This window comes from Schistocerca cancellata, chromosome 6 (assembly GCF_023864275.1).
Source record: "Schistocerca cancellata isolate TAMUIC-IGC-003103 chromosome 6, iqSchCanc2.1, whole genome shotgun sequence".
Lineage (NCBI taxonomy): Eukaryota > Metazoa > Arthropoda > Insecta > Orthoptera > Acrididae > Schistocerca > Schistocerca cancellata.
The window spans coordinates 441,304,403-441,376,491 of record NC_064631.1 but is presented as its reverse complement, the minus strand read 5'-3'; the positions used below and the strand labels follow the sequence as shown (position 1 = coordinate 441,376,491).

Genomic DNA, 72,089 nt, shown 5'->3' with positions numbered 1-72,089 from the left:
TTCAGTCGAAGTGTTCGTACGCTTCTCAACAACAGATTCGGTGACCGATGGATTGGTAGAGGCGGACCAATTTCATGGCCTCCACGCTCGCCTGACCTCAACCCTCTTGACTTTCATTTATGGGGGCATTTGAAAGCTCTTGTCTACGCAACCCCGGTACCAAATGTAGAGACTCTTCGTGCTCGTATTGTGGACGGCTGTGATACAATACGCCATTCTCCAGGGCTGCATCAGCGCATCAGGGATTCCATGCGACGGAGGGTGGATGCATATATCCTCGTTAACGGAGGACATTTTGAACATTCCCTGTAACAAAGTGTTTAAAGTCACGCTGGTACGTTCTGTTGCTGTGTGTTTCCATTCCATGATTAATGTGATTGGAAGAGAAGTAATAAAATGAGCTCTAACATGGAAAGTAAGCGTTTCCAGACACATGTCCACATGACATATTTTCTTTCTTTGTGTGTGAGGAATGTTTCCTGAAAGTTTGGCCGTACTTTTTTGTAACACCCTGTATTTATCGGACATAAGAGGAGAGGGAAGAGAAGGCAGTGTACCAACAGTTCCTTGGTTCTCTATGATGCCGCTTTCTCGAAACATGTAGGCTGAGTAGACAAAGACCTTCAGAACAGCGATCCCGCGCCGACGTCTCGCTTTAATTGCAGCAATTGAAAGGCCACATGGAGTAAGTCTCACGCCATAAAATTGAATCTTACTACAGGAATTCTACAGTCACTAGGAGGAGGTCGAAATATTCCTCAGTTTTTGATCGTGTCATGTTAAAGACTACCGGGAGACGCACAGCGCTGCTGAAAAACTAAATGGGAAGACTTGTTTCCGAAAAGTGAAAATATGAAAATTCAGATAATTCTATAAGAGCACATCCATGAACACTATCCCAAATCTTTGGTGAAGAATTGTTAGGTTAAAGAGGTTCAGTTTAGACATTTTCCTATTCTTTGACTCAGTGTTGGTGTGTGATTATTTATCAAGGGTTTGCCACGTTTTCTTATAAGACAAACACGAAGAAAATAAATGATCATTAGCTTTCCTTATACAAGGACCGGTCACATTAACGTGAGCACCGCCTATATTCGACGTCAACGTGCTGTAACCACTCACAGAAGGAAGGTGGCAGCATTAAATGTGGAGAGTATATAAAGTGTGAAGGTGGCGGGGGATGGGGTGGGGAGGGACGCAGACTTAATGCGGTTGTCGTCCTATTGCGGAAACGGAGCGATTTATCTGACGGCCAAAAGGGCATGTTTTTCGGGGCAAGATGAAAATATGAACACTATCTCATCTCTTCGGCGAAGAGTAGTTTCGTTAAAATGGTTCACTTTAGACATTTCCCCATTCTTTGAATCTGTGTTGGAGTGTGATTTGTTATCAAGGGTTTGCTACGTTTTCTTGTAGGACTACTACGAAGGAAATAAATTATCGTTAGCTTCTCTTATACACGGACCAGTTCGGGGCAAGAGTGGAAGCATTTTCGAAAGGCCAAGTTTGTAAACTGTTAGCGTGTCGGAAGAGTATATCGTGCATGACAAAATGGCGCTATTCAAAACCGGAGTCAAAGTAGTTATGATGCACCATGGGCCATAGATGACAGGGTGAACGATGGCTGCGGAGATATATACAGGTGAATGGGCGTGCAGCTGTTGAGGAACTGACCACCCAGATGAACCAAGAGGCTACCAACAGAGTCTCCCCAACGACAGTCCAGCGAACGTTGCTGTGTACGGGCCTCTGCACCAGGCGGTTGGTTCATGCACCCATTCTGACCGCAATTAGTCGGCGACGAAGGCTGGAGTCAGCACGCCAATAGCACAACTGAACGTCCACCGACTGGCGACAGGTGGCCTTCTCAGATGAATCACCTTTTATGCTCCATCGTACAGATGGCGTTGGGGTCTACGGCGTGAAACGTCTGAAAGCAAACACCCTGCATCCCGAAGGGAGAGTTATAGTGTGGGGAATGTTTTCGTGGCATTCCCTGGGTGATCTCATCTTTCTGGAAGACACAATGGATCAATGCAAATAAGTATCTACCCTTGGAAACCATGTCCACCCCTAATGCAGTTTTTTTTTTCTTTTCATGGGCACGAAGGCATCTACAAGCAGGGCAATGTAATGTGTCACACAGCTCGCAGAGTGCGCGCGTGATTCGAAGAGCACCAGGATGAAATTCCCGTAATCTCCTGGCCACCAAAATTCCAGTATTTAAACCCAATCGAGAATCTCTGGGATCATCTTATCGGAGTGTTCGCGCCATGGAGCTCTACCGAGAAACTTAGCGCAGCTGGCAAGGGCACTACAATCGGTATGGCTCTACATCCTTGTCAGTTCCTTCCAGAACCTCACTGACTATCTTCCTGCTCGTCTCGCGCTGCAAACGGTGGTTATTCAGAATTCTGACAGGTGGTCACCTTAATGCGACTAGATAGTGAATATGAATTCAAGAAAGTAATATACCCGCAAATCCTTGGCTTAAAATATTAAGCAATTCTAGAGAAATCCGTCCTGAACTGGTTACATTTCTCTTAAAGACTTGAGACATAAGAGAAACTTCCCCACACAGAAATTGATCAGACACAGGTAAAGCTACAATCAGTACTGCCCATCAACGAAGTACCGTGTTGCTAGTGGGACGCGCACTATGGAACTTTGTGGATAGTGGTTACCTCCACGAAGATGACTCCAGACGGTTTGGGTTTATATTCTACGCGTTTATGCTGCTTATAGAGCTCAATCAAGTTGTGCCCAATCTTGCTGCCAAGTCTGACGAGCTACTACCAAGAGTAAACCATCGTGTCTGGTTGCAGTTTCATTGAATATCACCTGTGGTCAGAAAGCGTGTCAGCGGTCATGAAGATACATATCGGAAGACTGTAACAGTATTTAAACCCAATCGAGAATCTGTGGGATCATCTTATCGGAGTCTTCGCGCAATGGAGCTCTACGGTGATTGTACAGTCTCCATCCCACTACTGTCTCATCGTGCGACACATTCCGGTGAAGATTTTGTGCGTTGCCCGCCGTCACACATGCAGGGATTGGTAAGAAACAATAATGTCACAACATGCTTCTTTGTGACAAACGTTAGTACTGTGACTGATTTATCTAGGGTTACGTCGTCCGTCACTCACTACAGAGACTTGAAATGCAGTCGACTTTTACGTGGCCCAGATGCACACTACTCTGGAAAAGTTAAGGACGAGACAGATAAAATAACATAACGTGTTAACATCCCGGTGGATATTAGATTAGATTAGATTAGTTTTTCGATCCATAGATCCGTGCTGAGGAGATCCTCGTGCATGTGGAAATGATTATAAGTGCGGGAACTTGTTGCCAGAAGTCTTCTAGTAATGCAAAGAAAGCTGGACGCCACATGGCGTTAGGCCAGCGTGACTGTAGCGTCAAATAGGTCTAGCTAAGCAACACAAGGCGTGGAAGGAACGGGAGAAAACAGCGTATGAAGACCAGCGAGTAGTTACGGTGCGCTGAGGTCGTGTTCTCCAGTATAACGTGGCCCGGGGACAACATCAGGATGGCTGCACACAGGGAAACATCATCGGGAAACTGTACGAAGGATGAAGTGTGACGAGTGTAGAGCTGGAGTTTTTTTCATGTGCAGAGGGAGCGTTCTGAACCACTGACTCTCCTGCCCAAAGGAGAGGAGGTAGACGACAATGGTCAAATACAGCAGCAAATGACCGCTACACCGTGCAGCAGGCGAGATAGGACCTACGTCAAGCAGAAGGCGCAACTGTAACCACATTTAAGAGGAGGAAATCACACGCTCCACAGTGGCAGGACGACTGAATGGGGTTGATATCTTTGCCCAACGACTAGAACGTCATATTCCGTTGACAGCAAGCCAACACCGTTTCTGATGGCGCCAAAAGCAGAGGTAGTGAACGAACGAGGAGTGAGGTCGCGTGCTCTTCTCGAATGAGAGCAGATCGATTCTGAACAGGGTTCCTGGGAGTAAACTCATATGGCGAGAGAGTGGAATACCTAATGCACACGGAAACGTTGTCGAACATGACTCACCTCCAAATCCTTGAACACTGTACACCCACAGGTCAACGCTATTGTGTCACTGTGCTCCTTCCCACTGAGTCCTTTCGGTGAAGCATTCGGCCCTAACTTCGTTTCTATGGATGGCAATACGCTAGCGCGTCTAACAGTGCAAATGGAGGCGCTCTCGGATATTCGGCGAACTTCCTGGCCCGCCTGTTCCCCCAGTTAAATCCCACCTAGCACGTGGGGAATGCTTTGGACAGACGTATTGCAGCACGTCCACATACACCATCGACTATCCAGCGGTTTTCAACCGCGCTGGTGGAGGAATGGAACGTCCTACCACAGGAACTCCTTACCAACCTCCTGACCAGCATGGGAACATTTGTAGAGTACGCATTGCTGTCCGTGCTGATCACACACGTATTAAGAACTGTGGCCCGCCTTTTGTAATTTTCAGGGGAGCATCATAAATATCGCTGACTTCAGTCTGATTATTGTATATGAATAATTATTTCCTTTCTGTTCCTTTCAATGCGTATTTCTCTCACTTACTTCCTGCACTATACTGGAGCAGTTCTATGTATGGTTCAGACTTCATCGCGCTTGGCAGTGGCACACCATGCAAAAGTTACTTTCGTCCTTAAGTTTTGCACCCAAGTGTATAAAGAAATGTCTGTACCCCACAAAACAGCATACATCATTATTTTTTATGATGATGATTTTTGATTTGTGAGGGCACTCAACGACTCGGTTATCAGCGCCTGTACAAATTCCGAATCTTTTTCACTATCCAGTGTCACCATGTTCGCGAATGATGATGAAATGATGAGGAAAACACAGACACCCAGTTCCCAGGCTGAGAAAATTCCCGATCCGGCTGGAAATCAGGCCCGTGACGTCATGATCCAGAGGCAGCAACGCTAACCTCTAGACCACGAGCTGCGGACCGTTATTTACGGAGATGAGCTCGTGATAATGACGAATGAGACACACTTGGCTTACTGTCAATGTAATTTCAGTTAAAGTATGTAGCCTGTGCAGGAAACAGGTTCCTTTTTAAAAAGATCTGCAAATTACTTCGGGAGAATAAATCGTCACCCTTATTTGATGCGGGCACGGTCGTTTTACAAAGAAGCGACGGAAGAGGAGGGGAAAACAACAAAATGCGAAATTTTTAAGAATATTAAAAGGCAATCAGAAAGAAGCGTGAAACTGGATAACTTAAGCCTAAATTTGGGGAGAGGAGAGGAAATAGACGCAAGGCAAAGGTAAAAGAATGCTGGAGAACAGGAATGAATAAAGCGAAGTGGTACATGCTATATCGTAGGTCCGAACAGAAAATTGGTCACATAAATCAAGAAACTGACTGGTAAGGTCGAGAAATTGATAGATAAAACAAGAGAGCTGTGAGACTGCAAAAACCTTCTCCATACGGTACGGTCTGAAGACAAGGGCTCTTGACATAAGAGACGCGCAGGAGGCAGCAAGCCGCCAGCTGATTGCGATACAGCCGCTATAGTTGGGCCGCGACGGTGACGAAATAGACGGGGCCTTGACTCTCGTCGAATATATCACCCGTGCAATCAGCTACAACCATTCGTAACTGCACAGAGCAACGCCAACAATGAGTTCATCCTCAGCTGCGATATGTATTACGAAAGAAACAGTTACATACGGCACCTCAACTCAGATTCATTGATTTTATAAGGGATCTTATACAACGAAATAACTTCTGCCTCGATAATCATCTTTTATTTCGTGCGCAAATACACATGACGGAAAAATAATCGCAACACCAAGGATGAGTTTTGCGACATGAATGGAAGTTGGTCGGAGTGTTTCTACATCTAAAAAATTATGTCTATTCAAATTTCGTGCCAGTCGCATAAGAGTGGCGCTAGTAATGCCACTATGACGATGCAAATCAAGTTTGCTTTAAATACAAACAGTAACGGCTGTGAGCGTTAGTTACCTTTGAGACAGGACGTGGTGAATTGATGTTAGTCAAGAATGACTTTAAGGTGACAAAGACGCCGTTATCAACACCTCACCGAGCTTGAACGCGGTCATGTAATACGCCTACCAGAAGTTACATGTTTCTTCTGCGATACTGCAGAAAGACTTGGCATGAAAGTAGCCACTGTGCATGATTGCTGGCAACGGTGGTCAGGAGAACATACAATAACAAGAAGACCGGGCTCCGGAAGGCCACATGGCACTACCGAGAGGAAAGACCATCTTGTTCGGCGAATGGGTCTTGGGTATCGCGACATCTGCAGCAGCAATTGGAACCACAGTGACACAACGAACTGTTGCAAATCGGTTACTTCAAGGACAGCTCCGTGACAGACGCCTCGTAATGTGTATTCCGCCGACCCCAAACTACCGCCATTTGCTACTTCAGTTAACATACGAACACACGATTGTGCTCAGGGGAGAATCTTCGCGCTGTGCTTGAAACGCCATTGCATGGTGAAGAAATTGGAATATGAGTGGTAATATCGAGATGGCACATTATTAGACCTTTATTTTTTTTATAAAAAAATGAAAGATGAAATCAACTACTCATTGCTTCAACAAGATGGTGCTATTGTGCTCACAGCTAACAACATAATGCTTCTTCTGGAAAAGATTTTTGGCGAACGTGTCATCTCAAAGAATCTACGCCCCCTCTCTCAGCGAACCTTACTCCAGCAAACTTTTCTTCGGGAAGCAGCAAAATCTGTATAGCTGTCGCCCACGCATGCTTTGTGACTTAAAAACTGAAACAACTGCGTTTGTGAGAAGCACATAACAATCAGACCTGCAGAAAATGTTTTCCAATAAAATTAAGCGTGTTCAATTTGATAGTGGTCCGTGGACGTCATTTGCATCATATGAGGGTCAGTCAAAAAGTAATGCCTACATTTTTTATTTGTCAGTAATTTCAAATGAAACCACGTAGGTCGAAAACCACAACACTGACGATTAATATGTGGATTTTCAATATAATCTCCATCTATTTCCACGGTTTTGGTCCATGTTTTAACGTTCCATTGTGGTAAAACGTACGGTCCTGCTTCCGTAGCCATTGACGCACGGACGTTTCCACGGCCTTATCTTGAAAGTGAACCTCAAGATGAGCTTCTTTTAGCGGCCCCAACAAATGTAAGTTAGAGCTATATGGAGGATGAGGCAAGACTTCCTATCTAGTAATGTGATGACGATCTTACATTGTCACGCAAAAGTACATCATTCGCCATAGCTTTTGTTGGGCGAACTAGCTTTGACGCACTTTAAGCTATTTGTGGTTTCTCACGTACCTGACAGAAAGTGAATCCCTGCTCCAAAAACTCAGCATCATAATCACACCATCTGCATCCCAGAATACTGTAGCCTAACGTTCCCTGCCGACAGCACAGTTTTGAACTCTTTCTTCTTCGATGAGATTATGCGTTGCTATCCATTGACTGCTTCTTTGATTCTGATTCAAAGAAATGAATCCAGATTTCTTGTCCGGTCACAATTTTTTACAGAAACTCCTATTCCTCCAAACGGAAGCGCTGCGAAAGTTGGGAGTCAATTGTATTTCTTGTCTCTCTTTGTTGTGGTTGGTTAACGTTCTTGGTGTCCAAGTTGCAAAAAACTTTGAGTATCCCAGTTGTTGAAAATCGTCATCACATTGCCTTTACTGAGGGAGGTGATGCGACGCAAATCATCTGCAGTCACTCAGTGGTCATCATGATGTCATCGAACTCCGCATTATGTCAGCCAACGACGTTCGCCCTTCAGCTTCGTTACAGTGCCGAACCCAACGTTTAACATTGCTAATATCAACTGTTGCATCACCATACACATTTTTCAGTCTTTCGTGAATGCGAATCGTCGTTTCGCCTTCTGCAATCAAGAATTCTATCACAGAACGCTGTCTACTGCGAGCATCGAGGCTGGTCATTTTGCAAGCGACTGCAGTACTGGCATCTATTGACGCAGAAAGTTACTACGGCAGTTGATTGGAGAAGAAGCTTTGAGAAATGGCGCCAAATTCCAGTTCCTCATCTAGAATTTTTATATAAGGAGAATAAATAGAAGGCATTATCTTTTGACTGACCCTCGTATGTTGTAACTGTACAGCAACTTCCTGCCTCCGCAAAGAAGATCGCAAATATATATCCTCCCTATCTTCACAAATAAAGAAGGGCGCCCTACCACACTCGGGCGATTTACTGCCAGCAGTTATAGCGAGCCGTCCCAGGCCATCAGCTGCCGCTATCAACGAGTGATTGTTGGACAGTACACGCCAAGTGCCAAAGTTTTAATCAGTTTCTCTGAATGTGAGAATTACAAGAGCACTCTTTCTGTAACACGAGTGAACAAAAATTTTAATACCTATACATACACAGAAGAGACCACCTTGAGGTTACGGCATCGCTTGTCCACACAAGGTACAACTTCCACGTCACTGGAGCGACTTAAACTGCATACAGCTTTGCCATATGAACAGGGCCCACACTTAATGCGACCCGACTTCGCCCAGTGGCTTCACTGGCGCTGTAAGACTAATAACAAACTGTCGGTATGAAATCATTTAGTAGCCGACCTGACACAACTAGTTCACTGACGCTACTGTGCTTATGACAAGTCTTCGGGTAACTAGGAAGGCGACCACAGAGACAGCCATATCACATAACAACATAAGTTACGAAATAAAATGCTCACCGTCATTTCTGGGAACCAATAAGGAAACCAGCAGCAGCCCCCAAATATTTGACGCATAGCGCTGTCCAAGCCTGCCGGCGACCCTGAAGACGTTGGCCTCGCTCGCAGCTCACTGCCTGCACGGAACTGACGGAGAGGAGAACACGGCAAGTGCCATAACCCGATTTTCTAGGAACTTTGTTCAGTGAAAGGAGGGTGTCTCAGCTTATGCATTGACGCACGACGGTCAAAGTTTCAAGTTACTTTATGTGCCTTTTAGCCTTTAATAAGTTCAGCCGAAGTGGTGATACTCTGGCTTGCGCCGCGGCTTCACACTTTTGCGACCCATGTTCAAAACTGGATTATTGTTTCTATTCTTTTTCATTTATCTTCCAATATCTGTAGACTATTACTGCATGAATGTTTTACAATTTAGCTGAAATAACGTTGTCCTTATTTGTCCAATAATTGTTTGTCTGTTAAATGAATTTAAAAAATACATAAATGAATAAGAAAATTGTTTGAATTATTTATAGTGAAATTCATGTTGTGTTTCTTGATTCGCAGTCAATTGCAAGCGCTAGTTTTCGGAAAAATTATCAGTTATGGGTGGTTTGCCGAGGAATTATTGCCAACGCGTGAAATCTTCAGCACTGTCAATGACGCTTCTTTTCCGAGGGAGATTCACACAAGGAAACGTCACTTCGGCAAACCTGGCTTCACGCGATAGCCGTGGTTCAAAAATGTTCGAATGTGTGTGAAATCTTATGGGACTTAACTGCTAAGGTCATCAGTCCCTAAGCTTACACACTACTTAACCTAAATTATCCTAAGGACAAACACGCACACACATGCCCGAGGGAGGACTCGAACCTCCGCCGGGATCAGCCGCACAGGCCATGACTGCAGCGCCTTAGACTGCTCGGCTAATCGCGCGCGGCATACCCGTGGTGTTCGGAATTTCTACGTTTCGAACATTTCAACGATTGGTATCATCCAGGAAATGTACTAAATATTCCTGAACAATAAACATATGAATAAAATACAAGAAGTTAATAAAAGGATACAAGAATGAAATGTAAGAATATGAGGGTTTATAAAGATGGTAACCCCTGAAAATAACTTACCAACATACATTACATAATAAATGTAAGACAGTTATTGTGCAATACACGTGTAGTTTTACAATTAATGCAACGCTCTAGTACCACCTTACCTGATACGACACATTCACCTAGCTATCTTCTACAGGCATGGGTAGGGAAAAAAAACTAATGATCTGGTTTCGAACATAGGGCGCTAAAGTGAGATGCCGCGACGCTAACCACTGTGGCACCACTTTCGACGAACTTATTGCGCGCTAAAAGGCAGCTAAGGTACGCTGGAAACTTTGAGCCTCGTTTACACAGGATACATCTACGGATAAGCCGAGATACGTGTTCATTTATTTTGACCTCTCTTCCACAGAGTGAAGTTTCTGGGAAATAGGGTTATGGAACTTACCGTGTTCTCCTCTCTCACCGAGGCTGTCCTTAAATCGTGCATCACAGCATGCGACATTCCCTCTGGCAGCAGTTCCACAGTTTGTCCCCAGTGGTGCTGCCAACCTGACGCACCAATCGATAGGGTGCAAAAAAAGAAACGATACCCTAAACTGCACACTAATGACCTCATCTCTTCCTACCTTACTTCTAAGTAATATAATTCCGTTACTATTAGTCCCTTCAGGTCAAGAGATAAAATGGTAAAAAGTACTATCTGATACTTTGCAGACGTCAGTGTCGACAGCACGAAATATGTGTTCGCTGACTACTACCAGGAGCCACTTTTATTTTCATAAATGCTATGTACGATTCACAAAGAGTAGGTGCAGCCGCTGCAGAGCTTTCTTTCTTCTCAGCTGTATTGTCTTCGGGTCAGTCGATGGGCTACGCGGGACTTGCTTCCTCCGCTTTCGTGTCCAAGAAAAACTCACAAATTAAAGCGCTAAATCGTGGTGCTACAAGGAACTAAGGAACTCGATCCTTGACGCAAGAGTTAGAATGAGCAGTGTTTGACCAGCAACGGAAGTTGTAGTGGCGATGTAGGCTGCACCGTTATCACATCTTGCACCAATGATCTGAGCTGCATCTCAACTCTTCACGCACTGCGTGTGGATACACGACAAAGTTGATGCTCTTACGACCACCACATTGGGATGTTAAGAAGAAAAGCTTCGCCAGTGTTAATCGGTATGAGTAAGCTATGTATGGACCATTAGGTTCCACCTTACCTTCTTTTTTCATTTTCTTGATGACCTATAAAAATAAAAACACAACGCTACACTACTCAGATAGTCATCCAAAAGATATATATTCATACTTAGCACTTTCTCTGCTGGGAATAAAGAGGCAATGGAAATAAATATCTTCTCTACTACAGTATGTGATAAAAAGTATCCGGATACCCACAAAACGTACGTTTTTCATATTAGGTGCATTGTGCTGCCACCTACTGCCAAGTACTCCGTATCAGCGAGCTCAGTACTCTTTAGACACCGTGAGAGAGTAGAATTGGGCGCTCCGCGAAACCCACGGACTTCGAAAGTGGTCAGGTGATAAGGTGTCACATGTGTCGTACATCTGTACGCGATATTTTCACACTCCTAAACATCCCTAGGTCCACTTTTCCGATGTGACAGTGAAGAGGAAACGTGAAGGGACACGTACAGCACAAAGGCGTACAGGCCGACGTCGTCTGCTGACTGACAGAGACCGCCGACAGTTGAAGAGGGTCGTAATGTGTAATAGGCAGACATCTCTCCAGGCCATCACAGAAGAATTCCAAACTGCATCAGGATCCACTGCAAGTACGATGACAGTTAAGCGGGAGGTGAGAAAACCTGGATTTCATGGTCGAGCGGCTGCTCATAAGCCACACATCACGCCGGTAAATGTCAAACGATGCCTCGCTTGGTGTAAGGAGCGTGAACATTGGACAATTGAACAGTGGAGAAACGTTGTGTGGAGTGACGAATCACGGTACACAATGTGGCGTGTGTGGTGTGGGTATAGCGAATGCCCGGTGAATATCATTTGTCAGCGTCTGTAGTGCCAACAGGAAAATTCGGAGGCGATGGAGTTACGGTGCGGTCGTGTTTTTCATGGAGGGAGCTTGCACCCCTTGTTGTTTCGCGTGGCATTATCACAGCATAGGCCTACATTGATGTTTTAAGCACCTTCTTGCTTCCCACTGTTGAAGAGCAATTCGGGGATGACGACTCCGTCTTTCAACACGATCGAGCATCTGATCATAATGCACGGCCTATGGTGGAGGGGTTACACGACAGTAACATCCCTGTAATGGACTGGCCGGCACAGAGTCCTGACCTGAATCCTATAGAACACCTTTGGGATGTTTTGGAACGCCGACTTTGTGCCAGGTCTCACCGACCGACATCGATACCTCTCCTCAGTGCAGCACTCCCCAAGAAACATTCCAGCACCTGATTGAATGTATGGCTGCGAGAATGGACGCTGTTATCAAGGCTAAGGGTGTGCCAACACCATATTGAGTGCCAGCATTACCGATGGAGGGTGCCACGACTTGTAAGTCATTTTGAGCCAGGTGTCCGGATACTTTTGATCACGTAGTGTATATTAGTGAAGGTTTTCTATCTTATCTAACTCTTCCTAAGCACAATCTGTATGGCTTATTTTATTCTCTGTTGTATAGAGCGCCGGCCGGAGTGGCCGAGCAGTTCTAGGCGCTACAGTCTGGAACCGCGCGACGGCTACGGTCGTAGTTTCGAATCCTGCCTCTGGCATGGATGTGTGTGATGTCCTTAGGTTAGTTAGTTAGGTTTAAGTAGTTCTAACCTCTAGGGGACTGATGACCTCAGAAGTTAAGTCCCATAATGCTCAGAGCCAGCCTTGTATACAGCACGGAAATTTTATTTTTTCCCTGCTACTGACAAAAGGGATCGGACAAAGATATCAAGTATTGAAATTCTTTCGACTATTTATCAGTTTTATGAAGCGAGTTATTAATTCATCCTACACGATTACATTAACGGCTCGTCTCGAATAAGGACAACGCGCTGCAGGATGAGCGGTAACTGAGTTATAGGTCAACATACTGTGATAAAATTTAAGCAAAACGTCGAAAAAACTGTTAGAATTCGTAACTGATACATGAAAACTGTACAATATCAACACGTAAACATGATTTGTTGGCTAACAATTTTTTCACCATTTTGGTAAACATTTCTCATGCTATACACAATTCAGTTATTAGCATTTCCGTTCTTGATCGAGATACTCCATTACTGTAGTCGGTTTAGATGCGCGTCGGAAAAGTTGGAAACAACAAAAGACGAATCTTTTGTAGCATACGTGGTGGTAGCGGCGCGAAAATAAGTAGCAATGATCTGCATATGGAAATATCAATTTATCATTGCGTCTGACTTCGCGCAACAAGAAACAAAACAGTGCTAGGATATGGGATAGACGTACGCAACAAAAATCAAAACTGAGATGCAGAAAGTAAAAGCGATTTTCATTACTCTGCGATCCAATAGGTTAATTACAACATAGTGAAATTAGAACGATGTTGAACCGACAGGTAGAATATTGACTTTTCAATAATTATTAGTTACAAAGTTAAAACTGATGGACGTATGATGACTTCTTCCGACCGTTCCTACTTGAATATGAACCACTTCCAACGGAGTAGACTCTGAATGTGACAACGTGCGGTAATCGGCAGTTGCAGTTTATCAAATGGTTCAAATGGCTCTGAGAACTATGGGACTTAACATCTGTGGTCATCAGTCCCCTAGAACTTAGAACTACTTAAACCTAACGAACCTAAGGACATCACACACATCCATGCCCGAGGCAGGATTCGAACCTGTGACCGTAGCAGTCGCGCGGCTCCGGACTGAGCGCCTAGAACCGCGAGACCACCGCGGCCGGCGTGCAGTTTATCAGTCGTATGTGGACTGAAAGTGTTTCACACTTATGAAACTATAGAGGTATCCTAGACAATCAGTATTGTCTATTTTTAGTTTTATTTTGTGATAGGTAATTGCTGTCAGCAAGATGTCATTTTAATCTGAGGATGTCATTTGTCTTATTTACAATCGAACTGATAAGAGCGTCCCGACAGATATTTTTTCTCACTGTCGCTCATAGAAATCGATTATAACTCGTTAATGGTCAAATTATTGATTACGAAGTTTTTTAGTTTTATTTTGTGATAGGTAATTGATGTCAGCAAGATGTCATTTTAATCTGAGGATGTCAATTGTCTTATTTACAATCGAACTGATAAGAGCGTCCCGACAGATATTTTTTCTCACTGTCGCTCATAGAAATCGATTATAACTCGTTAATGGTCAAATTATTGATTACGAAGCGACTATTGTATCGTATATATTAGGATTCCGTACCTCAGTCGGTAAAAATGACCTGTATACGATGACGTTTTGTTCGTCCATCTGTCTGGCTGCCTATCTGTCCGACTATACAGAATTCATTTTCTCAGAAACGGGTACACATAAAGTTGAAATCTATGTCACTTATTAAGGTCTACGGTCCCTTGGCGGCATAAGAAATTCAAGTTTCTAAGTCAATGAAATCATAAGATACGGCCATTTATGACAATATTTGATACTCGCAAACTCACTCATCAACAGCTATATAGTATTTCTCGTTGACCTATAACCATGAAATTTGGCAAGAAACTAAGTTTCACAGTCAATTAAAGACAAAAATCCTAAAATTGTTAATTTGTAATTAAGTCACAAGAAAAAACGAATTTTTGAAGTTTTTTTCGTCCCTCTGTCTGTCCATACGTTAAGACCCCTTTTTCTCAATAAGTGCAGTGGCAAACGTGAAAATAAAGAATAAATATAGATTTAAAATTAAAAAATTCTCGAATGAATTGGAATTCTCGGGACCGATATCTGGCCAGTATCCATATCGATAACTTGTCGAGATTCTGGATTTCCGGGATGGTGAACTGTCATACGTTCAATTGATTGTTAACAGAACCCTCAGAGCGCCACTCCTACCCGCAGTTGGCTAATATTTTTCCCAATATATGTGCATTTACGGCGGTTGGGTACGGTTACTTGAACAAACTGGGCGCACTTGTACGAGAAGGATTGTAAAGGAGGTTATTAATATGCGAGAAAAGCGGAGGACATCAAACACATCAACGGCAGGAACTCGTCATGCAGATTTAAATAACCTTTTCCAATTTGTCCTGATGTGGAATTTTAGTTTTCTCAATGCTTTTGGATGAGTTTATAACAGAAGAGAGGAGTACTGTATTCCCTTAACATAAAATCAAAATTGACATGATCAGATGTCTTACCGCAGTTTGCCGGCCGCGGTGGCCAAGCGGTTCTAGGCACCCAGTCCGGAACCGCGCTACTGCTACGGTCGCAGGTTAGAATCCTGCCTCGGGCATGGATGTGTGCGATGTCCTTAGGTTAGTTAGGTTTAAGTAGTTCTAAGTTCTAGGGGACTGATGACCACAGATGTTTAGTCCCATAGTGTTCAGAGCCATTTGAACCATTTTTTTGCCGCAGTTTTCTGTGAAATATTTTATCTAGTGACATGCGGTGTCTGTTCTGTCCGACGGAACAGACGCCACATATCTCTATACGTGAGCGAGGACGGCTCTAGGTATTTTCAGTGGTCATGCACCGTATCTTCCGAACGCCTGTGGGACTTAACGAGAACTACAAGCTATTCGGTTTATGGTTTGGGCGGGGGGATGGGGGGGGGGGCTGCTGGCGCCTGACAAATTGATGAGAATAGAGCGGGTCCAGATGGCCGTAATGGTTATGGTTAAAGCAACCGTTGTACAAAAGCGGAGCAGGTTCGAGTCCCACTCTGGCTCAAAGTTTCGACCTTCACCAGACATTTATTTCAGTGCCTGCAGGCGGTTGAAGTCCTGATTTCTCGGAATAGGCCTATAAAAAATATTTTGGCATTTCAAATACTTTATAACGCAGCCTAGGAATGTCAAAATAAGAGTGCTTGTTCCGGAAACGTATGTTTTCTCCTTATGGACACGTTGGTGTCCATAGCAAACGATGTCTAGTTCCTTTACCTTAGTTATGTAGGCTTTAAATATAAAAATCAGTATAACTCAAAGACGTGTGTGTATGATTTTTTTGCGTTACTTATAAAAATAGATGTCATTAGCTACAAATGTAGTTCTTAGCTAAGCCGATTTCGTCTCTATGTAAAGCATTTATTTTTATGTCCGGAGACATCATTTAAGCTCTTTTGTTTCTTTCTTCGGAACATGTTACTAAAAAGATACAAGCCGTTCCAATTCACATTATTTGTTACATTAAGAGATAGCAGTATTCTACAAAGAAGTTTCTGATAATAAAACAATGCCGCAGTGCGGCAGGCGTCCATTGAGCCGGGCGCGACATCTGTCGGCGATTTGTCGAAGTTCGTGCAGCACGGAACAAATTGAGCTTTAATTGCCACGTAAACAGGATTCTCTTATTCACTGCACCGTTGGAGGCTGTAGAAGAAGGAAAACTAATACTTAAGGTGTTTTTCAAATGTCTATTTCTGCTTATTCTCAGAATTTTGTTGGAATTACCAAAAAATGTTTGCCATGGGTTGCAGCAAAATTCGAGCTCAGCACTGTGATCAAGTTAATATCATTTACCATTTCAATTTTCAGCGCTCCATTATTATCAAAATTGCATAGACTTTATTTCTGTCTCGTGTTTATTGATGTAGCAGCGTAAATACGATAATAAACTGTGTTCAGCATACTTTCAGAAAAGTAGGCCTGTCTAAAGCAACTTTGACGCCGCTTAATAAATACAAAAGCGAAAAATGTGCATCTCAGGCATCTGTAGTCGCGATGCTGAAAATTATCTCCTTTGTTTTCTTTAATCTCTTTAAAAAAACGTTTTAATTTTGTACTCACCTATGGCTACTAAGTTCACACGAAATCACGATCCCGATTTATGCCAGGGCTGAAGATTTAATAACGAGTGTGGGGTGAGAAGAGTTTACTATTTTAGCCCGTCACCGACAAATGAGGAGATAATTTCAATGCGGCGAACAGCGGAAAATGGCCGCTGTATCGCCTTCGGCGTCTTAGTTTCAGGATCGTTTGCAAAATAGGTCTCTAAAACGTAGAACCTATCTCTGCGCTAGAAACTCGATATAGAAGAATAACTCTTTGCCTGTGGCTTCACCAGCGTATGCATACGTCACATATATTTCACACTCACGCATACACGCACACACACGTATCACACACGTATATATAGCGAATTTTGTCTTACTGTTTCATCTGAATACTGAGGAGCTTGTAACTCTACCAGTAACTGATTATCGCTCAGAGAAAAAGGGCTGTCGTCGACAACTGCCTGATTCTTCATTAATTTACATCATGCTGCTCTACAGTTGGGCGTTAAAGGGTCTATGGTTTTGAGCAGTGTGGCACGATCTTTGGCCCCTAAATCCGCAGACAATATTAATTGCTCGCTCCAGTGTTTATTTTCACGATGTAGATGATGCTGACAGGGGTCTGTTTTTGCCCTCTTTCATTTTTCGCCATTTATCTTTCCTTATTATTAAATTTATCAGCCACACACGTTTTCTATGTCATTTGATAAAGTTCTAGGAAAGGCAATACTTCAGGAGCTAGCGTGGTCAATTCATTTTGATAACCGACAACTTGTTTCTATTCTCACCTTGTGTCTGAAAGGTACGTGTAAGGATGAGTGTGTGAATGAATGAGTTTCAAAAAGGCCCGTTGTGAGACAGTCAGTTCCTTTTCTCTTTGGTAGAATAGTGCCAACGTTTTAGGGCTCCACCAAAGATGTGGGCACTGAACTTTCCCATATTTTTCGTCGGTACAAAGCCGTTGGAAGGCGCCTTTTTAACTTACTCTGAGATCCACCACCGACCTAAGATTTTAATTTTGTTCCCCAGAACATGGCTTGGTATAATTTCATTTGCGTTACCTACGTTTAATGATTATTTTCTGTTAGTGAATCATTCAGCTATTTCAATTACACGTTCACATTTTTTTTTCGTTCATAGTGTAATTCTTCTGAAGTTACTGTGAAATGAACGAAATTAACATTTCCCTTTATTTCGCTCATCCACGCCAGATGCCTTCAGCATTTATGCCTCTTAACTTCAGTGCATTCGTGTTTATCTAAAAATTAACATCTCTCAACTAGTGAGCATAATCCTTCGTTGGATCAAGTATTTTACATCATATTTTCGAGATATGATTAAGTTAGTGATCTTGAGTGATAAATTTCAGTGTCCTACCCGTGTTTAGTTGGATAATCGCCTTAACCGATCTACTCATGATGTGCTCCCATCAACTTTATCGCGAATTTGGCAATCACTTCCTATGTGTTGGTGTTTCGACCTTAGTGTCACGTGACAATCATGTATGATGAAAGTGACGATTTCGTTGTCAAAGACAGGACAAACAATAGACGCAAGTATTCTAAGCAGAATGAACCCCTGTTTATGCGGCAGAAACTCAGTTAAAATGAAGTTATTGAATTTACTGACTTTTGTGAGAAATCTCTGATATAGACTGCTACCCCATTGTAGCCCACCACCCTCTTTCTTTTGTCTGTATCGTTTCATGATATTGGAATAAAGTGCTAAAATTCTTAGAACCTCTATGGTACACTTGATTAGGTGTACGCAAAACAGAATTGGTCTCCGTTTTTATGAGATTTTATTTTGAACAATTAGTTCATGAGCCCACATCTCGTAGAGCAAACGGTAGCGAAAGCATACTTGACCTCATAGCAACAAAAAATCCTTGGCTAATAGGGAGTATCATGACGAATACAGGGATTAGCGACCACAGCTGCTAAGCTGAATACCGTAACATCCACGACTAACAAAAAGAGACGCAAAGTACACCTATTTAAAAAAGCTGATAAAAAAGCTCTTAACGCCTTTTTAAGAGACAGTCTCTACTCCTTCCGATCCGACCACGTAAGCGTAGAAAAGGTGTGGAATGATTTCAAAGAAATAATATCGATGGCAATTGAGAGATATGTACTACATAAATTAATAAGTGATGGTACTGATCCCCCATGGTACACGAAACGGTTCAGAACGCTGTTGCAGTAGCAACGAAAAAAGCATGCCACATCTAAAAGAACGCAAAGTCTCCAAGATTGGCACAGTTTTGCAGAAGTTCGAAATATAGCTCGTACTTCGATGCGAGATGCTTATAATAATTTCCACAACGAAACTCTGTCTCGGAATCTGGCAGAAAATCCGAAGAGACTCTGGTCATACATAACGCACACCAGTGGCAAGATGCAATCAATACCTTCACTGCGCGATAACAACGGTGAAGTCACTGATGACAGTGCCACTAAAGCAGTGTTATTAAACACGGTTTTCCGAAACTCCTTCAGCAAAGAAGACGAAGTAAATATTTCTGAATTCAGTCAAGTACAACTTTCAAGATAAGAAACATAGAAGTAGGTATCCTCGATGTAGTAAAGCCGCTTAAATCACTCAATAAAGGCAAGGCCTCCGGTCCAGATTGTATAAAAGTCAGGCTCCTTTCAGAGTATCATGATGCAATAACTCTATATTTACGAATTATATACAACCTCTCGCTCACAGAAAGTTCAGTACCTAAGGACTGGAAAATTTCTCAAGTCACACCAAAAGCCAAAAAGGGAAATAGGAGAAATCCGCTGAATTAAAGGCGCATATCACTAACGTCGATATGCAGTAGGGTTTTGGAACAAGTACTATGTTCGAACGTTATGAATTGCCTCGAAGGAAACCATTTATTGACACACAGTCAGCACGGGTTCAGGAAATATCGTTCTTGTGAAACACAAATATCTCTTTATACTTATGAGTGCTATCGACAGGGGATGTCAAATTGCTTCCATATTTTTAGACTTCAAGAAGGCTTTCGATACCGTTCCTCACAAGCGTCTTCTAACCAAACTGCGTGCCTATGGAATATCGCCTCAGCTGTGCGACTCAATTCATGACTTCCAGTCAAAAAGGTCACAGTTCGTAAAAATAGACGGAAAATCATCGAGTAAAACAGAAGTAATGTCCGGCGTTCCCCAAGGAAGAGTCATAGGCCTTCTATTGTTCCTGATCTATATTAACGAAATAGGAGACAATTTCAGTAGCCCTATTAGATTGTTTGCAGATGATACTGTCATTTACCGTCTTGGAAAGACGTCAGATGACCAAAACGAATTGCAGAATGGAAAGTGTGAAATTATTCACATGAGTATTAAAAGAAATCGATTACGCGATAAGTAACACAAATCTTAAGGCTGTAAATTCAACTAAATGCTTAGGGATTACAATTACAAATAACCTAAATTGGAACGATCACATAGATAATGTTGTGAGTAGAGAAAACCAAAGACTGCGGTTCACTGGCAGAACTCTTAGAAGGTGCAACCCATCTACTAAAGAGGTTGCTTACACCACGCTTGTCCGTCCTATTCTGGAGTATTGCTGTGCGGTGTGGGTCCGCATCAATTAGGAGTGATGGATGACACCGAAAAAGTTCAAAGAATGGCGGCTTTTTTTTTTTGTATAATCTCGAAATAGGGGAGATAGTGCCACCGACATGATACGTGAAATGAAGTGGCAATCATTAAAACAAAGGTTTTTTTTGTTATTATAGGTTGTCTGTCTTGAGCTGACTGTAAGATAATTAAAAATAATTACACCGGACGCGTTTCGCTTTTATTTAGAAAGCATCTTCTGTGGTATTCTGTAAATTGGATATACACGTTTGTGTATTTACTTTTTGCTTCTTTTAGGTTAAAAACAGCGTTTTCTTTATGAAGTTGGTCTGCAAGCTACTTACGGAGTTTGTTTACATAGTCTGCACCTTCCCTCTTGCTAGCAGTGGTTGGTGTCAACAGGCTTCATTTCACATCTGCAGTTTTTGGCATTTTGCGTTATTTCCTGCGCTGCACTATTTATAATTGACTTTCTTAACCGTTTTTCATTCATCACTTCCCCAGTGTTTATTTATATTCTTTTGTTGTCGTTCATATTGTGAGTGTTACTAACGTATGAAACGATTGTGTGTGTTTGTGTGTGTGTGTGTGTGTGTGTGTGTGTGTGTGAGAGAGAGAGAGAGAGAGAGAGAGAGAGAGAGTTAGTGAAATTGTCTTGCATGTGGGTAGAGACATGAGAGGGGTGGTGGTTTTTTTTTCCTCCAAGGGGGGGGGGGGGGGGGGGGGGAGGAACGACAGGGATGGATGGACAGGGATTATGGGACAGATCTTGGAGGAAATGGTAGTGGTAAATGGAGCCTGTGGTTATATTTGTACTTTTAAATGTACAAACGTGTGTATCCAATTTACAGAATACTACAGAAGATGCTTTGTAAATAAAAGCGAAACGCATCTGGTGTAATTCTTTTTAATTCCATTGCAGTCAACTCAAGACATATAACCTATAATAACAGATGTTTACAGCTCTGCCGAAGACGGCCACACAAACAAACGTATAAAGGGGTTTTTCGATGCGACGGGATCTTCTAGTGAAATTTCAATCACCAGTTTTCTCCTCTGATTGCGGAAACATTCTGTTGGCACTCACCTACATAGGGAGAAATGATCATCACGATAAAACAAGAGAAATCAGGGCTTGCACAGAAAAATTTAAGTGCTCGTTTTTCCTGCGCGCCGTTCGAGAGTGGAACGGTAGAGAGACAGCCTGAAGGTGGTTCACTGAACCCTCTGGCAGGCACTTTGTTGTGAATGGAAGAGTAATCACGTAGATGCAGATTTCTTAGTTTTCGTATCCACACCCACACAAGTTATGCATGGCAGCCCTCCCACTGTGTCTTGGCAGAGTGTGATTATTACGTATGTTTAGGGACTTTTTTTTAAATATTGATTCACTAATGTTCAATGTGCCTTGAGGGTGTTCAGATGATTTTCAAACTCCTACTTTGATCGTAACTGACTTATAAATGTTCAAGCCAGTCATACATTTCCGTATCCTACGAAATCCCCCCCCCCCCAAAAAAAAACCAACAGCTCATGAACTTCAAGGAGTAAATTAATAGATTATCAGGTATTTGCTACCATGAGTAAAACAGATTACTTGATGTATGTTTCGTTGTGTGTTCGTAACATGTTTGTAGTATCCTTCCGTTGTACAATTTAAAGTCAGGACTTAATAAAAAAAATGTACGCTACCAGGAGCGGACGACATTGCATGCACGATAGACGATAACGATAGGCAAGAAATAAGTATATTATTAGTTTTCCCCCTTTCGAGTCCAGGTAAAGCAGAAACGCCATAATTATATGGGAAAAACGTAACCGTAAATCAGACAACTATAACTCATAGACTATCTAGACGGAAAAAGAAGTAGCCGGTTTTTACTTATCTACACCTCCCAGGACTACTTGAAATAAAAACTAATCGATTGCTTTTAATGCATTGAACAACGCAAATACGAGATTGCGCCTCGTACTTCTAAAGTACTGCAAGTCAACTATGTACTGGAAATAAATATCAACAAGTCGTTCTCGGACGTTCTGCATGCCACCTCCTCTTGCCGTTATCCCACCCCCTAGTGGTAGTAGGGGTATCTCACTCCCATTATATTTTTAAACAAATAATGAGTCATGTATATACTAATCTGCTTGAAAATGCTCCAGGAGTTCCTGAAGTTCGTTTTATGTCACACTTTTTCGCCCTAAACTCTCAGCCGTGTGGGTTCCAGGAATGTGTTACTGTCACGGCAAATTTTTTCAGATTGCAAGTGATATGTGCCCCAGTTTTGGTAGAAATTCTTTCATGCATTACTGAGATATACTGATAGGTCACTGTCTTTGGACCCACTTCCCTTCCCTTGTTTCCAGCTACTATAGGGTGTAACGTCATCGTGACTGTCACGAATAAATCTAGCTACCCAGAAAGCTGTGGATTTGAAACTAATTCTGTCGTTATCGAATATTAATATTTTTAAATGTCATACCTCTTATTGCACATACGACAGGTTTCGGAACATTTGAAGTTCCGTCATCTGGTGTAAAAAAATAAAACCATGTAAGCATCTGAACTCTTCCTCATCCGCACTGTTGCCATTGAACAAAAGTTCCGTGTCTAATGTGTAAAAAAAAGGACATAAATTCCATAAAGACCGTTTTGACACAGAACTTTTGTTCCATGACGACATTGGGGATGAGGATGATCTTAGATGATAGAGCGATTTTATTTTTTACACCAGATGTTGAAACTTTAATTGTTCCGAAGACAATTGTGTATGCAATAAAAGATTTTTGATTCAGCACCTGTTGTGCGGTTTCTTCAACTCACGAAATAAATAGTCATTTAAATACAAAATTCGAGTGAAATTGCTCCAGATGTTCCTGAGGTAAGCTTCTACATCGCCTACTTTTTAGCGTGGTTCTTACCCCATAGCATCCTTCGCGGGCGCGCACACTGCTCATCAAAGTTTCACAGTAATAGGATGAATGGCATAGGAACAAACAAACATTCGATTTATGTGTATTAGATACACACGCAAGTGCTTCACATACAAGTTCGCACTGTTCTCTCTCTCTCTCTCTCTCTCTCTGTCTCTCTCTCTCTCTCTCTCTCTCTCTCTCTCTCTCTCTCTCTCTCTCTCTCACACACACACACACACACACACACACACACGCACAAACACTTCTGTGGTTAAAACAAGTCGGAAGTCTAATATTGGAAATCCTGTTTAGTTTATCAAAAGCAATTAAGTCATTTTTTCTCTTTATTTTGATGCCCATCTAAATCGTTTTCTTCAGCTGCCCGGAATTTAAAAAAAATTAATTAATCAACTCGTTATATGACTTCAGTGCCAATTTGTACCATTTTATTTATGATATGGTGCTTATACAACATTTTATTCTTACTGTAACTGATTTTCTGGTCTTCTTTCATTCTTTCTCCATTAAGTTCTCCAATTTGTTGCTAATGTTTATTTGCACTACAAGCAAACAATTTGAGTTGCAAAACAAAAGTGGTTCATATATGATCCATTAAGAAGTAATCCTTGTTTGTTTTCCCAGATTAAGGTTGCGCAAATTTCCTGTAGTACATCTGAGAATAGTTTTAGTCATGTAGAAACACCTTGATGGAGTAACTGTACCGTCAGGTTGGCGACAGTAAGCCCAGCAGCCTAAATAAGGTTAGAACGTGGACACAACAAATTGTTCTAATTGTTCAGTCCTTTCTTATTAAATGAGGAGCTGTCCGAAAATATTAAACCACAAGACATTAATAACTGCGAACGGACAAAATGGCATTTACATCTCCAACATTTATATTAGTCGTAGAACGTTTGTAATAGGAGGACTCAGACATTATGAAAATCTGTAACACATGATTTCCATTTAAGTCATACTTAATAACTCTCAATGAAATTTCTTTTACCTTAGTGGGTGTTGAAATATCTCTGCTTCTCTTGATTGTGAGACTTGCATCATCGGCAAAGATAAGCATTTAAATTACTATCTGACTTTTCCCGGATAATAATTTTTGCACAACATTATGAAAGAATTTGCTGTTTAACACTGTTGTAATTTTCTTTCAAGCAACGACAAAAAAGCATTTAATTTTCCTCGATAATGTTATGCAAAAGGAAATGCTAGATGAAAGAAAATTTGAGTCGTTTTCGAGTCCGACCTTAGGGCCAGCTATAAGTTCCACAACTGCCTCTATATGTAGGAAACAGCCAAGTGTGAACTTCAGAGGGTAATTTCCTCTACGCAATACACGTTCACCTTACGCCATTAGTGTGGAGAGCGTGAGAAGAGAATAAAAGAGTGGTAATCACTGAAGTAGTAAGGTGTACTTCAAATCACTCGCACCGTACAAATGCCTTTAGTGAACAATGCGTAGGAGACAAAACGGGGCAGTTTTATACGTTCAAAGGCAAAACGGGTAGCAAGCTTTAATTTATCAGTGTAATACCTGTCGTTTGCGACAGGTATTGCTTAAAAAACCACTGCAGAACCAATAAAGGAATATTAATTATTTTCAGTGAATCGTTGGTTCACCTGTGTGTCTAGTCTCCCTATGAGCTCAGACTTTTAATTTGCAGCAATAGACTGGCCTCATTATAGACAATATACATTATTTCTCAGTTTACCACATCTGCTAAATTGAAATGGTTGAGTGACAATGACAAGTACTCTGTTTGTTTGCTTGTCTCTGTTCTAAGCTCTGATAAGTCTTGATAGCTATTTTTCTCCGAGGCACGACATACATAACAGACGAGGCGGCAGTGTGGCAGCATAATACTCGCAGAATTATTACCGAAGGTCGTACTCACGTCCAAAAACGACGACAATAAACACCCCGAATACATGTTCATTGAAATTAAACTTCTCAACAGAGAGTGTCTTACCTGTATTATATACAAGTCTCCCAAAGTTGGACAGCTCTCTGGTTTTGGATCCGCACTCCCAGGTCTTGAATCTTTGTTTGTAGGTGGAGATATGAACAGAAATTAAATTACTGACAGTCTTTCTGTATCCAAATTCAGGCATGTTCTTTCCTACTCAAACACTACATTGCTTCCATTCGCGTCAAGTCACCATAAACCTTTTAGATGAATACTAGTCTGGTTTCAGGAAAACATAGTAGCATGACGACTGCTCTTACAAAAATTGCCTGAACAACTGACACATGGTGTGGGTAAACAAGAGGCGACTGTTTTTTGCTTTTTGGATTTCAGAAAAGCTTTTGACACTGTTTACTTTGACGTTCTATTTGTTAAAATCACAAGTCAAAATTTTTCTTCAAGTGCTATACAATGAATCCACTGCTACCTTACATCCCACCAACAGATCGCCAATGATCGGAGCAAGAAGGTCACAATGGAGGGATGTAGTATCAATACAGTATCGCTAATGTATATGTTAATGATACGTCGACTTTTCTCAACCGTTACAACCAAGTGCAAGTCCAACAAACATGTGTGCAGCCATCCAGATCCAGAACATGAAAGCTGACTTACTTTCTTTAGCAGAGTGGGCGCAGAACGTAGGTTTCAAATCCAAACCATCTAAAACGCAAGCAGTCACAGTCGCTCACAAAAGACTTATTAGCCCTCAGTTCAGAGAATCTCTTCCACACTTAATCCTAAATGGCACAGAAATAACCTATTCTTCTTCTGCAAAGAAGTTGGGGATAATTCTGGATCATCACTTAGACAGGAATCAGACAGGATTCAGAGAATCTCTTCCACACTTAATCCTAAATGGCACAGAAATAACCTATTCTTCTTCTGCACAGAAGTTGGGGATAATTCTGGATCATCACTTAGACAGGAATCCGCACACAACTGCAGCCTGTAACAACGTCGCTTCATTCATTACAAAAATAAAAAAAATTGTTTCCTCTCGAGCTTAAAAAGAAATTGTAGCCTCGCTAATACTCCATATTCTTGATTATGATAGTCTTATTCTCCAAAGAGTTTCATATGAGAGCTCATGCCGGCAGGAACTGGCAGATAAATGCTTCTTTGAGGGTCATTTGTCACGTACTCTATTCAGTCATATCACTCCTGCCTATCAACAAATATCGGGGCTATTTACCGATAAGTGAAGAAATTATCATATGCTGCGTTTGTTGTGTCGTCTTCTCAGTCATTGCAGTCCCTCCTAGTTATCTGCAACCCTTACACTCCTATCTGAAACAGGCAGCAGAAACACTCGTTTTCAACAAAGTAAAATCCACTCTGTACCACTATACAACAATGCCATTTTCTCTCGACTTGGGTTACTCAGATTAATACCATATGTAGATTTTGAAAATGTTGACTGGAATACAATAATTTAAATCCCCGAAGTAACAGACCTGAAATACAGGGAGCAAAAGAGTAGTCTATAACTTGTACAGAAACCAGTATGAAGTTCTGAGAAGCGACGCACATTTAAGAAAGGCAGTAATTGAGGTGAAGGTGAGATTATGCAGTATGTTAGTTGGGCAAATAATAAGGAATCAAAGGAGAAATTTGGAAAATGAATTATAGTTTAGGGAGAAGAAACAAAAACATTGAGGTTTACCAACGGCATTTTTATCACGGATGGCAAAGGATTTTGGAGATCGGTTGAAAAGAAATTTACTGTCTTAAGAAGAGAATATACGATGAACAACAAAAGTACAGTAAGAGTAATGAAAACCAATCGAATTAAATCATGTGATGATGAGGGAATTAGGTTGAAAAATGAGACACTCAAAGTAATAGACGAGGTTTGCTATTTGGACAGCAAAATACTTACTATTCCCGATGCAGAGATTATATAAAATATACACTGTCTATAGTAAGAAAAGCGTTTCTGAAGACGAGAACTATTTTAAGAACTGATATAAATTTAAGTATTAAGAAGTACCTTATGTAAATATATGGAGTGCAACTTTGCGCGGAAGTGAAATGCTGACGGTAAGCAGTTCAGACAACAGGAGAACAGAAGTTTTTGAATGTGGTGCCACAGAAGAATGCTGAAGATAGGTGACCAAATCGAATAACTAATCTCCATCAATACTCTTGAAGCGTCTACCACTGGAGTTTGTTGAGCATATCTGTAACGCTCTCACGCTGACTGAACGATCCCTAGACGAAAGCGCTGCTCTTCGTTGGATTTTCTCTATCTCTTGTATCGGTCCTACCTGGTAAGAGTCCCAGACTGACGAGCAGTACTCAAGAGTCGGTTGAACAAATCTCTGGTAAGCCAATTATTTAGTGGATGTGTTACATTCTCTTAAGATTCTTCGTATGAATCTCTGGCATCCGATTTTCCTACTTTCTTATTGGTCATTCCATTCCAGGTCTGTCCAGATTGATTAGATATTTTAGGAGGTTACTGTTTCCAGGAATTTGTCACCGATATTGTAGTAGTACAGGAGTGTATTTCTTTTTCTGTGTATTCGTACTATGTCACATTTATTTATGTTCTGAGTCAACTTCTAGTTCTTGCACCATTCATCAATCCTCTGCAAGCCTCTCTGCAAATCAATACTGTCTTCTGGCTTCGCTACTTTGTTACAGACACTTGCATCGTCTGTGAACAGCCTTAAATAGCTTCCGACGCATTTTGCTTGGTCATTTATATACATTGTAAACAGTAACGCTGCTGTTACACTTCCTTGGGGTACACCAGAAATAACTTTTACTTTTGTCGATTTCGTTCCGTTAAGAACGACGCGTTGAGTTCTGTCTGCAAGGAAGTGTTCAGTCGCAAATCTGCTCCGATACTCGATAAGCTCGTATTTTTTTCACTAAAACGGCAGTGCGAGACAGTGTCAAATGTCTTAGTGCCAAATTCCTCTATGAGTTCAAGGAACACGGCATCAACTTGAGTGTCGTTGTGTACCGTGCTATGGATCTCATGGAGGACCAGGGCAGGCTGAGTTTCGCTGATTTCTGTTCGCGGAATCCATTCTTGATTCTTAAAGAAGAGATTTTCGGTCTCCATAAATGTCATAATACACTAGCATACAGCATGATCCGTAATTTTGCAGCAGACTAATGCCAACTATACAGGCCTATAATTATGTGTATCTGTCCTCTTTTTTTTTTTTTGGTCATCAGTCTACTGACTGGTTTGATGCGGCCCGCCACGAATTCCTTTCCTGTGCTAACCTCTTCATCTCAGAGTAGCACTTGCAACCTACATCCTCAATTATTTGCTTGACGTATCTGTCCTACGATCCTTTTTAAAACAGGAATGATTTGAGGTTTTTTCCAGTCGCTTGGTACCCTTCCTTGCACCAGCGACCTGGCGATCAATAGCTGCAAGACGGGGAACCAGTTCTTTCGCATAATATCTGTAGAATATTTCTGGTATCTTATCTGGTCCTGACGCCTTTCCACTACAAAGCAATTGTAGATGTTGCTCTGTACGGCAACCAGTTACCTTAACATTTGCTATTTCGATGTTCGTACAGTGATTGAAAGGAGGGGCCCTATTACGATCTACCGCGGTGAAACAACTTCGGAAGACGCAAATCAGTATTTTGGCTTACTCCCTGTCATTTTCCGTTTCTGTGCCAGTATCGTCTCTGAGAAAATGTAGAGATGTTTTCGGACCGCTTACTCATTTTACGTGAGACTAAAACTTCTTAGAGTTTTTAGTCAGATCTGTTCACAAAATTTTACTTCTACCATTGCCCTCCTTACGCTCATTTTTGCTTCGTTCAGCTATTTTTTGTCAGGTAAATTTTCTTTTGAATCTGTGATGAAGCTCTCTTTCTTTACGTAAAAGTTTTCTAACAGCGGCCAGTAAACGAGGTGGATTTTTTCCATCCCTTAGCACCTTGCTCGGAACATACTTGTCTAAGGCATAATGAACGACGATTTTTAATCTTTTTCCATTTGTGGCCAACATCTTCGTCCGCAGCCCTGAATACTTGGTTAATCAGATACTCTGCACTTTGTATCCTGTCTGTCTTGCTAGCAAAAATATTTTCTGACCGTTCTTAACAATCCTTGTAACACCGCTGTCATAGATGCTACCACAGCCTTATTATCGCTGATACCCTCATCTACGTTGACTATTTCGAGAAGTTCAGGTCTGTCCGTTGCTAGGAGGTCTAAGACGTTACCTTCACGAATTGGTTCTGTTACTGTCTGGTCGGAAAAAATTTACGGGCACGAGATTCAGAATAATGAACAGGTACCGAATCGAAGCGTGGATAAAAGAAATTTGTAGCGTAATTTGACTAAAAGAATGGATCGGTTGAGAGGACTTATCTTGATGTATCAAGCACATAATAGAAAATTTAGCAATGGTTGATGAAAGATGTGCGTGTGTGAAGGGAGGCGGGCTTACTACAGTAAACAAGTGCATATAGGTTTGAATAGTTGTGCACAGATGAACAGGCGTGCTCAAAACGGGCTATCGTAGAGACCTTCATGAGACCAGTCATCAGACTGAAGACAATAATAGTAACAATCATAGTTTCTTTTTAATATTCGAATTACACATTTTATAAAAAAGAACGCGTTTTCAAATTTTAATTTTTTAAAGGTTGCTTTTGTTTTCTCTAGATGAAGTATGGCTAGTTTTAACTTCTAAACATTGCCGCAGAGGATGGATAAATAAACCAAAACTGGCGAAACGCCTTAAATTATAACGATAAAAGTTTTTGTAGCAATGTTTCTTACTAAAGAAATTACTAGAAGGTAATACCAGAAGACCAGCGCAAGAAACGACATATCGACTGGACCACAGACGAGAGAAACTGAATGTGTAGTACGTTTGCAACAGCAGAAGACACACCCACTGAAGTAGCTCGTTAGAACTGGTGTAAATGAAACCGCAATACCAGTCACTACTTCATCACAAGCAGGCGCATAGAGGCTAAGACGGGGCCAGCTGAGTTTCCCGATAACTAAGTGTTTGATTAACGAGTCAGCTCCGGATAAGGATGGCGTTGGTTGGACAAACCAATAACAGCGTCATTGTGATCTAGAAATAGAACGTCATGTTAAACAATAGCAAAATACGGTATCCAGGCGCTTTGATGTCATACAGAAGAACAAATGAAGTCAGAACTTACCAATATTGCTGGGCTACCGAAGAACGATCTTTTCATGAATCACTTGTTTTGAACATCCAGTATACCACAGCGACAAAACGCTGACTTAGATGCAGATGTCAAAGAGCAGAAGGAAAAAATCCCTATGTTTGTTTTTAGTGGGCATCAGCTTAAAAAGTAAGAAAAATGAATGGGTAGTTACAAAAGTAAAATGAAGCAATTTAAAGTAGCAATTGCTTGTCTTAGCTGTTCGACTGAGAAGATGAAAGCCCAGTGTATTGACTGTAAACAGAGTAACAAATACTATTAGAAGTAATACCGAACCGCTTGAAGTCACACATCGACGAGACAATGGTGAAAAAAAAAAAAAAAAAGAACAAGCAAATCTTACAACTGAAGAGACATCGAGAATCAAACTGCAAACGTAGGAGAGACTTAAAAAGAAAAGAAAGGATACCAACGAGTTCAGTACCGGTAGTTGTTTACGCTTACAGTTTTATTTATTGTTTATTTAACTGGACCAGATTAGGGCCTTAACGCGCTCTCTTTTTTATCAGGAACAACAATAACCAAAGATTATTAGATAACGTTCACAACAAGAATAATTTGCATTAATAATAATAATAGCAATAGTTCAGGGCATTAAGAATATATTGATTAGTTTAGAACATCTGAAGCTGTGTAGAAGGAAGGAAAACCGGTGTGATGGGGAACATTTGACGAGAGTGAGCTGCAGACAAGTATAAGTACACTGTGCAATAAAGTTAAAGGATAACTTTTTCGAAACCCAGTAATTGTCTCCCATTTCGACGTATAAGTTCGAAATTTGGCTCAACGGTGCCTTCATACTTCGTCTGTAATGGTGTAAAAGCGTAGCGCCCTGCGACGTCATCCTCATGCTCAGTGACGCGTCAAAAAGCAAGGTGTCGAAAATGCGAAAAAAAAGGCCACAGCTCAGAAGTTCGTGTGAGCTCTAAGGCGAGTTAATGATGTCACATTGGCACCGAATTTGACCACAATGCTTCCCAACGCTACCGTGGACGTGTCACGTTTTGAAAAGGCCGTCACACACACTCTTATCCACATTTCACCCCCTGGTTTTTCGCCTCGGCGATGGTGGTCAGTACCGCAACACCCAGCGTTTAAATCGAGTGGTTATCTTGCGGTTGGACGAGAGAAACGTTTCAGACTCATCACCGCTGAAACTCGACACGAAAAGGCTTCAGGTGGTGGTATAAAGTGCGTCAGTCAAACTTCCCCTTCCGTTGTGGCGTTAATTCCCACACATTTTGCTGTCGAAAACGACAGTTTTCAGTGTGACGAGCAACAGGACGACGTTCTTTACAGAGTTCAACATTGCTGCCACCCCTTGCTCATTTCAACCATATTCTAAGGACAACTTGAGGCTACAACCCCAATGAACGTGATTTGACCTATTTGGAGTGTAGTGTAACCCAATTGTTGTTTTGGTATACCACTAGGAATCGAGGTAAAGTTCAAAACCATTACACGAAATCTGAACGTGATCCGAAGCAGCAACGGTGTTTTATTATTTTTCAGTACGTCTCTTTCCCGGCCTACTGTAGGGTGACCACGGGGCTTTGCTACATTTTCACGTTTGTGCATAGGGTCATTCAAAGGCCCCCTTCCAACCAGTTCGCCAACACCCTCCTGTCACCCAACGACCTATGTTGAGCACTTTAAAACTGTATCTGTCGAAGACTTCGACAGCAGTTCAGTCTTGCGGCTGCTCTAGCGCCTGAAGGTAGGCAATCACACCTAAAGATTGTCGTAGGGATTGCCTAACGCCTAGGCCAACGTTAGAGCAGTTGTTATACTGAATCGGTTCCGAAATTTCTGATTGGTATATTTCAAAGTACGCAACAAAGAAGTGTGGGTGACACCGAGGGTGTTGCCGGACTGGGGAGGGTCAGAGGGCCCTTTTCCCATTTTATTCACGCTTATGTTAATGTAGCAACCCCCGTGACGACGCCATAGGAGAGCGCGAAACAGAAGCGCTGAGAAATCATAAAACTTCTTTACTGCTTAGGATCGCATTTAAATTTCTTCGAGTGGTTCTGAACGGCCCCTACTTGTTCTACTTTGTATATGAGAGCAAAAAATTGCGATTATACAACAATCCAAAGGGGTGAGATGACATCCAGTCGCGTTGCAGACCACGTTGTCCTTAGAGTAGGGTTGAAACACGCAGGGGTGGCACTAGTGTCAAAAGTTGTCAAAAACATCGTTCTGTAGATCATCGCACTGCAAACTGTCGTTTTCTATAGCTTCGACAGCGAAATGAGTGGGAATCAACGCCACAAGGAAAAGAGTAGTTTCATTAACGCCCTTTACGCCATCCCCTACGGCCTTTTTGTGTCGATTCTGAGCGGCGGTTTGTCTGAAATGTCTGCCTCGGCCACATATAAGAAAGCCGCGTGATTTTACCTCTGGGCGTCGCGATTCTGACGTCCTTCACAAAGACGACAGGAGAAGCTGGGAAATATGGGTTAGCAAAGAATGGTGGGGGGGGGGGGGGGGGGGGCTACCACGAGCTTCCGATCGTGTGACACGTCCGAGGCGGCGTTGGTCAGAATTGTGGTGTAGCTTTGTACCAATGGAACATCATTAACCATCTTACAGCTACATGAACTTCTGAGTTGTGGTCTTTATTTTCGCATTTATCGACACCTTGCTGTTTGAAGCGTCGCTGAGCCCCAGGGTGACGTCAAAGAGCGTCATGCACTTGCACCGTTGCAGAGGAAGGTTGTAGGTACCTTTAAGCCAAATTTAAATCTTCTGCGTTGGAATGGGAGGCAGTTACGGGCTTCGAAAAAGTGGGACTCAAGTATGTTGCGCAGTGTATATGAAAGAGATTTCGATTGTTATTGACGGTGGACCATTAGCTGCCTTTTAGAGTTTGAAAGAATTTTAATTTCATTGATATTTCCAGTCAACATTCATAATATCTACATATGGTATTAATGTAGGCTTACTTTTTGCTGTTGACCTTCTAAAATACGTCGTCGGGTCAGTACTGCCTGACGTGTTCCCACATTTATTCAGAACCCAAACTTATCTTTCCCGACGTACGTTCCAGTGTTTCCATTCTTCTGTAAATAATTCGTGTTACCATTTTGGAAAAATGACTTACCATGTAAGATACATGAGACAGGCAAAACTCTCAGATTTCCAGAAGAATATAATCATCCCAATTCCTAAGAATTCTGAAGTTGACAGGACAGAATATTACCAGAATCATCAATAATCCTTAAAAAGGAGGCCATCAGTGATGCACCTGCGTCCGTTTATACTGACAGTACATGGAATCTGTGGAGTTACTCACGTAGTAATATGTAACGTATTGCAACAATGGTATATGAATTAAGCTACTTTGATCAATTTCAGGAGGGCAATATGTAAGTCTGAAACAACCATCCTAAATGCAAGCGACTCCTCGAGAATAACACAGAGGTAGCGAACGATACGTAGTAGAAGATGGAGTCTGAGCACGGGAAACCAGGCTGTCACCGTCGGGGAGGAGATTAGTGTTTAACGTCCCGTCGACAACGAGGTCATTAGAGACGGAGCGCAAGCTCGGGTGAGGGAAGGATGGGGAAGGAAATCGGCCGTGCCCTTTCAAAGGAACCATCCCGGCATTTGCCTGAAGTGATTTAGGGAAATCACGGAAAACCTAAATCAGGATGGCCGGAGACGGGATTGAACCGTCGTCCTCCCGAATGCGAGTCCAGTGTGCTAACCACTGCACCACCTCGCTCGGTAAAATAATCACCGTCGAAAGTAAGTATAATACAGACGCGTGGCGGCTTACTTTGGAAAGTGCTGCTAACTAGCCTTACCATGAGAAAGCTGGACAGAATGAGCTTACATTCTGAAAGTTACCCAGTTCATTGCAGACTCGATTCTGGGCGTCTTATTTGAACCTCAGTTGTGGTGGGTCTCTCACATTAATCACGTAGTGAGTGGCTGTGAAAAAGCGTTAAATATTATACTAATAATATCTAGATTTGATCACGGTAGTTCGGCGTTCCATAGCGGACGAATGTCCATCCTGAGGAAACTAGAAAATTTCAATTCCGATCTATTCGATAGCCTTTAGATGCTATGGGTTCCACCCATAGAACGTTCTCTTAACTGAAGCCGATGAAATGACAGACATCAGTAGAAAACTGCTTGCGAACAAATTTGTACTTAATAGCATATTCTTTTCAAATCATCCCTTGCATTCCAAAATGGAGGTCTTCAACTTAATTTACTGGAATGCTCAGCGCGGCGCCCGCCACCCTGCCCTGGTGATTAGCCGTAGAATATGAGGTCACCTGTTAACAAAAATTCTCAAGCAAGTTCAATCCCCTATCTATACTGAAGAGCGAAAGAAACTGGTACAGCTGCCAATATCGTGTAGGCCCTCAGTAAACACGACGTAGCAAGGACTCGACTAATTTCTGAAGCAGTGCTGGAGGGGAATCCACTCGTCTATCGGAATTTAATGTGTCGAGTATACCATAAATGATGTCAACGGTCGTACCGCACTGGATACACCGGCTCCCGTCAGATCGCCGAAGGTAAGCACCTACGGGAGTGGCAAATACTTGGCTGGATGATCGTCCGGGTAGGACGCGTGTTGTTGACAATTTTCCCATTTCCTATGAGGTATTGGGGACAGGATGAGTGGTGGCCGAAAGTTTCTGATTATCAGTCTTTGCCAGTGTCTCCGCAGTATCTCGTGAACTGAGGGCACGCGACACTTGATGGTGATTCGTCCACCGGATGAGGACGTTAAGGTCGGTTACCCCTTGATGTTATTCGAGTGGCGTAGGCTGTGTGCCGACACGGGGTGTGGGTGGTTGGTTGATTCGGGGGAGGGGACCAAACAGCGAGGTTATCGATCCCATCGGATTAGGGAAGGATGGGGAAGGAAGTCGGCCGAGCCCTTTCAAAGAAACCATGCCGGCATTTGCCTCAAGCGATTTAGGGAAATCATGAGAATCTAAATCAAGACGGCAGGAAGCGGGTTTGAATCACTGTCCTCCCGAATGCGAGTCCAGTGTGCTAACCACTGCGCCATCTCGCTCGGTGACACCGCGTTTCACCTTCTCCCTTCTCTCATCATCATCATCCAACACACACACACACACACACACACACACACACACACACACACACACACACACACACGTACACACCAGCTACAGTCAGCTACACTTAAGTTACGCTTAACAACACACAACGCTTACACTTAGCGAAGGAAAGGTGCGAAAGACGTAAAACATCTATCCAGTACAGGCGCCTGAACCTGCCCTTCGGTGTCTCCCAGTGAAAAGCGATCGGACTTTCTGCATTTATAAACCGATGGCCCCAAAGTAAAAGAGGGAGAAACTGTGGGATTTGCCTTTCTCTGTCCACAAATACAAGTCCCCAAAAATGTTTCAACCGACGAATGAAACTAGCAGCCTTACAACATGTCAGCTATCTTCAGTTTCCAAGGTCCTCATTCTATCCGATTCTGTGTCGGTTTTACAGCCTCAGAGGCAGAAGAATGTTAATCAGAGACCAACAGTTTCATCTTGGCAATCATTTGGCCGTGTTGCCAGTGTGAAATCCAAAGTCAGACAATAGAATTCCTATACGTTAAATATCACTGTGTCATTGTTCATAATGAATAAGTCGATATTCTCGCTAAATAAAAACAAAATCCGAAACTTCCATCGACCCTTGAACTGTAAGGCCTCGTCACACAGTATGTCTTTCAACAACAGCAAAAGGACTGGAACGTGTCACAGTTCTTCGAGGGGAGATGTTAAGCCTGTGTTGAGACTGTCATTCCACGAAGACGCAGGTTTCGCGACATTAGCCTATCCAGATTGCTGATATCCAGTGTCTGTCGTATGAGAAGTTTTCCGATGCACCTCAGCCGCTTTGAAATTGCACCTACTCCTTTCTGTGACTGCACTAACTCTAGAGAAGGTAGTGTCAGTCACAACCTCTTCACATGTGCAAACGGGAGAGGCACAAACAATCGTTTTTGCGACAATTGCGTCTTCTGAAAGTACTGTTTTCTACGAGCACAGCCAATCTACTTTCTTTGAGTAATCCTGCATACACTAAAGAGCTTATTAAATGTTTACAAGCTCCCGAGATATCTTTCTACTAATGACGCAGCTCTGGGAACTATGTTAACCGTCTTTAAATGTTAATACGTTTCTTTATATATATTTCTTTCAATACCGGCACTGATCACTTGAATTTCTGTTGGTTTAGTTTTATTTCTTAGATTTGTGATGCCAGAACAATCAACTCTAAAAATTTTACACTGATTGTGAAATACGTTTTCTAAACATGTATTTGTACCTTTATTTATATTTGCGCCACAACGCCAATGTTAAACGCTAATACTGTTATACTGGTCTTCCATCTTTTTCTTTAAATTACGAAAAATTGCTGTAAAATATTATAAATGCCTGTCAATCAACAGTGGGTTTCTGAAGCCCGCTGTTAAACTTGTATCTGTATGATATCACATTCTGTCATCGATTTATGTTTTATACTGTCTGTAATTATTTAGCTGGCCAAATGTCCGCTAACTGCCGAAGACCAAAAAATAAGAAAAAATCAACGAAAACGTCTGAAGTGCGCACTTTGCAGGTCAATAGGCAATAGTCAACTGAAGTGACCGCCGCTTCGGAAAAAAGGGACCGGATCGCTTATAGCTCAGGACGAGAACGAGTTACTGCGCCAGTTTTTTTTTTTTTTTTGCGCGAGTTCCAAAATTAAAGAACAACTCAATGTACTTGCCCACAAGCTGGATTTTTCATTTCTGAGTTCATAGTTCATTACACTGAGCTGACATAAAGAAATGGGTATCAAGACATGCACTGGACCACGCTCCTACCACATTGCCAAGAAGTGAATGTAGGTGTAGGTGTAATTGCTACAGTGGCTGGAACTAGAAATGTCGAAGGGAAGGTACTTTAATGTGAAAAATGGAAACGACACTGACTGCCTCATTATCAGTGTAACAGAAACTCTCGTAACTGGCGTGTAGCATGTAAGACATTTGATGAAAGTGTAGCGTCCGTAGCTACACGAAGAATGAAGACAGCAGGGCGATTTGACGGTTTTCTTCTGAGGAGCCAGCAGCGGCTACCGTCAATGTGGCAAGCTGTGCACTGGCCTCATCTCGAGGAGATAACGGGCAACTGCCTCAGCATCGGACGTTCCTGATAACAGGGCAAACGCAGCTTTGCTACGAGAGCAGTACATTCACTACGAACATGACTGAAAATGATTACAACTACATTTGCATAGACTTTGCTCTTATTCTTTGATGTACGATTATCACAATGTACGGCAGGAAATTTTCACCTACTTGTTCTCCACTTTCTTAATTGTAACAGATATTCACACGGTCCAGTCACATTAATGTGTCTGCCATCTACACTCCTGGAAATTGAAATAAGAACACGCATACGACCATCATTGGCACCAAGGCAGAAGCGACTCTCATCGCTGAAGACGACACGTCTCCATTCGTCCCTCCATTCACGCCTGTCGCGACACCACTGGAGGCGGGCTGCACGATGTTGGGGCGTGAGCGGAAGACGGCCTAACGGTGTGCGGGACCGTAGCCCAGCTTCATGGAGACGGTTGCGAATGGTCCTCGCCGATACCCCAGGAGCAACAGTGTCCCTAATTTGCTGGGAAGTGGCGGTGCGGTCCCCTACGGCACTGCGTAGGATCCTACGGTCTTGGCGTGCATCCGTGCGTCGCTGCGGTCCGGTCCCAGGTCGACGGGCACGTGCACCTTCCGCCGACCACTGGCGACAACATCGATGTACTGTGGAGAGCTCACGCCCCACGTGTTGAGCAATTCGGCGGTACGTCCACCCGGCCTCCCGCATGCCCACTATACGCCCTCGCTCAAAGTCCGTCAACTGCACATACGGTTCACGTCCACGCTGTCGCGGCATGCTACCAGTGTTAAAGACTGCGATGGAGCTCCGTATGCCACGGCAAACTGGCTGACACTGACGGCGGCGGTGCACAAATGCTGCGCAGCTAGCGCCATTCGACGGCCAACACCGCGGTTCCTGGTGTGTCCGCTGTGCCGTGCGTGTGATCATTGCTTGTACAGCCCTCTCGCAGTGTCCGGAGCAAGTATGGTGGGTCTGACACACCGGTGTCAATGTGTTCTTTTTTCCATTTCCAGGAGTGTATGTTCGACGTTAACGTGTGGTCAACACTCACAGGCGGCACGTAGCAGCTCTATTAGTGGAAGTTATATAAAGCGTGTCAGGGGACTGCAGTCGTCGTAATGTGGAAATGGAGCAATTTACCTGATGTTGGGTTGGGATGTTTGGGGAAGAAACCAAACAGTGAGATCATCGGTCTCATCGGATTAGGGAACGACGAGGAAGGAAGTCGGCCATGCCTTTTCAAAAGGACCATCCTGGAACTTGCTTGGAGCGATTTTAGGGAAATCACAGAAAACCTAAATCCGGATGGTCGGGCGCGGGACTGAACCGTCGTCCTCCCGAATGCGAGTCAAGTGTGCTAACCACTGCGCCACCTCGCTCGGTAATTTACCTTATGTCCAAAAGGGGCATGATCATTAGCTTTCGGCCCAAGGGTAGAAGTATTTCCGACTGTGGTTAAAGTATACTGTGCATGACAAAATGGCGTTATTTAAAACCGGTGCCGAGGTAACTATGGTGCACCACGGGCCATACATGACAGGGTGAACGATTTGTGAGAGGTTGTGTGCGGACGAATAGACGTGCGACTGTTGAGCAACTGGCGCAAGGGCCTACCAACTTTGTCTCGTCAACGATCTTTCAGCAAACATTGTTGCGTGTGAGCTTTCGCACCAGACACCCATGCTGACAGTTGTTCATCGGCGACTAAGGCTGGAATTTGCTCGCCAGTATCGAAACCGGACGTCCCCTAAGCGGCGACAGGTGGCCTTTTCATATGAATCACGTTTTATGCTCCATCGGACTGAAAGCCAATTTCCTGCAATAATCACGGAAAAAGTTCTAGGCCGGAGGAATGAGGGTTATGATCTGGGGAATGTTTTCGTGGCATTCCCTGGCTGATCACGCCATTCTGGAGAGCACAATGGATCAACACAAGTATGCATCTATTCTTGGGGACCATGTCCATCCTTACATGCCGTTTGTTTTTCCTCGGCTCGATGGCACCTACCAACAGGAAATACGAAGAGTCGCACAGCACCGGGATGAGTTTACCGTAGACCCTGGCTACCCAATCTACAATCTCTGCGACCACCTAGATCGAATGTTCGCGCCGTGGATCCTCCAACCGGGAAATCTAACGCAGATGGCCACAGCACTGGAGTCGGCATGGCTCCACATCTTATCTTCCAGAACCTCACTGACACTCCTCCTGCACGTTTCGCGCTGCAAAAGGTAATTATTCAGGATTCTGAAAAGTGGTCACATTAGTGTGACTGGACAGTTAATAGCCTATGACTGTAAGTTCCGACTTCAGAAAACGGTTTCTGCTGTCACTCGCACTTATGGTTTTTTATTCATAGCCGGCCGGTGTGGCCACGTGGTTAAAGGCGCTACAGTCTGGAACCGCGCGACCGCTACGGTCGCAGGTTCGAATCCTGCCTCGGGCATGGATATGTGTGATGTCCTTAGGTTAGTTAGGTTTAAGTAGTTCTAAGTTCTAGGGGAATGATGACCTTAGAAGTTAAGTCCCATAATGCTCAGAGCCATTTTTATTCATAACCTACACACGAAGTGTTTCGAGAAATATACAATATCTGCGAACTGTTAAGTGATAACAGCTACTGGCTGTTTCTTTTGTGTAATAAAATAGAACATCTACAGCCGTCCTCCCGATGTTATTTATTATGTGGCTACCAGTTTCGGCACTTCAGTGCACCATTTTAAGGGCTTAACTCACGCTGAGGGGGTTAACTCCAATCGTATACATGATCTATGAGTAGCAGATATCTATGAAATGGTTTTCGCAGACTACCTGTAACAACGACGTTGTGTCTCCAACCATCAACTATCCACCACCAGTTGGTAGTTGATGTTGGAGATATGGCTGTAGATGTTCTGTTTCATTACGCAAAACAAACAGTCAGCAGCTGTTATCAGTCTCCAACCATCAGTTGGTAGTTGGTTGGAGACATAACTTCATTGTTACAGGTAGTCTGCGGAAACCAGTTCCTAGATGTTGGCCACTAATGAATCGCGTATACGATTGAAGTGAACTCCTCAGTGTCAGTTAAGGTCTGGAGGTGGTGTACTGAAGCAGCGAAACTGATAGCCACGTAATAAATAACAGCCGCGCGGTCTGAGGCGCCTTGCCACGTCGAAGGTTCGAGTCCTCCTTCGGGCATGGGTGAGTGTGTTGTCCTTAGCGCAAGTTAGTTTAAGTTAGATTAAGTAGCGTGTAAGCCTAGGGGCCGATGACCTCAGCAGTTTGGTCCCACAGGAGCTTACCACCATAATAAATAACATCGCAAGAACGGCTGCAGGTGTTTCATTTTATAAGTGAACGGCCAAAGTGCCTCAAACCTCCAATCACAAGGATGAACATTAAAAAAAATTGTTTTGCTTCTTTGGACTTCTATGCAAGAAGCCTCTAACAAAACTGAGCATTCCTGTGAAAGGGGTCACATAAGATATCATAAAAAAAGTATACTGTACTTTTCAAGGTGCCTATTTAATAGCAGAGGTAACGAGTGATAAATTTTAGACACGTTTACTTCACAGTAAAGTGCCTGTAGTGTCCTCGAGAAGACACTGGAGAAAGCCAACTTAGAAGATCGCCGAGCTGCCTACATCTCATGCGCAAAACGGCTAAGGCTGAGCTCCAAGAATGGTGCACAAGACATGGACTATGTTACCCTTCCGCCTTACGCCACACAAATAGTTCCCAAATGACTATCCATCTGGATACAAGCAGACACATGGGTCCACTGAATAGATAGTTAGTTCATCGAGGAACCTCAGCGAGTGTCTAGGACAAATCTACAGTCGCCGGCAAGAAGAGCCAAATTGACTTTGTGCAAGTCACTGCTAGTGAACACTGATATGTTTTGCCACCCAGAATCTTCGTATTCAAGTTAAGTACTGGAGGCTTTTATTAATAATTCATTATAAATTGTTGCTAATCTGTATTTCCATCTGTTTTTCAACTGTTTCAGCCTGACCTCATTTGGTTCCGTCACAAAGTTGTATAGCTGCTGCGTGCTCAAAAGTAATGCCTACGAATTTTTTTATTCTGTCCTCAATAAAGGTTGAGGTGTTAGGCCATACATATAACTCGGCCGATTTCCCCGCTTCCCTGACACAAGTTGCAACCCTCTTCTGTTTAAGGGATCTGAATAGTAGCGTGTAACATGGCGGTGTTAACGTAACTATGTTGGTGCAGAGAAACAGCGTGTTTTAATCGACTTTCTAACCACCCACTCATAGGACACCATCTCCGTCAGCTTGACAATGCCAGTCCCCACATGAGCGCATCGATTTGCAATAATTCGAGGCCTTGGGTTCTCTTTCATCGACCATCCTCCACACAGTCCCGATTGGCGAAACCCGATTTTCATCTGTTGCCAAAAGTTAAAGAACAAAACTTAAAGAATCTGTGATGTTTCTCACGTATCCTTGACTGACTTACCATACAGATTAACACACTCGAAAGTACACATTTTGCCAGGAGACAGAATGGAAAATATGCTTATACGGTTCACTAAGAAATTGTTGTAAAAGCTGAGTATAATTACTGTACATGGAAAGTGTATTAGGTATAAGCCATAAAACATAATCAAAGGTTGTCGTGCTTCATTCCAAGTTTCAGCGACAGTATCCTATAAAACGTATTGTTGGTTCTCGCACACATTTCGACATTAGACCACGATGATGAAATCAGAGACACCAGGATGTAGACAGACACAAATATACACAGTAAAACCTTCCCGAGATTTGTATGGGAATGGGATGCAAAATTATCGAAATGATATTACTAGTAAATGATAAAGTTCGCGCCCCATCTTATAGTTACATCGAGTGCAGCATACATACACTGACAGAAGAAAAATCGCAATACCAAAAAATAATTATGTAGAGTAATTTGTCTAGGTAATATATTTAAGTCATTAACATTGCAAGATCACAGATTAATGTAAGCGCGAGATAAGCCATTGTAAACGTGAAGTGCTGGTACATTAATAACCGGTGAGACACCAGAATGTTGAATACAAGCTTGCAAACGTGGATGCATTGTGTTGTACAGATGCTGGATTTCAGTTTGTGGGATGGAGTTCCATGCCTGTTGCACATGATCGGTAAACACAGGGACAGTTAGTGCTGTTTGTAAATGACTCTGGGGTTGTCGTCCGATGATGTTCTTCATGTGCTCGGTCGGAGACAGATCTGGTGATCTAGGAGGCCCAGACAACACGTCGGCACTCTGTAGAGCATGTTTGGTTACAAGAGCGGTATGTGGGCGAGTGTTATCCTGTTGGAAAACACTCCCTGCAGTGAGAATGATGTATGAAATTGCATTCAGGATGCTTGCGATAACCTCGAGAGTGCTCCTGCTGTCATACGAAATCACACCCCAGACCATAACTCCAGATGTATGTCCAGTGTGTCTAATATGTAGACAGGTTGGTTGCAGGCCCTGAACTGACCTCCTTCTAAGAAACACACGGTCATCATTGGCACCGAGGCAAAATCAGCTTTAATCAGAAAACACAACAGACGTCCACCCTGCCATCCAATGAGCTCTCGCTTGACACCACTTAAGTCGCAAACGGTGATGGTTTGCGGTCAGTGGAATATACGTTACAGGGCGTCTGCCTCGGAGGTGCCCTTGAAATAACCGATTTGTAACAGTTCGTTGTGTCACTTTGGTGCCAATTGCTGCTCAAATTGCTGCTGCAGATGAAGACGATGAGCCAGAGCCATACGCCGAAGACGACGGTCTTGCCTATTGGTAGTACCAAAAGCCTGTCGGGAACTCGGTCTTGCGATCGTACATTCTCGTGACCACCGTTGCCAGCAGTCATGTATAGAGACTGCATTCCCGCCAAGCCTTTCTGCAGTATCGCAGATGGAACATCCAGTTTGAAGTAGCCCTATAATACGACCTCGTTCAAACTCAGTTAGGTGATGATAATGGCCTCTTCGTCGCTCAGCGGCATTCTTAACAAACTCAACTCACCTCCTCCAGTCTCAAAGGTAGCTAACGCTCATGTTCGTTACAACGAGTATTTAAAGCAAACCTGATTTGCATCCTCATAGTGGTTCTACTACCTCCGCTCTTATACAATTGGCGCGAAATCTCAATAGACATATTTCAGATGTAGAAGCACGTCTACCAACTTTCGTTTATGTTACATAACTCCTCGTTGTTGCGTTTTTTTTTTCATCAGCGTACATAAATAACTTAATAACATATAAAATCTATAATATAGTCATGGAAATTTAGTATGCTTCACTCGTTATATGAAGAACTGCTAAGAATCCCAGACACATATTTGGCTTCCACCAAAGAGTCGGAATTTCTGAATGCCGATTGCACACGGACGGAAATTGAAAGTATTTCAATTTGTATATCTCGACCGGATGCTGATAGACTGGTACTCTAAGTGTTTCAATGTTTGGTGTTCATTTCATCCATATACGAGCTAATTATCAGTATTTCTAGAGAAGAAATCTTCCTACAGATGTACAACGGTATAAGTCCATAATGGCTGTTGTAGTACATGATGGCTGTTGTATGTGTCAAACGTCACTGGAACGTTTCAGGCGGAGTTTGCAACACAGAACGTCAAGAGAACGTGCACTTGTAGCATATTTCCATCTTTCGGACTTCGGGAAAGTGCGACATGGGGACAACATACTTACAGATCGCACAGATATCTGGCTGTATTGCAATGGCTTCAGGACGGGTGGTGACGAGATGGACTCAGGACAACAGTGTAGCGAGAGAAGGAGGCACTAGTACTTCCACTATACGACGAAGATATCGTAAATTGTTCGAGTGATAGGCAAACATTTGAAATTAGGGAAAATTGTATAGGCACAGTGTTACCATGAATCGTCAGAAAAATTTACTGGACGTGGGTTTTAGATACTGAGTTGCCATGCGTCGTTTACCACCGACACCATATCACACACCACGGAGACTTGAATAGTGCAGACCCAGAGAGATCTGGAATATTCAGTGGCATTCTTTAGAAATCAGAAAGTTGTCTCTCATCTATTTATGGTAGGTCAGATCGACAGCAACTTGTCCGTAGGCGACCTGGTAAAAGGTCACAGGAAGCACGGATTCTGAAGACCCAAATATTTCCGTCTCCTGGTATCCTGGAGTGGGGAGCTGTTGAACGTGACAACAGGACTCGTTTGCTAATTGCTAGATAGAGGTTGAATGCTAGCCAGCACGTAGGAAGAATAGTAAACAATGTTGTCATCCCCTTCATGATCACGGCACCAGGTGGCACACTCCAGCTGGATGATGCAATACTCCACATTGCAATCCACACAACAAACGAGAAATGTATGGATTCTCAACAGGTCTGCCCAGTCCCTTTATTGTCACCCACAGAACACGTCTGTGATGCGATGGGATGACGTATACGGTCATACCAGCCAGCAGTCTTCGTGAACTGACAAATTATGTGTGTCAGTATTCGGATCCTGTTTGCTTCCATGCCACAATGAATAGAGTTTATTTCTGCCTATGGGGGTCATAGCTCATGGTGATGTATACGATGGAGAACAGTTACGAGATTAATGAAAGTTGAATCATTAAATTCCCGTTATGTGACGGAACATCTCCACTAAAATACTGGACTGGTGCTTCACAGTGCAACACTTTCCATTATCAGCAGTGTAGATTCATCATGTCATACAACTTGTTTACATAAATTTTAGGCATTCACATTAAAAGTTTCCGACATCTTTAGATAATGTCACTGCATACAGGTATAGTGCAATTCATTAAAGAACAACGAATTTAATGATTTAAAGTTACTGTGTCAATAAGGGATCCCTTATCTAATGTGGACAAGATATGATGAGAATTTTCACGTCTGTTTCAGTGCTACTGTAGACACTAACTTATATTGCGACATTTAGCGTCTACAATCTCAAAGTATACCAGATAGATAAAGTAATAGTAGCACTAAGTTGAGTAGAATCGTATACCGTACGTACAGTGCGAAGTGACTGCAATGCTTATTTTCATTTTGGTTGACTGTTGTATAAGATTTAAAAAATTCATTTACAGTATTTCAGAATTCGTAGGGGAGGTGAAAAGTCCTTTTTAAGTAATGAGAAACCTTGCTGAGGTTCTGAAATGTTTCACATGACTTAAATACGTAATGTGTACAGTTTTAATAATGTTCTGAAAATACCTTTCGTGTATGGAAATGAACAAATGACATCTGCTTATTAATTAATGTCCAACCTCAGAAGTGTCAGCAGCTCCACGAATACACACTGTAGTTTCAAGAGGCGAGGAACCGGATTTTCTGAAATTTCAATCAATTTCTTCAACATCACACCAAATCGTCGCGCGCAAAGAAACTCAGTGGCGCTCGGGACGAGAATTTGTAGTACTTAAGGAATTAGCATAACCCTGACAAGGCAACTGTTACAGTAAATATTATTCAGGAAAGGATAATAAGAGCTAAATGAGAGTTCTCCTTATGATGGGGCCATAATTATTCTCCAGGTGTTCACAATAGAGTAGTGGTCAATTCTATGGTTCGTCGGATAAATATGAGATATTCAAATTAACAGTTAGTCAATTGCACATTAAATACAATCTCTGTGTCCCATTTGCCATTAAATACATATATAAAGACGAGGCGCGGCAGTTGCAAAAATGAAATACAGTTGCTTACAATTACTTTTATTTCTCATTAATCACTGAATTCAGCTTGCGGCTAAATTTCAGAGCGGCTACTAGTTCGAGAACACCACAATCCTTCTAACTCACTACATTGTTTAGTACCTTGAGTCTTACAGCAGTAAACTGAACTTAATGCATTTACTGTCCAATTTATTTACAGTCTCTTTGAGACAAACGTAAAACCTGCTCATAATAACTTGCAGTTGAGCATTTTTATTTGACTATCGTTATGCTTTTTGACATATATAATGAAGTAATACCAGAGTGTTGAGTACAACATAAATGATATAAAACGCTGCCAATGAACTTGTATGTTAATATTGTACTCTGTCGACTCCTGTCTAACTTCATATGATCTCGTGGGCCACCCTCCCTGTTTTGTCTGATGGCTTATGATTCTCCGCAATCACGAAGTGTGGATGGTTACTTATGCTTTTTGTATAAAAAATTATCGATACCGGCCATGGTGGGTACCAATTCTATTAAGAATGGCCAATGTTTTGCGAGGCAGATCAAAATCAGGCGGTTTTTGAGAGATACACGGCGTATAATTATTCTGTTGTCCAGTCCAGTTTTGAGTCCAAGAGTTGGTAAAGACAGACGAATGCTGTTTCACCCCCACTCTCCTCTCCCTTACTCTTGTCCCATCAGAGCTCACTCATCATCCCATCAGACTGAACGTTAAACCCTTTATCTACATCCCTTGCTTTTACCAACATCAGTGACGAGTGCAGTACAAACTTTGACCTACTGAAGGAATTATGCAAACTACACGAAACCTTGAGGACATGCAAATCGAGTACGAAATAGTACACTCAGAGTGTCAGCGCATACAGTGAAATCAGGAGCGCGCTTTGAACGGCAGTACTAGGTGTGTGTGCAGTATGTTCCTGAATATCCCACACAAACTCCTCGCATGCCTAATAGGTGCCGGTATAATCGTATTAATTAGGATTCTACGACACCGGAACACTTGACAGCGAAATGAAAGCAGAAATGGGACAACCTAAACAAAGAAAGAAGAGCGTGTTCCTATCCAAAAATCCATCTGTGGCATTCAAGATGAACACATTCCCTTTTCATGTCATTATAAAAAAACAAGTACTACATTCAAGAAAGTGAGGAATCTGAACGCCAAAGAATCAAATGTGGCATCTGAATCAGAGGTAACTAACAAATAATTATAATCTAATACCGCTTCGTTGCGTTGTAGGCACGTGACTTTCTAAGGGAAGAGCATTAGCGGAGCAGAGACGAATGGGGAATCGTTCAAGCGACGATACGGGCCATAACCGTGGAAGTCAAGCGACATAAACTACTTTGACGAAGGCCAGACTGTTTTAACCCGGCGTCTGGGAACGTGCATCCCGTAAACGGCAAAGCCGATCGTCTGTCCGCGTGGTTGTGTCATGAGCATCTGTGGAAGGTGGTTGAAGGGCGAGAAGGCGACACGGTGTTGGACGTCCACAGAAAGTGGATGTCGGAGGGTTATCAATTCTGTAAAACAGGGTAGGCAGATCTGGCGACACAGTACAATGCTGGTGCAAGCTACAAGTATTTCGGAGCACACCGTTCAGCGCACACTGTTGAACACGGAGCTCCGCAATGAACGATCTCTATGTGTTCCCATGTTAATATAGTGACATCATCAATTATGATAATTGACATTGAACCGTGGATCAAGGAAAACGTGTCACATGGTCAGATGAATCACTTTTCCTGTTACACCAGGTTGATGGGCGTGTCCAGATACATCGACAACCAGGCGAGTCGCTGCTCCAAACATGCAACATTACGGATGCGCGCTCGTTTGCGCAGTACTACGCTATGAGAAACATTCATTCACCGGCGCTTCAATGGGACCTGTAGAAGTAATCGAAGGCACCATGACCGTGCACCCAACTGAACAATATAGCAAATAGCATGCTTACCTTCAGGCTTAAGTCTCTCCAACGGCGATGGCATCTTTCAGTAGAATAACTATCTGTGTCACAAGGCGAGAATCGTGCTAACGTGGTTTGAGAGAAATGAAAGTGAACTTAACGTTGATGTCCTAGCTGCCAAATCCGCACGATTTGAACCCGATGGAACACATCTGGGATGCTATTGGGAGGTTGTTCCCCTCGCAAAAACACTGGCCCGTAATAATTTCCAATGATATCCTGACATTTGCGTAGACATTTGTTGTCACATACCTCGAGAAATCCACCAAAGACTTTTAGAATACATGATACGCACAATAGCTGCTGTATTGCTTTCCAGAGGTTAATCATCACGCTATTAAGCAGTTGGTTGTGATGTTTTGGTTTATCAAAGTATGTTTATTTAGTACAGAAACGATTCATCTCTATTTTTGAATCACTGTATATATCCAATGACTGTAACACCTAGTAGAAAGATACGAGAATTAAGAAACACCTGATACATATGACTAGATTTTACTGCGCGGGGCCGGCCGGGGTGGTCGAGCGGTTCTAGGCGCCAGTCTGGAACCGCGCGATCGCTACGATCGCAGGTTCGAATCCTGCCTCGGGCATGGATGTGTGTGGTGTCCTTAGGTTAGTTAGGTTTAATTAGGTCCAAGTTCTAGGGGACTGATGATCTCAGAAGTTCAGTCCCATAGTGCTCAGAGCCATTTTTTTTTTTTTTTTTTTAGTGCGCGGGGACGTACCGCTACTACGAGGTATGTCCATAAAGTAAGTTCCGTTTGGTTATATAAAACAAACGTATACAGATACAGAAAAAAATATTTACTGTTCAAAGATCTACAACTGTTAAACTACTTTTCTACATAGCTTCCGAAATTTTGTAGGTACTTGTCATAGCGTGGCACAAGCTTTTGTGCCACGCATTTGCTTCTTTTGTTCCTACTTCATATATTATTTCCTTTTACTAACTCTTGATCCAACTCTAAATATGAATTCGCGGTTCCGCCAGGCATTGTAGACGCGTATCTGGCACATGCGGATGCAACAGCGGCGCGACCGTTACGAAAAAAAATGGCTCTGAGCACTATGGGACTCAACTGCTGTGGTCATAAGTCCCCTAGAACTTAGAACTACTTAAACCTAACTAACCTAAGGACAGCACACAACACCCAGCCATCACGAGGCAGAGAAAATCCCTGACCCCGCCGGGAATCGAACCCGGGAACCCGGGCGTGGGAAGCGAGAACGCTACCGCACGACCACGAGATGCGGGCCGACCGTTACGAGTCGCACTTACGGTAACCCAGTTTTCTGGGTCCAAATTAGGGACATATAACAAATTCCGATGTCTTACAAGGACAGGAAAGCCGTTAATCTCTCTGTGGTTACACGCATCAGTTAGAAGTGAAATAAATGTCATCTTTTCCAAATCACATCGCGACATATCTAAAGCATGAGGATCAAAGACATTCACAACTGTGACCTGTGTTTTTGTTCGTGCACATGCAAATTTAGGATCTAAATTTGCTTAAAGAAGCTTCGACGTTCAATGCATAGATCTGTAGATATGATGGTGCGGGATTATGTGTTATGCGAAGACTTCCTCAGTTGAAACTAACCACTCCTCCTGACCACAAAGTTACTCAGATTTAAAGAATCACTTTAATGCTGCACGAGACTCTACTGCAGTGACAGCCTTTTTGTCGCTTTTTTAAGCTGAGTCGTATTTCTCCACGTCCACTGTGACTTATTGAGAAACTAGAAGCACACGTTCGAAGTCCAAAGAACTAATGTAACTGATGAGCGGAAAATCATTTTGCAATTCTTCACTGAAAGAGCACTTGCGCTTCTTTGAGCTCATTTTGCCTGAAGCTGTGGTTTTTGATTAATAAAAACAACTAAATTTAACTAATCCAATATACTGTCACACTAGGTAGCACACAGTACGATCTGATACATTTTCTCACGTACGTATGACGTAAGGTGGTAGAAACCAGCTTTGTGTCGTGTGTACAATGATGTAATTGGGTACTTCTTGGAAAGAGCAGAATCTTATTGTCAGTTTCACTACCTGAACTAATAGTAAAATATACCGATACATGTGAATTACATATCTAATTCGGGACAGAGGGTTTCAGAATAGTTAAACCCGGGACAAACAGGTGTCTGGAATTACCTCTGAAAAAATTTGGAACAGAGCTGCAAAAACAATGATTGTCGCGAGAAAAAAAAAAAAAGACCGGGCTGATAGTCACCTTTCCCGCACTGCCATCTTGTAAGAAGAAAGCCACTCGGAGAATGCTCGCGACGAATACCAATCTATAAATAACAACCGCCACGAGCAGCCGCTCTCCATTTATATCGAACTGCTGCTGAAAGCACTGATCTTCGCACGCAAATAAAATGTATATAGTTAATTAATTTGTTTTTAATGTATGTCATGAAGTTATCAATATATTAGCAAAGTTCTGTTCTAGGAAGAAGCAGATTTTGTGTAGTATAGTATGAATACAAATGTACAGTTGCTACATGAACTTCTACTTGATGAGCCGCACGGTATCTCCTTGGAGCATAATCTACCTGAACTGATACTTGGTATCGTCTACCAAATCACCGGTCTATTCATCCGAGTTGCTTCCTGCCTGCAAAGGGTCCAGGCACCCATTACCGCTTCCACCTTCCTGATGGATTCTTTACCACGTCACCACAGAAACAAAACCGAGTCTGCAGCCATCTGCGATCCTCTCCTCCCCAGATAATTAACAATCTTATTTTGTACAAGAAGTATTAACGACCTGCAAAATAGTACTGCAAACGAGCTGTAAAATGACAATAGAATTGTAGTCAAAGCTCCAGCATTTCTGGATGTACTTTATGTACAACAGTGATTATTCTTGTATGACCATGCTCAAATTCATACTTCAACAGATTGCGAATATCAATTGAGATATATGAAACGTTTTTTATTTTATTTTTGGGTTCATCAGGCTCTTGACTGGTATGATGCGGTCCGCCGCGAATTCCTCTTCTGTGCCAACCTCTTTATCTCATAGTATTGAAGGTACAATCTAATATAAAAGAATAATGAGAAAAATGTAAAGTCTGAAGGCCCCGCCCGAGTTTTGACCTGGGATTTCCTTTGGATTATGCCTAAGGGGAGGGGGCAGGGGGGAGGATTTTCCAAGCACTGCAATAATTATCCAGGCGTTACTGAAGCTGTACTAAAACAAGATGTCCTGTGTGAGGTGACCAAGTTTGTCATAAGCTTTTAAAGCAAAACTGTACAGCCAAGCTTGCATAAAATGAATGTACCTTCCCTTCATAAAGCTATAAGACAGTAATATTCTCTGAGCTACAGCCATTCTTGTAATTCCTTACTAACATTCATGGAAAGCTAATTATTTTTTACGTACTGTTCATCCTAAAAACCACTGACAATAATTGATATCATGTGTAAATAAAATCGAATATTTTAAATGGGATAGCAGGATATATACTGCTTACAACAGTCAAGGGGACAATATATGGTTATTTCACGCGTAATCCCCCTTGTCAACGAGGAAAATGAATACCATATGTGAAATACTCTGCATCAGTTACCAAATTACGCACGAGTTCTGTAATGGTCTATCTCAAGGTGAAACAACGATTCAATATCAATCAGCTTTATGTAAATTAAATCCTTGATAGTTAAAAGTGTTCCGAGATTGTTCACTCTCATACCTCGTATGCCAATGGTGCCAACCGATTTATCCTTTCATTTTACGTGACTTCCATTTCCAATCACGGTTTCTTTTGCAGAAGCAATAAATAGGCCTCCATGTCAGAGAGAGAAGGCGGATGGATGGAGAGGGGGGAGGAAATAGAGAAAGGGAAATGAGAAGATGGACAGAGAGAGGGGGGGAGGGGTCGAAGGGGAGAAGGGGAGGAGGTGATGGACAGAGGAGGATGGGGGGAGAGGGGACAGAAGGAGATTAGGACGTATATCCAATTCTCATGCATATTTAGTAACCGTACATATTTAGCAAAAAATGGTTCAAATGGCTCTGAGCACTATGGGACTTAACATCTGAGGTCATCAGTCCCCTAGAACTTAGAACTACTTAAACCTAACTAACCCAAGGACATCACACACATCCATGCCCGAGGCAGGATTCGAACCTGCGACCGTAGCAGTCGCGCGGTTCCGGGCCTAGAACCGCTCGGCCACCGCGACCGGCCATATTTAGCAGTTGCGATGCATTGACGGGTTTGTTAGTAAATTATATATATAAATATTCCTCAGGAATTAGTCTATCTATTAGTGAAAATCATATCAAAATTCTTACCCTGGTTCCTGAGATTAGCCTTCACCTACAGAGAAGCATGATTTAGTAATACATTTAGGTGCTACGTCACGTTGCCATATATAAGTTTTCGATTGTGTCATATAAATGGTGTCAAATGCTTTAGATATGTAGTCTTGTTCTTCTAGCTATGTTCAACGCCACTAACTTTGTGTAATGTTCCCCTCACAAATTTTTAAGCTTAGCTCGTTTTTCTATTTTATAGTAGTTTTCAGTAGGTAAAAGGTTCACCATTCACTTTTCGAAAGAAATCAACGGAGCAATAGATCTTAAGCACATTGTATAATGTTCCATATTACTGTTTTACTTTTTGCTCAAGAAGCAATATCCTTACGGGTTGGTGAGGTGGCATACTGATTACGGCACTGGATGTATATCTGCGGAGACAGGAACGCAATTCTTCGTACTTAAGCCTCCATTTAGGTTTTTTATGATTCCTATAAACAGCTGCAGTTGAAATGTGCAAAGGTTCCTTGAAGAAGAATATGATCGATTTCTTCTTCGTCACTCCTCAATAGTCTGCGCTCTTGGTTTATGTTAGAATGTAATTTTCCCTTTTCATCACATTTATGCGTATAAAGCATGCTGCATTCTCGATGTAATAGTTCTGTAAACTGTATCTCGTGTGGCGGGCAACTTCATATCATGCACGCCTCCGCTGATCAGTGACGTACGTGTACAGCTGAATTCCTGCCCCCCACCCCACTATCCGCTTTATCGTTCAGTAATCTTCTGTCAGATTTCTACACAGAAATTTGATTGCAAGCTCTGTACTGTTATGAAAGACTGAAGAGAACGTCACGGGCAAGCGAACTGGGGTGGCAGTGCCTAAAATAAAGATGTCTATCGTTGTAGCGATATCCTTTAACGAAATTTTGTCACCAACTTTCTCCTCACAATCCAAACATGTTTTTTCGGCTTCCGCATACAAGGAAGAAGTTAGTAACGAGATAAAGAAAAAGAAATAAGAGTTCGCTTGGAAAGATTTAAATGTTCATTTTCCCCACGTGCTTTTCGAGAATGGAACGGTACAGAAAAAGTGTATAAGTGGTTTATTGCATCCTCTGCTAAAGACTTAAGATGAACCGCAGAGTAATCAAGTTGATGGAGATGAAGAACACATGAGTCAGTTTGCACTACGTTACTCTGGAAATTTTCGCTGAAAATATACTGAAGAGCTGTTAGGCAACATTCGCATTCTATCTTCGAACTGATTTGATTTTTTTGGGATCAGTCTCATCGCCTACAAATGCAGGAAGTCACAAAGCTAGTCACTAGGTTTAAAAACAACCCCAAGAGGTAATTATTAGTTTTCACCTACAGTGGCAGATAGTGTAAAAACTTTAGGAAATATAGTGTCTTTCCAGCGGCGACCGACTGCAATCTCGAAATAAAAAATTTAGCTATCACACCGTTCATAAAATTTCCGACCAGAACAAAAATATCCATAGCTTTAAAGGATTAATTACGCCAATTACCAGTCAAATTTTTAAAAATATTGTGTTTACGTGGACGTAATTACTACAGAATATTTACTGTGTAATTATTAGAAGTTCCTAAAAATTAGTATACCACTAAAGTAATTGACGGTAAGTACTACCAGAGTTTGCAAAATATTTTTAAAATACTGCGTGAACAGTTCTGAACATTTAGGCAATTGAGAAACAATATTGATGTATCGTTAATACCTTGATATTCTGGAAACAAAATTTATGAACAGCTACTGCATTACCTGCGACTTAGTCTGTTTCTCGGAAGTTCCTCCTGTGGCCGCCGAGAGCGTAAGTGCAGCTTTTGGACGCTGCTCCTCCAAGTCAGGAGACAACGGTTCGAGTCCCGTCCCGTCCATCCTACCTCAGATTTTTCATAGCTTCTCTACACAACCCCGTGGCAACAAAGACCCTATCTTCCTCATTTCAAAATACAAGTGATATACTCGTATATAACCACAAAAATAAGTCCTCGCCACCTCGGGCTCGTAATTGAGTCCCCTTCAAAAGGACGCCAGGTTTGCTGTTTCGTTCCCAGACGGGCTGCCGCGAACGCACTGCTGGCTGAACTACCGAAGGCTGCCAGCAATGGCTGATAAGACTGCAGGAAGGTGTGACAATCTGGTCGCGTATTTTGGACGTTGATCGTTGGTCGCTGCTCAGGGTGGTGCCGCCGCGGAACAACAGGGCAACCCGCACGCGAGGTGCATGGCGCTGGAGGTCGCCACGCCGTCTGCATTGAGCGTCGTCTGTCATGAATAGAATCGTTATCTGAGCAAGTCGTGTGCTACAGAAGAAGTAAGATACCGACCTGTCTCTTCAAGGTGAATGCACAAAAACTTCACTTTCTTGGTTCGTGTAACATTGTTCTAGCAAGAGAAACATTGTAAAGCTATAAAACAAGGTCACAAATGGTTGATAACATTTCGTCTGCTCCGACGTAGCTGATGTTACCAGACTGCTACGTAGAAAAATTCAAGTTAAACATACGGCAATCTCGGACTCGGTATTACATGATGGAATCAACGTAGAAATGTAAAAGCTGGAACTGGCTGATAGCCTTCATAGTGCTAAGAAATAATCGCTGTTTCCACAACTTGCAGTTCCATTTACGTTCATGTGTGTGGACAATTATGCCGGACTAATAATGACGCAGGTGTGGCAACGTATTACGAAAGAAAAGAAAAAAAAAACAGCCCACGAAGTTTTGAGGTTGAGTGTACTCGGATGAGAAAAAGGGAAGGGCACCTGTACAAGACATAATAGATAATATGAGACGATATAATACACCACAAGAAACAAAGATAACCTCTTGTCAAGAAACAAAGTTTTTTATCTTAAAAAATTGAAACGTAAAGGAAGAAATGGAATTAGTATTGCCAGTTTCGCATCTGATGAAGATACTATGCAGTATAGTACTGGGAAGGAGATAACCTGCGCAACCCAAGCGACTGATTTTTATATAACAGGTCTTTTAAAGGAGTCAATGGCGATTAAATATTCCGTAAGCAGAAAGAGAATTAAGCTAAATCTTGACACTTTTAAAGATTTTTTTAACACTTTGAGTTAAGTATTAGACGATTTAAATCGATATAACATCAATTCCTCATTATCATATTCTGCACTTATAGAAATAAGTCCAACTCCTTTCAACTGGTTTTCGATCCCCCTACGTTTGTTTGTCCTTTTGATTTGTGTAGTCTTTCATTCTCCATCCTGTTTATGTGCTCCTTCTATTCCCTCTTGTTTTCTTCCATCTATTTCGTCTTGTGACGTTAATGATCATTCTGCGCTTATTTCTGAATTTCCCTTTCAGTTTTGTCTCGTGTTTTCTGCTACATATCTGCAAAATTTCATTTCTGCACTCTGAATACATAGTGTATCATTTTTTTGCTCTTGCCGGGTGTTGCTGCCGTATATTAAACTGGGAGTGACAGTCAGTGTTTGGAAATAATTCAGAAGTCCCTCTCTCTTTAATTTCCTTTGTAAGAGTCGTCTAATAATGCCATTCATTACGTTACATTCCACCATCGACTACTGAAAATCGATTTCGTCATATAGTGCATCCTGTTGTTGTTGTTGATGATGATGATGTTGATGATGATGTCGTCTTCAGTCCGAAGACTGATTTGATGCAGCTCTCCACGCTACTCTATCCTGAGCGAGCTTCTTCATCTCCAAATAATTACAGCAAACCTACATCCATTTGAATCTACTTACTGTATTGGTACTCTGGTGTCCCTCTGCAATTTTAACCCCCCACCCCAAGCACACACTTAACTCCAGTCTTAAACTGATGATTCCTCAATGTCTCAGAATGTATCTCATCGACCGATCTCTTCTTGTAGTCAAATTATACCACAAATTCCTTTTCTCCCCAGTTCTATTCAGTACCTCCTTACCAGTTACGAGAGCTACCCATCTAATCTTTAGCATTTCAAAATCTTCTATTCTCTTCTTGTCTAAATTGCTTATTGTCCACGTTTCACTTGCGACAAATGCTTTCAAAAAAGACTTCCAAACAACTAAATGTATATTCGATGTTAACAAAACACTCTTCTTCAGAAAAGCTTTTCCTGCCATTGCCATTCCACATTCATATCCACTCTACTTCGGCCATAATATTTTATTTTACTGTCCAAATAGCAAAACTCATTTACTTCCTTGCGTCTCATTTCCTAGTCTAATTCCCTCGACGTCGCCTCATTTAATTCGACTCATAACCCTTGTTCCGTTTTCGTTAACATTCATCTTATATCCTCCTTTGAAGACGCTGTACATTCCGTTTAACTGCTCTTCCAAGTTCTTTGTTCTCTCTGACAGAATTACAATGTCATCACAAACCGCGTAGTTTTTATTTCTTCTTCCTGAACTTTAATTCCCTTTCCAAATTCCTCCTTGCTTCCCTTCACAACCCTCTCAATGTACAGATCTATTAACATTGATAATACGCTACAACGCTGTCTCACTTCCCTCTCAATCACTGCTTCATTTTCATGACTTTTGATTCTTATAACTGCCGCCTGGTTTCTTTGTAATTGGTGAATAAACATTCGTTCCTTCAATTTCACCCCTGACACCTTCAGAAATTAAACAGTTTATTCCGATCAACATTGTCGAAAGCTTTCTCCAAACCCTTCTTTTAAGATAAGTCGCAGGATCTGTATTGCTTCGCGTGTTCCCACACTTCCCCCGAACCCAAACTGATTTTCACCTTTTTTCCCATTCTTCTGTAAATAATCCGTGTCAGTAGTTAGCAACCATGACTTATTAAACTGATGGTTCAATAACTTCACATCTGTCAACACCTGCTTTCTTAAGAATTGGAATTATTACATTCTTCTTTATGTCTGTCTCATATATCTTGTACAGCAGCTGGTATAGTTTAGTCATTGCTGGCTCTCCCAAGGATAACAGCAGTCCTGAGCGAATGTCGTTCGCTCATTTGTTACCTGCTCTACTGTCTTTCCGTTTATCAGACGCACGCTTTTTCTTATATTAATAGAAAACTGTAATACAAGGTAAATCCCGAATCTAGTAAGAATCGAGTGTAAGAGTGGAAGTTAATTGTCGATAAAGAAGTAACAAAGTTTATAGCAAAAAAATGGGGATAAAAAACAGTCATGTTAGTGATAGACGGGAACATATCAACAGCTCATTTTCAGTCGGAGTTAAAGGCGAGAGAAGAAACTTAGCTAATGTGAGAGTTATGAAATAAAAATTGGTCAGCCACATAGTATGTATGAATAAGGTCTTTCTTAAGTCAGAGAAGCCCATTAGAATTAATCAGAGGTTTTTTTACCTCATATATTTAGCTAGTCTTTTTGCGTTTCTGTGTATCTGTCTCCCAATGAACGTCAGTGTTTTATAAGTTATGTGGACAGAATAAGGTTGCATGAAACATAATGTTAAACATACTAAGTAATTTAAGTACTGCTCACTTCAAAAAAAAAATAAAACCTGTCGTACGTTATTTTCTGTCTTTTAGAGATACGATACAGAATCCATTGATATGCAACTGCTAGTAGGAATAATGCATTATTGTTCTGCAGAATATCCCCTCCATGTATCGAAAACAAATTACTTGAATCCTGCACGGTGCAGGTACAACACCAGCAAGATGGTACAGAACTTAAAGGTATTAGACTAATAGCGAGATGAACGAAGCTCAGTTCTGCCATCCACCATCAATCACTGGAGTTCGTCCAATATTCGAAGTCGATACAGATGAAATCCAGGATACTTCCTCCTATGTCGTCACCGCAAATTACTTTCTCTACCCTTCTGGTGTTGAGCTAGTGGTCCGTCTCGAAGAACAATGCCTTACGCCGATCCTTCAGCACTAGCATTCCTTCTGTTCGTGGTGGAATTACCAGACCTAAACAAATAGTACTCGGTCTAAAACTGAAAGATTCATTCTAGCTGAGAAATAACACATTTTGAGATGTGTTTCAGTTTTGGTCAATGAACACTGTCCAATTGTCTGACCAGTAGGTCCAATCCAGAAGGGCGATTCTGGAAGGCTGGAAAACACTCACTGATAGCTACCATAAACTTTTCTCCGGACTTAACAGTCGGAATTTAATCCCCTCAGTTTTCTCATTATCAGAAAGTCTTTCTCCGGCTGGGACATTTTCCTCGGTATTACTTGTTGTTTCTTTTGCAATCGTGATTCTTATCATCCACTGGTTAACAAGTTGGCCTAAGAAAATTGGAGCAAGATTCAGCAGTTATTTTGTTACTCTTATTTGTTTACCCTCTGCGAGGTAATCAATTAACAACAAGACCTTTCCATAATTTTTCTGGCAAACAAAACTCTTTGCTCTGCTTTGAATGCTGTTTCAGATGTAAGTTGGTGGACCTAAGTTTCAACCACTATCACAAACCTGTGCCCCAAAATCTGCTTTTTATTTAATGCAGCGGATTTTAGGGCACAATTGACCTAATACGGAAAAGCAGAAGAATAAATTCTAGGACTCATATACAGCTTGCCTCGAAGTCATTGTGACAAGCGCCTAGGGGTGGTAGATCACGTCGTGGGGAACAGTTTCTGTTAGGGACAAAATGTTCGCTGACACCTCCCAGCGACGCTAAGCATCCTTTAGTATTCGCTGGCCCCGGGACGACGAGTTTTACCAAACTAGCAGGTTCGACGAATGAGACGTGCAGCGGACTACGTGCCCCAGTAAACTGATAGTGAATTTCAACAACAAGACGGTAAGAATGATTGTCTCCAAGCGGACAAGAATATGTTACAAGCGAATGAGGAACTTAAATTTTGTGTAGCGCAACACCTTCCACGCGGAGCAGACGACTGACTGGTAGACACAGCGCGTACGAATGCTGCAAAGACCCTATGCCCTGCTTGCCTCTCAGGGGCATAGCCAATCTTTAACGACGTCTATGGTCTCTGTGAATCGTCAGCAAACATTTTGCCTCTTACAAATGTTGTTCCCAACGACGTGGTATATCACCCTTAAACTTTTGGCATTTTGTGAGTTTTACCGATATTTTTATCTGTGGCATCCGCAGATTATGTAGTCACTAGGCACATACTTTCATGATATCAACGTCATCTGTGTTCCAAACAACATTTTTCACGTCACACTCTCACAGGAAGGTCTCGCAATTATTTCTTTGGGAGCTTCTCCGTGAAGTGTTGCTTGTGTAACGGAAAAGTTTAATTCTCTTAATGTATCAATAAAATCGCAATTTTTTTTGCAAATCAAATTCCAAAATTTTCTTATTTCTGGCTCATGGTACTATCATATCATTCTGATGCCACCTGTGAGTGTGCACTTGAATTAACAAGTCGGTTCCGTTGGCTCTTACTTCCCTTTTTTGATTTCTTCTTTATCGTACACCCCCGTCCCCTTCCCCTTCCCAGGTTCAATCCACTACATACAAAAATTGTTGCTTGTATTTTGTGCTCAGTAGGAAAGGGATGCCGCTCAGCCCCTTCATTTTTAAACACTAAAAGTAATATCAAAATCTTATTTCTTTCTTATCTCAAAAACTATTTTACCGAAGTTGTTGATTTACCAATAACTTCAATATCTTGAAGTTTATTACTTATGAGGCAGATACTGAAATAACATAGAATTTTTTTTTTCGTTTAAAAATTCTTATCTTGTAACAAAGGCATTCCTATGCCCTGGAAAATTAGGCGATACTCAGAGACAACCTGATACAATTACTGATATATTTTTTAAATTATTTATTGCAGTTCTCGATGAGGTTAACGCTTCTCTCAGCCGGATTATTTATCAGTTTCCCTTTAATTACAAAATACAGAACATCTACAAAAATTACAATCTCTTGTCATTGTGAAGAAACTGTCGCTGTACAAATTAGATCTGGTAAACATACTCCCATTTAATTATAAATACACTGTTTAGACGAATTATTAACAATTCTCATTTCAATCTTTCAATATTTTGATCTAATGGCTTCGTTCCACTTGCTAACTTTAACTGTATGATTCAGAATATTAATTAAGATAAAAATGGCCAAGGCAACAGAACAGAGGAAAAGCAACATAAGTTATTTTTAAACGGATTTTTATATGGTTGTAAAGTTACAGGAGTGATATCACGAACGACAGTCTGGTGTTTATTAAGTTTTGAAAGAATACTGAGACCTAGATAAGGAGTTTTGGTTTCAGAAAAGGCACAAAATCATGCTTAGACACACATTGCTAAGGAAAATACAAACGTAACAAATTACATTCTCTTCTTGTGGTCATAATTCAAATTCACCAAGGAACGTAAACATCTTTAAACAATAAATAACATTCGTAATCCCCCTATTGAGATGGATAACCCGTCGAACAATTAAATATACTCCAGAAGATGGGGCTTCAAACAAGAGAGATCTCAGTTCATTCTAAAACTTCAGTACAAAGCTCTGTAGACTACTCTTCTCTTAAAGTATCTTCAAAAAAGCCATGTGCCTGCTACATATGGCCTGCATCAAGTGTTCCTTGATTTTTTTCGTACCGAATTCCAGTTTGAAATTTATTAATCTCAATTCCAGACTAAGTATTCTGAATTTTTTCATGATTTGTAGGGTTTTACCTGTATTTACTCAGCTCATATTTCCATCAAAAACTGTTCTGCGAATGATTTCATATATCTTATTCCTGCAAGATGTATAGAAGAAATATTTTCTCAAAAGCTTTCAGTCACAGCACATTTACCTCAAAAAGTAGTCGTATTAGATGCTGTTGTGTCAAAAACTAATTCCTCAATATAGGACTGAAAACCTTATTCTGCGAGAATCTCATACGCAACATTTTTCGTTATTTTCCATGCAAAGTTAAAGGAACAAAAGGTGCGTAAAATTACCAGCATTAAAAGCGTAATCTTTTCTCCTTGTTTTATTTAAAATTGTATTTATGTGTAAAACTTACATTATGAGCTCATAAATATATAAACTACTGCATAACTGATTTTCATATTCGATTAATCCTCAACTCTCATAGCTGCCTATATTAACTCAGAAGCTCTCGCCTTCATATAATGGTGATCGATTCCATGCTGGGCATTCGTTACATCTACACTGACAGGAAAAATCGCAACAACAAATATAATTAATTAAGAGTAATGAAATTTCGAGAAAACATTTGTCCAGGTAACCCAAGTGGTTTATACTGCAAGATCACAGGTTAATGTAAGAGTGAGATAAGCCATTCAAAATGTGAAATGCTGGTACATTCATAACCGGTGTAACAGCCAGAATGTTGAATGCAAGCATTCAAACGTGAATACATTGTGCTGTACAGCGCCAGATGTCAATTTGTGCGATGGGGTTCCATGCCTGTTGCACTTGATTGGTGAATACAGGGACGGTTAGTGCTGTTTGTGGGTAACGCTGGAATTGTCGTCCGATGATGTCCCATATGTGTTCGATTGCAGATGACCTGGTAATCGAGCAGGCCTCGGCAACACATCGATACTCTGTAGAACATGTTGGATTACAACAGCTGTATGTGGACGAGCTTATCCTGCAGGAAAACTCCACCTGGAATGCTATTCATAATGGCACCACAATAGGTCGAATCACCAGACTGACGAATAAAGTTGCAGTCAGGGTGAGTGGGATAATCACAAGAGTCCTCATGCTGTCATACGAAATCTCATACCAGACTGTAACTCCAGGTGTAGGTCCAGCGTGTCTAGTACACAGATGGGTTCGTTGCTGGCCCTCTAGAGGCCTCCTCCTAAAAAACACATGGCCACCGCTGGCACCGGGGCAGAACCAGGTTTCATCAGAAAACACACCTCCATCCTGCCACCAATATGCTCTCGCTTGACAACACTGAAATCGCAAATGGCGGTGGTCTGGGATCAGTGAAATACATACTGCAGGCCGTCTGGCTCGGAGCTGTTGTTGAACTGAAACTTCCTGGCAGATTAACACTGTGTGCCGGACCGAGACTCGAACTCGGGACCTTTGCCTTTCGCGGGCAAGTGCTCTACCACGGGGCGTGAGTCGTGCTTGGGTAGCTCAGTTGGTAGAGTACTTGCCAGCGAAAGGCAAAGGTCTCGAGTTCGAGTCTCGGTCCGGCACACAGTGTTAATCTGCCAGGAAGTTTCATATCAGCGCACACTCCGCTGCAGAGTGAAAATCTCATTCTGTTGTTGAACTAACCGACTGTGTCACTGTAGTGCCCACTGCTGCTGCAGGTGCAGTACTATGCGCCAGAGCCAGACGCCGACCACGATGATCTTACCTCTCAGTAGTGCCCCGAGGCCGTCCGGAGCCCGTCTTCTTGCGACTGTACATTCCCGCGACCACCGCTGCCAGCAATCATGTACAGTGACCACATTCCTGCCAATTCTTTCTGGAATATCGCACTAGAAACACGCAGCTTTTCGTAGTCCTGTAACACGATCTCGTTCAAACTCATTGATGTGCTGATTATGGCGTCTTTGTCGCCTTAAAGTCATCCTTGTCTAACATCACCTTAAAATGTCCAGTGTCAAAGGTAACGAATGCTCACGATCGTTACAGCAATATTTAAAGTAAACCTGATTTGCATCCTCGTGGTAGCGCTAATAGCGCCATTCTTATGCGACTTGCGCAAAATGTGATTAGACATCATCTTTCAGATGTAGAAACACGTCCACCAACTTTCGTTTATGTCGCACAACTGCTTCTTGGTGTTGTGATTATTTCCGCCAGTGTACATCTATATACATACTTCGGAAGCGACTATATTGTGCATGGCAATTTTCCGTCCCATTCCGTTCGCGTATAGAGCGAGGGAAAAGTTGCTGTCTGTGAGCGAGATGTACAATCTTGTACCAATACAGTTTCTCAGTGTCGTGTTCCTTCAAAGAATGTTCCCCGGGAATTTCTGTTACCCTTTAGTACGGCCTACACCGACCTGCTACGGTCCTAGCTGTGCGTCCCTCAATTCGTTCGACGTCTGCTGTCATGCTTACTTGACAAGGACACCAAACGCTGAAACAGTACAATAGAACTGATCGCAGTAGCGTCTGTATGAGATTTCCTGTACAATGCATTGTACCTTTGACATTCAAAATAAAGCACACGAGTGAATGGAAATTCATAAAAACATGCGAACGAAAAAATATCGTATGCCACTGCAGTGCAAAGTGCTAAAAGTCGAACACATGTGTAGCAAAATGCATTCGTAGAAAAGAACATGGAGTAAAGCTATGAGACGAAAAAATTGATCGCTGAAGATACTACAAAATAAGGGAAAGCGTTGGTGGTTCGAATAAGACTTTTATTACAGTCGCAAAAGACGGGAATAGTTCCCATATTACTTATCTCCTATAGTGCTGCTGAACCTATTCTTTCACCTTTGATTGATCTAAAATGGCTAAATTTTTCAGTAGTAATTACCTTTAATGTGTACGCTATGTCCGTAACTTGATGAAAAAAATCTTATTTTACTTCGTTTACTAGCTTCCGACGATCTTCCAACAGAAACTGCCTGACAAAAAGAAGTGAAGCACCCGGAAGACATGGCCGGCTGTCAATGTGGCGTCGAACACTTATGCACCATCGGCAGATATGTAAATGATTGGGGTAGCTTTAGTGTTGTTCGTCTTTAGTGGCGTCGCCAGGTAAGGCCATCAGGGGGCATCAACAGCCTCAGCTGTTGAGTGATCACTGTGGAGAAGTTGGAGATGCCGCGTACTTCTGTGAGGCAGCGTTACGAACGCCTGACAGAATTTGAAAAGAGCCTCACTCTGGGCCTCCATTTCGTTGGCAGGTCGAATCGTGCAATATCTAGATTTGTGGAGCATTGGCATGTGACAGTGGCCTGATGTTGGACGGCATGGAAACGCGAGGGCAGCAACATTCGTCATCAAGGTTCCGATCGATCAGGGGTGACCACCACAAGGCATGGTCGCTGTACTCGTATTGTGCACCTATTCACGTCTGCACCTGCCATCCGAGAACAAGTAATGGCCTCCCTGTAACATTCTAAGTAATCCCGCATCACTGGTCGGAGACGAACAGCAGCTGGACAGAGAATTACCGTCCCATGCATAGACTGCCGTTGGCATCACAACACAAACGGCTGCGTTTGGAGTGGTGCCGCAACCAGGAAGCATGGACTGCTGTTGAATAGCGTGTTCAGCGATGAATCATGGGTCTGCACAACTACGGATGACCACCGTCGCCGAGTACTGCGGCGACGTGGTGAGAGATCCCATTATTCCATTGTTTTGGGGTGGCACATCGGTTTTATTCTTGCCGTCGTGGTGTGGAGATCTATCGTTTATGACTTCAGATTATAGCTACTGGCGATTGAAGGCACTCTGATGCGTCAACACCTTTCTAAGGCCAGTAACAGGATATCAAGGACCAGTTGTAACAGATGTGGACCAGCTTGGCTCAGAAGGCGACAACGCCTTTATGAATCCCTTCCCACCGATTCAGTGCATAAATCCAGGCTAGAGGGTCTGCAACTCACAGTGATAAGTGGGTTCATGCTGACAAGTTTCTTGTAAATTTGATTCGATTTTGTAATCACTGCAGTAACATCACACACCCTTTCAACCAGTGAAGTTTCATTTTGTTAGATTAGGGTGCTTCACTTATTTTGTTACGCAGTGTATTTTGTTGATACTAAGTTACTAATTTTACGCCTTCAGTTCCTAAGCTCTTGTATTGGAATCTGTGCTTTTTACCAATAAATCATCGCTGCTCGTACTGCTATCATGGCACTTTCATGCACAGTCAATTTACACATCTGCAAATTGTAAAAGATAAACTGTAAGGTTTGCTTGGAAGATGACAGTTTGCTTCCATTTATTTCATGCTAGTAATATCAGAGCAAATATCTCAGCCCCTAAGTGAACTGAAAACGAACACATTTCACTTGCTACGACTGTTGTCTTACTTTGAAAATGAAAGGCTGCTTTGGTGATCAAGACTGTGTTATAAAAATGAACCGTTCTGCTCGCTCTGCCCTCTCTTCCTGTCTTAGGGTCACTTACCTGTTAAGCTGCACGACCAATGTGATATGTGAAATGAGAATTTATTCAGTTAAGGAAACTGAAATAAAAAACTTGCCTGCATCAGGCAATAAGAATTAATTTATAAGAAATAATATTTTGTGAAGGTGTCAGTTTATTTTTTGCTTGATTTCCCAATTTTGAAGGCTCAGGTGTATTCTCTCCTAGTGTCCTAAAGAGCCCATATTTCACACCGTTTGTTTTTACACGGAATGGAACAAATCTGAGGGGAAGATCAATGAAAATCATAAAATAAATTCCATGTAAGTATCATAATATTATTTGTACAAACAATACCTCATGATGTAATAAATATCCCACAGTTTTTCTTAAAACGTTGCTATTGTTAAAATGTCTTGTACTTCTTATTTATTTTGTCAACATGTAGTAGTTGTTTTCGTAGAAATATAATGAAAACTAATATCAGATTATCGATTTTTAAGTTAGGAACCTCTGTACGCGACTGAAAATTTATGTACGATATTCTCAGTTTTCTCTGAAGCTCTTTGCCACTCTAGCTCCTGAGGCAGGTAGTCTAAAAAAAGCATCCGGTTAACATGTTTAGCCTATCTTTGATGCTTACCTTCACCTATATCGTTTCACATTCAGAATTTGTAATAAAATCACTACATATTATCATGTTGTTTGCGGCTATGATTATGTACGCTGGTGCTATTGGCGTCTAGCCTATTGTTGCGAATGCAGGGTAATTAGCAAGTCCATGAAATATTTCGAAAGTTCGGCACAGAAAAACGACCAATAACAACGTAACAAATGATACAGTATGTGAAACAGAGACTCTGACAGTATTTTAAAATGTTTATAAATGTTCTACGTGTCCACCCTTCGTCACACAGTGCGCATTCTAACAGATGATCGAATTCTGCCCATACCCAATCCAATATTACGAGCAGTAATGGTAAGAAACGCTGCTGTGATGCAGTGTCTCAAGCCCTCGAGGTTCTGTGGTAAAGGTGTAAAATACACATTATCCTTGACGTAACCCCACAAGAAACAATCGCAAAGCGTCAAGCCCAGCGGCCGTGGAGGCCACTCGAGTAGCGCCATGTGAGGGATCTCAACAAGGCCTATCAAGCGATGGTGTTACTTCTCAGTCAGATAATCTCGTACATGTTTGTAGAAATGTGGAAGGGTGCCATCTTGTCCCTGCTCTCAGTTTCAAACTGCGGCATGAGCCACAATAGCAGTATGTAGAGATAGGTGATAACATTGACAGTTCTCTAAGTGAAGAAGGGTCCAAAGATTGTCTTGTTAGAACACGTTAATTTTCCCAGAAACGCGGACTATGTCAGACAGTTGCTCGTGAAGTCCCTGTCACATTTACTACCGACTACCAATGAGAAGATTCTAGCACACAAAATTCTTTCTCTGACTGGTTCGCCACAATTTTCAGGAAATACGGTCGCTGCGCCCCCCTCTCGACAGTTTTCCAAACTAATTATCCGGCACCACGTTCAAAAAAAATTTAAATTCAGTATTTTACGTACAGTATCATTCATTACATTATCTATAGCCATTTACCTACGCCAGTTTTTTAAAAAAATGTGTCGTGGACTTCATAATTACTCTGTGTATTCCATTCTGAATCTAGGATTTCGCTGCTGTTCACACCTTGTTGCAGCAAGCTTTCTGTTCCCACAAATGGTGGACACTGTTATCTTTAATAAGCGGTACCAGTTCTGGGGTCGTATTTTAAAGCTGTTTGCAGATAACTAGTCCCAAATTAATATTTTCTTTTTCCGATCTACAAGGATGAATGTTCTTAAAAAAATGGTTCAAATGGCTCTGAGCACTATGGGACTTAACTTCTGTGGTCATCAGTCTCCTAGAACATAGAACTACTTAAACCTAACTAACCTAAGGACATCACACACATCCATGCCCGAGGCAGGATTCGAACATGCGACCGTAGCGGTCGCGCAGCTCCAGACTGTAGCGCTTAGAACCGCTCGGCCACTCCGGCCGGCGATGAATGTTCTACTCTCAGAATAAATTGACTAATCTTTCTCCCTTTACGGTGCGTAAATCATCATTCATAATATGTCAACGTGCTTCTAACCTAGAAAATCCATGTGCGCCAGACGTATCCCGCTACGGTAGCAGCCGCTTCCTGTGTGATGTGATTCCTGACCTAGAGGGAGACTACTCTAGTTAAGCATCCGATAATGGAGGTCAAGAAATCCGTATCTCAGATCGTTCAAGAATCGGCCGAGCCGATGGTTCATGCCTTCCAGTCGAGTCCAAATCAGAGGACAGCAATCGATGCTGGGTGAGATGCTGCATGTAGTGAGCTGTGCTGCACCCCTTCATGTGAAGGTATGTGAGTTCACTAATTCAGCCAATCATTTAAGGGAACCGATTATGGCCTCAAAACCAAGACAGCAACCGTAATTCGTGCTGACATGAGCTATGATTTACAGCTGGTTACACCCAGTGCGTGCAACAGCCGACGATAGAGCTTCTTCAACATCTCGGAAGAGGTCACTCAGCAAACATAATGACAGCACAACGGCCTTCCTTCCGGACCTGTCTACTATTTCGCTGAGGATCTCCATTACTCCCCCAATGTAACAGCTCCAAATCGACCTTCTGAACTTGTCCGGTCTTGGCAGGAAAATCAGTCACTGGCTTAACAAAGGAGACACCCTATGCTAGCTTAGATCCAGTGTACAGCCCTTATGCATACCGGGAGGAGTCATTCCAGATGTGAAAAGGGTCCCATGAAGAGCACAGGGTGCAGCCAACTGCAGATGGTGACTCCAAACGCAACTAACGACGACTGTCGCTTTGGAAAGGAAGAGATTCTCTCTCATTTCGGGCGGCTAGCTGAAGTAGTAAAGACTGTCAGTCTTGCTAGCGACATGAAGACGGAGCTCGCCATCTGTAGCACCGTCGAAGAGCTGATTATGGTCCATTGCCACCGAGCCGAGTAGAGGGTCTGAATCAGAGGCTCACACGGTTCCATGTAAGCTGCAGATTCTTCGACTTACGTCAAAGGGTTTTGGGTTTCCGGGCTCCGCTTAATAGGTCAGGGGTCCACCACACACAAGAAGCGGCTACACGGGTAACAGCGGTTGTGTGGAGAGGACTGGGCCGTTTTGTAGGTTAGAGGGTCTCGAGAAACTACAGAGAGGACGTCAGACTAAAAGGGTGCAGGACATACACAAGTAAGTAGACCTACAAACAATCGGCATCGTAGTTGTAAATTATCGTAGCTGTATCGAAAAAGAACAATAGCCCCAAGCATTAATAGAAAGCACTGAAGCTCAAATCGTGATAGTGTAACGTTCTTTAAAAAAAATGAAATAATAAACCTCATGATTACGTTGAATGAATGTCTGATCTGTAGAATGAGTACTGAATTCGAATTGTCGTGTTGCGTGTTGTAAGTGCAAGTGGTGTGCTTACTCTGTGTTATTGTTAGCCAAACTCCACACGAGTTGATTGGGAAATGCAACTACCAATACCAATAAAGAAATGCAGTCACTGCAAAATATGTTTAGCCTCTTAGGCACTGAATCATCTGGCCCTGTTCAAAACTGATAACTTTGGTCCCTGTGCACATAACAAATAAATTAAACTGTCTTACCTCTAGAGCAGCAACAGCAGACCGCGATGTATTCTGGTCTCTCACAAGAATATACATATGCTAGCTACAGGCTCAGCACTGTGTAATGCTGGCCATAATACTTTCAAATGCACATGAAATTCTTTTGGCTGATTAACGACAACATTTAAGAAAATCCAACTTCTTTAAAAAATATATGACCTGGACAGTGAGGCGGTACTGATTGTGGTGAATTACTAAAACTTATTTTTTTTTAGAAAAATTATATTGCATGTTAAGTTTGTCTTGTCAAAAACATCTGACAATTGAAGGTACATCACTCACAATGGTTCACAAACGATGAAATTTAAACAGCAAGTATTAACTAAATTCTTTAATCCTACATAAATGCAAATCATCAAATTAAATATAGCTCTGTTAACAAATCTTAGAAGCATTACAAATATGAAAAATCTAACCAGCCGTTTTTTCAAAACAGTTTACGTACATTCTGGGGTTACTCAACAATTACAAATTATCAGCCAACTCATCTATATTAACGCGACAGCAAAAACGGAAATCATAACTATTTAACGTCTTTATCGTGCTTTCATGAAGACTTCTGCTTATAAGTTCAACAATATTGACATACCTAAATTAATCTAACATTTAGTGTCTTCACACAGCACACCAAAAAAACTGCCTACTCCATCATCTTTCCCTCAGAGACAGGTTCCTACAACTGTGCTCCCAGCGCCCTCTTACTCCAAGACTAACATCTTCGACCAGAAACAGTATCTCTGTGTCTGCGGTCTTATACAGATGTGCACCGGTATACGCCTTTCAATAGGCACGGAAAGCTAGCTAAAGCCGGAAATAAGTTCACCCGAAATTTTTACAAAGGATCTAACCGTGTTCAGAAAGGATAAATTAAATACAGTTGGTGGTGAAGGGTTTGTTGCTGTCAGAAGTTGTGTACCTTGTAGTACATAGTCCCTGTGCGTTAGTATGGGTAGATGTTATACTTGACATCCTTTATAAATTAATAACTGGCTCCTTCTACCAATCACCTGACTCGGATTATATAGTTGCTAGACAGTTAAAAGAAAACTATAGTCTCATTTTAAATAGTTTCCCTACCCATGCACTAATAGTTGTTAGTGACTTCAATCTGCCCTCGATATATTGGCGAAAATGTATGTTTACAGTCGCAGGTAGGCTCAAACATTGTCCGAAATCCTTCTGAATGCATTTTTAGAAAATTACTTTGAAGAATTAGTTCAGGAGCCTTCTAGAAGTGTAAATGGTTACGGGAACATACTTGATCTTTTAGCAACAAATAATCCTAACCAAATAGAGAGTATCATCAGGAATACACGGATCAGTGATCACAAGGTTGTTTTAGCGAGACTGAATACCGTAACCTCCAAACCCACGAAAAAGTAAAGCAAAATATATCTACTTAAAAAAGCGGATAAAAATTCGCTTGACGCCTTTGTAAGAGACAGTCTACACTCCTTCCAATCTTAATATGTAAGCGTAGACCAGATGTCTGCTGATGGGTAACAGAAGAGATATTGTATTTAACTGATGAAAGGAGAAAATATAAAAATGCAGTAAATGTAGCAGGGAACAAGGACTACAAACGTCTCAAAAATGAGATCGACAGGAAATGCAAAATGGCTAAGCATGGATAGCTAGAGGACAAATATAAGGATGTAGAGGCATATATCACTAGGGGTAAGATAGATACTGCCTACAGGAAAGTTAGAGAGGCCTTTGGAGAAAAGAGAACCACTTGTATGAATATCACTAGCTCAGATGGAAAACCAGTTCTAAGCAAAGAAGGGAAAACAGAAAGGAGGAAGGAGTATATAGAGGGTCTATACAAAGGTGATGTACTGGAGGACAATATTACGGAAATAGAAGAGGACGTAGACGAAGATGAAATGGGAGATAGGATACTGCGTGACGAGTTTGACACTGGAAGACCTAAGTCTAAACAAGGCCCCGGGAGTACACATCATTCCATTAGAACTACTGATAGCCTTGGGAGAGCCAGTCCTGACAAAACTCTACCATCTGGTGAGCAAGATGTTTGAGACAGGCGGAATACCCTCAGACTTCAAGAAGGATATAATAATTCCAATCCCAAAGAAAGCAGGTGTTGACAGGTGTGAAAATTACCGAACTATCAGTTTAATAAGTCACGCGAATTGTTTATAGACGAATGGAAAAACTGATAGGAGCCAATCTCGGGGAAGATCGGTTTGAATCCCGTAGAAATGTTGGAACAGGCGAGACAATACTGATCCTACGACTTATCTTAGAAGATAGATTAAGGAAAGGAAACCTACATTTCTAGCATTTGTAGACTTAGAGAAAGCTTTTGACAATGATGACTGGAATACTCTCTTTCAAATTCTGAAGGTGGCAGGGGTAAAATATGGGGAGCAAAAGGCTATTTACAATTTGTACAAAAACCAGATGGCAGTTATAAGAGTTGAGAGGCATGAAAGGGAAGCAGTGATTGGGAAGGGAGTGAGAAAGGGTTGTAGCGTATCTCTGATGTTATTCAATCTGTATATTGAGCAAGCAGTAAAGGAAACAAAAGAAAAATTTGGAGAAGGATTTAAAATCCATGGAGAAGAAATAAAACTTTGAGGTTTGCAGATGACATTGTGATCCTGTCAGAGACAGCAAAGGACCTGGAAGAACAGTTGAACGGAATGGACGGTGTCTTGAAAGGAGGATATAAGATGAACATCAACAAAAGTAAAACGAAAATAATGGAACGTTGTCAAATTAAATCAGGTGATGCTGAGGGAATTAGATTAGGAAATGAGACACTTAAAGTAGTAGATGAGTTTTGCTATTTGGGGAGCAAAATAACTGATGATGATCGAAGTAGAGAGGACATAAAATGTAGACTGGCAAAGGCAAGGAAAGCGTTTCTGAAGGAGAGAAATTTGTCAACATCGATTATAGCTTTAAGTGTCAGGAAATCTTTTATGAAAGCATTCGTATGGTGTGTAGCCATGTATGGAAGTGAAA

The 72,089-nt window shown here is 42.0% G+C and overlaps 1 non-coding gene across 1 annotated transcript; it reads right to left on the bottom strand.

Moving 5' to 3' along the window:
* Positions 1–33,977: 33,977 nt before the first annotated feature.
* On the bottom strand, positions 33,978–34,050 carry Trnaa-cgc (transfer RNA alanine (anticodon CGC)). The gene has a single exon. It is a non-coding gene; the product is annotated as a tRNA-Ala (tRNA).
* Positions 34,051–72,089: the final 38,039 nt, after the last annotated feature.